Genomic DNA, 57,302 nt, shown 5'->3' with positions numbered 1-57,302 from the left:
GGGTTGGGTATATATAGAGCATAACTCAATAAAAGAAGATCAGTTCATCCAACTTGAACGTGTCTTCCAAGTTTAGAGCATAACAATGATTAGTCCATCATAATCAAATTAAATTAGCTGGGCTTATATGGTTGGCCTCAATTTCTCATTATTTCTTTTAGTACGTTGCATCTCTTTCCCTCTAGATACCAAATATGCAAACCTAATACTGCAAACACTTCGTGGATGAGATTTTGAGTTGTTGCTGTTGCCGCCGATTATGGAACATTGAGGTGGACAGCTTTCGTAGACCTGTGAGACAACAAATAAGGGTGAGAGCTCATCGGATTGACTTCTGGCGAGGACTCTGATGCTTAAATAAGAGACATTTTCTAGTTGAAATGAAGAAAGAAGAAAAAACAATAGAAAGACAGTCTTCCCCTAGTCCATTTCCTGTGGGGGATCCGAATTTATAGCTAGAGCTCCAAATTTTTTGAAATTGTATACTAACAGATTTAGGATCGTGCTGCACCAAACTGCTGATGTGGCGTAACAATTTTGGAGGCGTGATGTAATGATTTGGTACATGATGGAATTGCATGCGCTTTTGAGACAGATGAATCAAGAGGCATATCAAAGTTGTCACAAATTAGTAGCCGAGGTAATTGAGCTGAGATGAGAGGTACTAGCTTCGAAGGTCGGCCACTTCTGATCTGTTCGATTTGGCTTTTAGGTTAGCCCGATGATGCCCGACCAAAATGCCTTGGATAATTTCAGAATGCATCAGAGCGGAGCTGCCGCACAAATCATTAGTTGGACGAATTCTTGCATGCCATATCATACTAGTCATTTATTGCCACAACAACTATACGTAAATATAGTGCATTCTTTCATAAATTTGATGTGTTAACTAACTTCTCAGTCCTTCATCCCCAAAAGAAAATCTCGTTACTAAAGATGCAGGAAATTTAATGTTTCAAGTATGGTAGGCATATATTCTACATTTTAAAGCCATTTTAACTTGTACAACAGATGTCTTAGGTGGCTAACCTGCCCCGCTCTATTCTCTCATCAGGTCCTCAGCAAGGGGGTGCATTGTTTACTAATCCAAATTATTACAATCTGATCGTTTGTTTTCTCAGCACACGTCATTATATCTTTAAATTGTACATTCATGCCTGTCTTTTCCTATCAAATAAATAAAGCAACAAAGGCACGATTAAGATGTTATTTAGGGTTTACAAAATAAGTTTAAGTAATGCCTAAGAGTTGGCCTGTGACGCATCAGCAGGAGCAAACGGCAAATGTACGAACTTAGTATATATGCATTTCCACGTACCTAATATGTCCTTTATCTTCATCATTTCTTAAATAAAATAAAAGAACCAGGCTAAGGCTCAGGACCAAATCTAAATAAAAATTGTGTTTACTCTAACTGAATACGTGCAAATGTACAATCCAAAGCAGTTCATGGTCAACGCTTACGATAAAAGCATGCAAGAACTTGCTAGGTCTAACATATTTCTTTATTTATTCAAAAAATGGCGATGAACGATCACAAGGAGTTATATAATGTGAGCAAACAAATATCTTGTACCATTAAAATCCAATATCAACATTCATTGTTTTAATACATTATATCTATCAATGGATAGTTTTAAATGATATCTATTGATGCTGCAGGTGGGATGATTGAACCCATTAATCGTTTTTTAAAAGCATAAATAGCTGGCTTTGCATGGTGGAAAGGGTGTTTTAACAATAAAATTTGGAAAAGTCCACCAATTGGGTGGAGAAGCAGCACAAAACCTTAGATCCCCTTCTATCCAATAAAATTATTCCTTCATGAACGGTTGGAACATGAAAAGGATATTATTTAATCATCTATTTATATGATATATTCCAATTCCATGTTTGTTTTTTCTTTTTTCTTTTTTCTTTTTTTACTTAAATGGGAAAGGGTCCTATGACTCCACCAGCATATTGGGGATGGTCTGATATGTGTCCATCAGCAAACCATGAAAACATATGGTTTTCATAATGGTGTTATCATGCTATGATATTGCAAGGTCAAACAATGACATGGTAAGGATAGATGATCATAATCTTTAGGTAGACTCATCAGGGAAGATACTTAAATTTATATTGGGAGCGATTATCATACTAGAATACGTCGCATGCAAATGTTCATGGTTTTGATCGGACGGCTATTGCATGTATCACCTATTTCAGACATTTCTCTTGATTTCTTGTGGGAGAAATTTCACAATTTGACTTCAATTCATCATATCATGTTACCGACTGGGTATGCAGTAGTGGGCATTGTCATGATGTCCTTTTATAGGTCTAATAGATCTTCTTTTAAAAACAAATTATGAAGACAATTCCTTCTAAAATGAAGATAGTTATATTTAAACCAGTAAATATTTGTATGAGAGAGTTGGAAAATCTTAAAGCTTGTTATTATGAATAGAATCGACTCTTGCACTGGTTCTATTTGCTGTGCATTAGATATAAACCATTCTAAGACCTTGGTATTATCTTTATAAAATAATATACCAAACTTTAGATCGTCGGTATAGTCATTTATTAGTTGATGGTGAGGTTATATAGATCACCATGAGCATTGGGTAATGATAATGTGACTATTTATAATATATGAGCTCAAATTTATTAGTACTAGAAAATTAAATCACAATTGATAATTCAATAAAACCTGTTGCTGTATAACTATATGATATTCCATTAACAACCAAAAGAATACTCACCGTTGCAGGAGGAAGGAATCGAGCTTTATGCTTTTTTTTTTTTTGATATCTTTGAAAAATATGGCCGAAATGACACTGCTAGAATTTAAAACCTCAACCTTTTCTCTCTGTTATCGAACTCTTATTATCATTGGACATGTATATGATATTTTTTTGTAGAAAAAATGGTATATGTGACTTTTGTCTATCTGTTTGTGTCATAATGTGAATCTTAAGCTTTGACTACATGTTTGTCAATAGATGCCGGCAAATCAGCATTTTTTTTTCGTCCCTGCCGTTCAAAAGAAATGGAAAAATTAATTTTTTTGCCATAATTTCATAGCCATACATGGCAAGAGAAATGAATTACGTCATGGAATCATAAAATGTGCTACCTTGTGTGGACGCTATATTTTCACGAGCTATGCAGTTGAAATTGGAACAATCCATCACATCATGCGTGCGAGAAAGCTCTTACAATAGGCATTGCTGCCTTCATCCGAAATAAGAGCTAAAAGAAAAAAGAATATATTCTTATAGCACACGGCATGATGCTCTTGGTTGAGCCAATTGGTGGGCCCACGGATGCTGCAGGCCAGGTCAGCAGGCGAGGAATATAAAGAAAACCTGGGGTTGAGAAGACAAGGTGGCGGATGGAGGTTGACGGCCATCACAACGACGGCTACGAGGTGAACGTTGGCCAACATTAATGAGCATTATTTATAAGAGAATTTTATAAAAAGAGAGAGCGATGGGGATCCGATTCCCCGCAGCAAAGTAAAAATTCGGGTGGGGGATTCTTACGTTCATGATATGGTCTCTTTCGGTCACTAACATCTTTAATCTTTTCAATTCTTGTAAAGTAGAGTGCACTCCAAACTCTCAATCTAGTCATCTTTTTGTCTATTCATTTATATTTATGGATCAAGTTGATATATTTTAAACAGACAATGGATATATTGTTATACGATTTTTTTATGGTCTTTAACATATATATGCTAATTAGTTTGTATTTTTTTTAAAAAAAGGATAGCTAAAATATATATTACCAATCTCATATTCTCATAACAGATGCTACCAATCTTAGAATGTTGTATTGTGCCTCATCAAATTAACTCATGACTTGACCATAAGAATTGAAACCCAATTGAAGCTCAATGTTTCGCTTGTAAATATGTCATATCGACCAAATATAGGTGTAGCTTATAGGATCCTATGTCTATATTTTTTTTTTATTTTTTTGAATTTGATCTTGCCATCCATATGACATATATAACGAGCTAAATTTGCTAAAGCTATAATAGATCTGATCTACTAATGGTGAATATGAGTTGTAGGCTTTATTATTAGTTGGAAAGAATATAAGATTTTTCCACATTCTGCCGACTCTTCTCAGCAAGCGGTATTGAAAAAATAATACCGATTTTGACACTTTTGTCTAGCTAGCTTTCGGAAAAAGAAAAGGAAAATCTGATTAGCCAACTTCCATTTCTCTAGATAACTCTGGAGCTTCTAGTCTGCATTAGTTGAACTTTCACTTCAAAAGGACATTTAAGTTGAATAAACAATTTAATATTTTTTTTGAAATAGTAATAATTTTATTTTTGCTCTTCGGTAGCATGATTTGTCAAGGCATAATTGGATGAGATGCGCCGCCCCAAATCTACATCAATCACAGCATCGTTTTTCAATGAGAAATTACATCATACCAATTTGTCAAGGTATAATTGGATGTGATGCGCGGTCCCAAATCTAGATCATTCGAAGCGTTGTTTTTCGATGAAAAAATACATCATACCAATTTTCAAAACGTTTCCCATTTGGTACAGTAACCAACCAAGACTAATCAACATCCTCTAAGAGTGAGAGATATTTTTGGTTGTCGGCAGTATAATGACCTCCATGCTGCTATTAGTTGGCTTAAGCTTCAGTAGCCCTTTTTATGGCTTACGAAGGAGGGGGCAAAACTTTATTAAAAAAGGTTGAGAGGTTCTGCTAGATAACGACCACCTAGGCCTCGCTTGCCTTTCCTCACTCCTTTAGGACATGTGAGCCTGCTCTTGCATTTAGCAACACCACCTCGACAAATGTGGAATGAGGAGAGTTTTAAGAAAAGTAGGACAAGGACCTTCATGAAAATATCTTTCTGAGGAGCTTTCTTTTCATATGGACCATGAGAACCACTCCACCAGATATATTTTGGAGCCAACAGCCTAGTGGGGACAATGTTTGAGGCAACCTCAAGAAACACTCAAAGATCTTCATGTCCTTGTTGTTTCAACAAATTTAAGAGCATGGTCAAATTGAAGGCCACATGATAAATAGGATACAACAAGAGGATATATATGTGAATTTGGGATCATGGTGGCCACCCATTTTACTATACCAACATGAGCTCTCATGGCCTCTCAATCTTCGTCTGTCCATCACATGATTTGTCCTGTCTATAAATATAAATAGTTATTTTTTTTTGAAGAATTTGCTCATATCTATTGCTTAAGATCTGCTTTCATTCTTTGGACTGCATGCAAAAATGAGTTGCTATGATCAGTCCATGTAAATAACAAAGAAAACTTCAATCATTTAATGGGATCACAACCATCCATCTTTCTCGATGCACCGGGAACTAGTTTTTGTTTTGGCTAATAATAATGCTTTGACTTTGGTCTGATTCCTACAAAATTTTCAGCTCAATCTTATAAAAATATTCAAACAGGCCCTAATACATGCTCAACAATCATTCATCGAACATTCTTTATTAATTGCTTTTGTAAGGACCCGTGCGGGCGTGTATTTGAAGAGATCTTGGGTACTTATATAGGATTAAGGAACAAAAAAAAAAAACCATTCGGCTGGCGATTTTGAATGAGGTCCTAGGTTGTTATAGTTATAATTCAGAAAAACTATTGGCTTACAACCTCTATAACTCTTATAATATATGCTTCCAATCTTTTTTTTATTTTAGACAGAAATAATCCATGCCTCCAATCAAAAAATAAGATTTTAAATAAAACATATGTATATATATATTTCATGCTCCTACTTTTTAAATTAATAATTCTGCTCCATGCATTTATTTTTTTTTTTTTGTGTGTCTTTAATTAAGCACACAACTTTGTCGGTTGTCCCACAAAAGAGTTTCATTTAATATAGCTCTTTGCGCACTCCGTAAAATTAGGCAGCATGTCTGAGACATGCTAACCCCATCGTCCCAACGGGTTTGCTGTGGAGTTAGAGCGATGCAAACATCCATATATTAATTAAAACCCCACCACAAATAGCCTGCCTCCTTTACATAATTGTATCCCTTGGTTCCAGCGTCCTCAGGTGGGGGACCGAAACACACCACGAGCACCCAAAAACAAAAGGATTGGTATGAGTGGCAGTGCTGGCGAAGCGGATGGCACTTCAAAAAGTGAGGCTCCGAGAACAAGATCTGTGCATGAAGCTGGTGGCCAGCAGTACTGTGGCCCAAGGGGATGGCTGATGACACTGTAAGAGACTGCATTGCATGGCCAAGAGCAAGCCGAGCTTATCACCTTCTCAGGCAAGGGCTTTCTTGGTAATGTAACGTGCTCATGTGGATCCTGAAGGCTTTGTGTAGGTGATAAGGTGACCCAGCTAAGGAAAAAAGCTGTTCTACCAGAGCCATGCATTGATGCGATTTGAAATGCAAGAAAGCAGCACATCAGATTTTACCTAGATCCAAGTACTTGGAAATCCATCACTACGAGTTGAACACGGAACCTTAATTCGCTTATTAAGGGACAGGCCCCATGGAGTGCGAGAGAGCAAAGAGACGAGAGCCACGTATATATCACTTCGGCTATCAAAGTCTATATTTCAGAATGCTGCCGCACCGGTTGGGTCCCAAAAATGGATTTTAGCAAAGGAATTCCTGTCCTTCAAAGGCGGTGGAGAGTCCTATTTGAAGCCAACTTTGTTTTGTCATCAAAGCCTGAGCATTGAATTCACCTAGGTCGGGGCACTTTAGTCTTGTGGCTGGTATCAAGGCATGACCTGGCAAGTCTCTGCATCTGAGTAATTCTAGAGGCAATACTTCATGGAGGCTGCAGTGATCCTTTAAGTACATTCCAAGTTTCAGTTGATGATTCCCTGCGCTTGTTTCTGTCTTTCTGAATCATAACGCACCCATAATATATAAAAATATAATTGAAACGAGAAAAATATTTTTTGAGTTTCTGTCCTCTCCAAGTTTACAAATAGTTGCTCGTCCGAAGGAAATTTTTTTTTAGTAAACTATATAGATTAATTAAATCAATTTAGCAAAACAATACAATCGTGTGAATCATGAAAAAAAAATTAAGAAGCCCGGTCCGAATATTTGCCATGGCCCTCCAAAATGTCGACCTAGCATGATTAGCTATATATGAGGCTACCCAAATGGTTTTTTTTTTTTCTCTCTTTACCTCGATAAGTAAATTCTAGAAACCATGAAATGTGAATCAAAGTAGGAAGACTAGTCTAATGCTTATGTAACCAAAGATTGTTCAGAGTTGGCAACTTGAGCGGGAGGTATATATGTTGGAAGACTTGGAGCACGTGTGATCATGCTTGGAGATCGAATATGAAGCAGACAATGGGAACTTTGCTAAGAATTAAACAAATTTACGTGAAAGCAGCTGGTGCAATGCGGTAGCTTTCAAACTAGCCGCGCAAGTCTCTGTGAAATATCACAAGGCGGTGATGAGAAGATTCCCAAAACTCTGTTTCATAGACTTCCTGCTCCTCTCCTTTCATTTTGAACCATGTTCGCTCGTTTGTTGGCTCCTGTTTCTACTCTTAATTAATAGCCAGAAAAGGAGTGAACCCTTGAAGCAATCAAAGTAGACCAACTACAGCTACAGCTATCTAATTGTCGACAATGTTGCCGGCTAACCGACAAGAAAAGGAAGAAAAACTGTTGGACCTTGGTCTTGCATGACATGTGATCATTCGTGATAAATGTGGCTCGTCATTAATACTTGTTCGGTCTACACTGATCCTTGATTTCTATTTTATAGGATATACCATAGTTTGAGGAGTTCTTTCACCATGCAGTAGATATTGGATTCAAGCCATTAATTACATGTAAGATTAGTTTAGAGAAATGAAATTCAAAAAAAAAAAAAAACCATGAAGTTTAGAGATGTGAAATAATTACCCGCGTGGTATGTTCAGGATCATCAATAGTTTTTTTTTTTTTTTTTTGAGGATATGATTAGGCAAACCTAACCTCTTTCATTAAGAAAATTAAAATACAGAGAGATAAACCAACAATATTGTAATTAGTCATAGTTGCTGATTCTTTCAAATGCTCATCATGAATTTGTCTGATGATTATTTAGATTAATTTCAAATAAACCTGTCACCCACCAGATAACAATGGCTTGATCTATATCGATAATATTATCATCAATTTTGATCTGCAAAAAAAAAAAAAAAAAAAATCTTATGGCATATTAGCTTCAAGCTCTTTTTTGATTGAAAATGCATAATCCAAATGAAAATTGCTCAATCACAGATCTTTTATTTGGTTGCCTACCACCTTTCTTAACAGGTCTGATCATATTTTTACTACTAATCTTCAAAAGGAAACAGGACTTCCCCACCAAGTTTCTAAAAAGTCTTAAACTTGTTTGGCCTCCCAAAGCACTCAAAAGACCTAAGGTTCCTATCTCGATAAGGAGAACCAGTGAATCTGATTTCCTTTCACAAACGAGGACATAGATGAATGTGGAGCTGTATAGTTTAGTGGGGACCTTTGAGAGGTTGGCATCATATGTTCCTGCGTCTAGATATCTGAAATCCTTGGCAATCCGATCCAACCTTTTCTGAATTCCACATGACTTGTCTCTTTGAAATTGCGACATGCCAAGTGAAAAATGAATTACTCCAAGATGCCGAGAGGAAAACATGCTGGTCCCTAGGGGTGTGTCACTTGTTGCCTCCTAAAAATAAAACATAAATTTAAGGTGGTGGGGGGGAATGTTGGTATTGGAAGTAATTAGGAAACCCTGTAGAAGTGGGCCCGGGGTTCATGTCGATTGTAGTGGCTCAATGCATATGAGACATGTTTCATATAATTTTATGAGTTAATCCAATTGTAACGGACATTATATCTGGGTCCACAGTTAATAACTCATTGGTTCCATCCAAAAAAAAAAAAAAAAGTGGCGGACAACATCAAGTTGGATAACAAACGGTTTGGGACCCACTGCAGCAAGCTTGGAGGGAGTAAAAAGGGAGGAGGAAAACAAGGAAAAAGAAAAGGTTGCCATAATGTCCTTAGTAAATGTTTTTTGCCTGCTTTTGGAACCAAAATGCAAAAAATAACATTGTTTGTATGCTTTGAGGATTTTATTTTATATTGTTTTGAAAAAGTTTGGGATTTTGCAAGGCAAAAATCACCAGAGATTTTGAATATGATTTATTCAGGTCATCTATTAGAATGCCCATGCTAAGTGAACAATATTCATGATTTCATATTAATATCTTGATGATATTATAAGGTACCAGTATATGATATATTGATTCCATTAGGCTTCTATGTTTACAATGAAATATAAATAATCATATCGTATAAAAGATCCATCTGATCAAAATCTTAATGTAAGAAGATTTCAAAAGCCATCGGTCACCACGGGCTAAGGATTGTAAAAACTAACAGCACAAATTCTACATGGCCGATACAAATCTTCATGATTCAACAACTCAAATGGATCAGACACCAGAATCATGTGCATCACAATCGCAGGGAACGGTTGGTAAGGGAAATCCAATTTCTCCTTTGCACCAGCTTTCGCAAAAAACCAATCACGCAATTGGGAAAATTCTCAAGATGCCATAGTTCCATAAACGCATGATATGATCAAATCCTCAAGGATAAGTATAAACTCAACGAACTTGCTGCAACTCAGCCAATCGATCAATGTTCAAAAGACAGTCAATTAATCTACAGCTGACGATCTGTCTCAGAAATCTACGAATGCATCACTGAAAATTATACAATAGAAGCTACAGTTTACCAAATTATCCACAGGATTTTCATAACTTTCTTCCCACTGCCAAGCGAATTTAAACACCAAGACAAGAAGAAAAGCTAATGGGAAACACATGAAAATGAACAAGATTCACTAATTTTTCCACCATGTTCATACTGAAGTGCAGTTTCCAAAGTTTGTCTAGATTTAAGACGCACAAGTTCCTCCACAAATCTTAGTACATTGTAAAACAATATGAGGATAAAAACCACATACCAGAAAGGTTGCTACGGACCCTACTAACTCGAAAGAAAAAAGTGACTTTGAGCTGTGATATCAGAGCCACCATATGTGGTGTCCAAATCATCACTTAAATCCACCAGTTTGGGCCAGCGTTACCCACTCCACACTGTCCAGAAATGATATACATATACCACACTAATACAGATATGTATACATAACCCTATGGATCACCCCGAAAAGTCAATGGAAAGTGTGCTTTTGGGCTGCGTCCTCCTCAATCCGGTATAAAGAAACGCCCACCATTAGCAGGTCAATGCAGAGTGCTTGCTGATTCACCCAGCAGTGATAAAAGGGTCAATTCTCAGCCTTCTTGAGACTGGATTTCATCGCCCATTGGCAACTAGCGACGACGTCAAAGTCAGACCAAGATAAATGCAGGCCATCCAGTTCCCTAACAATGAATTCAGCTGATAGGCATCCCCGGGGAAACATGAAGTTCAAAACCTCTGCAATCCATGCTGACTGCTAAGAAGTGGAAGCTGTGTCATGTATTTGTGAGTGCTTCACCCACTTTCCACAGCTTTCAAATCTTGAAAGGTTAACAGTAATATATATTTGATGACTGCTGCACTGACCACATGGTGACAGGTCTTATGATAATGATTTGCTCAAATATCGTGCGATGATGCTCATTGAAATCAAAACGACAAGAAGAAAGAAGAGCAAATTTGATTACTCAGTTTAAAGCATAAACAATTTTAAAAAATGAATATCATGATAATAAGGGGATTCGAGAACAAAAACATATGCATGTTTTACATTTCAAGACAAAACTAGAAAGATACAAGATGTTGGAAAATATTCCTTTCAAGGTACTGGCAAAAGCATGGAGTGCTTGAGTAACAGGCTGAGAGCATCAATTTATGAAAAATCTGCAGATCAAAAAAACTGTCAGTTTCAAAATCAGGGGCCAGCCTATAAAAATAGTACCTTATCTACTAACAAATGAGACGACAGAGATCAAAATTGGTATAGGTAGTTCGTTAACAATCACAAACGAATAACAGAATTATAAAGTTCCTAAGGCTCTGGTGTGAACGGTTTGATGTTCATCCAGGCGTGGTTGCTGAACTGACTGCTCTTCTGTCTTTGTATCTTGTATCCTATCTATGTTCTGAAAAACCTATCTCTAGCATGTTTGACCACTTAATGAGATATTGATTATAATCCATGTTCCACGGTTTGATCATTAGTCTGAATGATGGTGCACTAGGTCACAGAGTACTGTTTACTTCCATTTTTTTGCTAGTTAATATCCAATAAATGGCAATGCACCATGAGTCCCAGAAGTGTGTGATAATACAATTATAGTCATCCTTATACAAGACCTAAGTAAGATGGATGAATTTTGTAAGACAGAACTCAGAAAAGCTTATAGTAATGTCAGAGTTGGCCCTTATATGAATGTTTAGTGAATGATTTACAAGCACAGACCCCAATACTTAAGGTTTGACGTTTATAGTTATGTTACTTGGGTATGGAAAGGGCAATGTTTGAGCTCAGCTCTTGTTGAACATAGATGAACTTTAGTTCTATGAGTTATATAACCACCTCTAGTACATTATTATAACCTTGGGGGGTTATTAATAATGGTGAAAGCTTTACCCTACTACCACCATTCGCCATCAAGATTGAGGTCAAGGTGTTAAAGGAAGCTATAAAGGAAAAGGAGGCCTTAAGCTAGGGGAGACCATGAGGGAAATGCGATTATTGCGTACACACCGTAAGCTGATGAATTTCATAATGAATATTTGATGGCACCTTCATGATAACCCCATATGGCTAACCAACCACTATTTCTGCCAACAATGATGGCATTTATACTTTATAAGACCAGCACCATCCATCTAGGCATGCATGCTTGTAACTAAACTTGTGGTGCTGCCACAATGTCACATGAAGAGTTGCCATATTGTCTCATGAATAGTATGGCAAGTGCAAGGCCTTCGGTAATCAGAGACCTCAACAGAGACTGTCATTTTCTCTGCAATATGTCTGTGTGAACTCGGGCAGCATAGGTGGAGTGTAGGCGGCAAGCAATTATATGGATATGGTGCTTCACCCATAGAGGCTTCTGCAGCTCTCGTAAGATTGTATGGGAGTCGTCCTCGGAAGGACTTCCCACTTTTCTTTTCCTTGTGCAGAAGGCCGAAAAAAATTTCATTAAATTTAATTATTTGATAAACAAGAACTCATATGTGTTCCCAATATTCATGCAAAAATATTTGTTACCCCTTTAACATCTAAACCTTGCCATCTTCTTTCTTTCTCTCAATTCTTTCCATGTTTAAAAAAATTTTAGAAGATTGCTCCCCGGTCAAATGTCCTTAAATTTCACAGTCAGCCACTCGTGCCCAAAATGTCCTTTTGCATGACTTCAACAACAATACAAGTTGAGTCGATGTGAGGTCGATAGCTGGTTGTATATATCTGTTTAATCCTTCCATGGAGCCTCCATAGATCCTGAAACTAGTTGAAGTACAGAAAAGTTGCTAAAAAGCTACAATACAGACATAAAAATATACTATAATACAAAACATTCTCTTAGATCAGATTTTTCTTATGATGTGTATCACAAGGTTGGATCTAATACAACAGTCAAGCATCAATAGGAGAAGCAAGAGAAAGCTTCACCATTCAAAAGCACTTATCGACCATTCTTGAAGCTAAACATAATGATCACATGGGTGGATCATAACCTATACAAGAACACCACCAAGACATGTAAAGGAATTATCTAGCTACTTAAAAATTGTGCACTATCGATCTCTAAATAAAAGCGAAGTATGCAACCATCACAAACTAAGTAGATAGTTTCTCATCCCTTAAACTCTTTGGGTTCAATTAAAGAAGAAATTAGAGTATTGTTCACTTAGATACTTGAGCCTAAGGTGTCCGGTATTATTGTGAAGGAGTTACTTGTTGGCTATCTACTGAGGCAACAAGCTATGCAGCATGGACTCTGGTACAAGTGTTAGGTTGTGGATGCCAGGTGCTGGATCATTTATAAACCCTAGAGAGTTCTTGTTCTTGACCTGTACCCAGGTGTCACGGCCTTAGCCAAGATGTACTAAATTGAGACAACTACTCTTGGGTTATTATAGCATAGCCCAGATGGGTTGTAAAAAATGTTTTGTTGAAGTAATTTCCTAGTAAAAATCCAGCAGCTTGTACATTGTAAACTGACAAGTAGCTTAGAATAATAATTGGCCTAAAGCAGCGTATGCCGAACCGGCCCGTACAAACCGGTCCGGCCAGCTACCGGTACGCCGGAGCCGTGAAAACCGGTACAAGCCGGTTCCTTGCCGGAGACGAAGAAGACGAGGAAAAAAAGAGAGAGGGCGGGGAAGAGAGGGAGGGAGCCCACCTTCGGCCGCCATCGGAGAGCCGCGGAGGGGCGTCGGAGGTCGATGGGGGGCGGCGGAGCCCGGCGGGGGACAGGGGAACCCGCAGGGGCGCTGCGGAGGCCGCTTAAAAAAAACCGATTTGCCGACTTCACTTAAAATCTCTAAATTAAAAAACACGGCCGCGGCCTCCGCAGCGCCCCCGCGGGTTCCCCCGTCCCCCGCCGGGATCCGCCCCCCCCCCCCCCACCGGCCTCCGACGCCCCTCCGCGGCTCTCCAATGGCGGAAGGTGGGCTCCCTCCCTCTCTTCCCCGCGCTCTCTCTGGTTCTCTTCTTCTTCCCCAGTTCTGGCGGGGAAGAGCTTCCCGGTTCGTACCGCCCGGAGCACGGTACGAATCGGCCCGTACCGGTCCGGTAGGCAACCGGTACGCCTACCGAACCCGGTACGGCGGACCTTGGCCTAAAGTATTACGGGTATTAGTCGTATAAAAAATAAAGGTACATTAAAAAAAGGCTACGCTGTAATTCAGCATGTTCACCTTCTAGGAGAAGTGTGGTAGAGGGAGCTAGAAAGACTAAGGAAAATAAAGATTTTCATTGCAAGCTTACACCAAGAATATTGACAAAATTTATTCAAGCTAATGAGGCAGGCTATATCTGTTGAGAAAAAGTTCCATATCATATAGGTTAGGGACTCTACCTAGCCTTGTATACTCTTGGGCCTGTCCACCTACTAGACATAACATTATGGAGTCTGACAGCATACATATGAGAAATCAATAGCATATGTGGAAGGTCCTCAAACTATGACATGCATATAAGGATTTATAAAAGTACTCAATGCACCAAAAAGAATACGCAACATTAATTTCTTTTGGTTCCACAAGTTGCCCACAAATGAAACTATCCCTTCCACAAAAACATTGAGCTAGATGAGCAATAATGAGCTAAGTACTTAAATTTGGTCATAAAGGTACCAGCAAAATATTGATGATTAGTTGATTAGCTGCAATGCTACAAGTCTTTATATTGGTTTAACTAATATTCTGTAAAATACAGTTTCTAGTTAGCATTAGATGGAATGTACAAGCAAAAATTACACTTTTTGGTGGATGCGTGCTGGAAAACAAAGCATAGCAAGACATGTAACTGATTTAGTTGCTATTGAGAACTTTACAACATTTAGAGTGTACCTAAACAAGCTCAATGTAAGCCATTGGCGCATTGTCTCCTCGTCTTGGTAGAGTTCTGATGATTCTAGTGTACCCTCCATTTCTATCACCATATCTGTCTTGAACCTCAGCAAACAAGGCATGGACTATTTGCTTCTCATATATAAAGCCCAGGGCCTGTCTCCTCTTATGAAGGGATCCTTCCTTCGCTAGTGTTATCATCTTATCTACATATTTCCTCATCGCACTTGCCCTTGCTCTGGTGGTTTTTATTCTACCATGCTTCAACAGCTGCGTTGTAAGGCCACGTAGTAGTGCTTTCCGCTGATCTGGGGGCCTGTTGAGTTTTGGAACACGTTTTCCATGCCTCATTGCATAGAATTTACTCCCATTGTTGATGTAGCTAAATCCCTGCTCAAAGCTGTCACATTCTGCAGAACTGAGAAAAATAAGCATCCACTCCAATGCACAGCAGAAATGTCAAACAAATAGTAGCTTGATACAATTTTTTTCTTCCCCATCCCCTGCTTCTGCGCATCATGCCTGGGTAATATTAGCCACACATATTAAAAGAAGAGCAATTGCTCTTCCATTCTCAATCATTTTTGCATCCTCTTAAAACAAATGGCATTTCAATCTGTGGAAAACAATTAATATGTAGGGGAGAAGCTACTAGATCATGTCATCAGAAAACAAGATGGTCATCGAACTCTCATATCTCAATATTTTTGTGTAATAAGAAAGCATATATTTGAATTCAGAGGTTTGCCATACTTCATTATGGTAGTTAGATTGAAAAGAAACATAGTTCAAATAACTGAAGCTGCAGATCCATTGATTATATTCACTGACAAACTTGGATCCAACCCATGTCTAGAACCAGGGGAGTTTTGTAACTGGATGATTGACAAAGACAGGTAAATGCTAGCAGAATTTTAGAAAGAGAAAAGTAATAACAGTTTCAGGGCCCATGCTTGAGATTTTTCACATCAGCAATAAAATATTACAGATTCAATAAATGTCACAAAAAGATTATCACATTTGTTAAGACAGATAACAATCATGATTCTTGTAGTTTATATAAAGCACATAGTCGCAACTAGCTATATTGGAGAGATAATCCAAAACTATTTTAGTACCTACCAATGGTGTCCAATGCTGTATAACATGGATTTAAGTACTATTTGCAAATTGAGCTTGGTTGATTGAAAAGGCAATCCTTACATTGACTTTACTCAGCAACAATCAAGGAAGAGAAGCAGATGTTCCAGTTCAACATTGCACAAAGTAAATAAACAGGCAAGTTACATTCAGTTTCTCTTACTGTATCTTTTGAGTTAATTTTACAAATTATTCTTCTATGAAAATAATGTAGAATATACAGGTTTTGTCCTTTCTCAGGCCGTTAGACTCCAAAAATCAAGCTTTAAGATTATCCTGACTGGGGTCAACCAGTTTAGAGCCACTACTCCTTCTTGTCAACATTATCTAGAACCTCTCAAATTATGTCACTTATGCAGAATACTGTGACCTCTGTAAAATTCCTTTCAACTACAAGTTACGACTGACATGATTTTCATCTCTATCGAAATCTTCAACTGAAAAAAATACTAATATCACCCTAGCTATCAGTCAGACTAATCTCATCAATCTTATCATCCTGCCAAAACAATGTTTTACTCCATAAACACATTGCACTGTACTCCATTTTATAAGAGGAGATTTTATCACTAAATATTTCCGAGGTAAATGAAATGTGTGTTTACTACTTCCCCTCAAGACCCAATAAAACAGTTATTCGGTCAGAATGATTAAATTATAGCCTTTCTCCAATATGTTCATGGTCAAGACAGAAAGTTGAAAGAAATCATCTGGAGAAATATACAGTTTCATCACGGTTACAGAAAAAAAAAACAATTTACTTCAGAAAATTATATACAAAATACATGTACCAAAAAAGGCCCCTCTGTTACAATTCATTAATCCTCAATGTCTGAGAATCCTACAAAGCATATTTTGTAAAACTATTGGCAATTTGGCACCAAACCCAACATGTTGATTCATATCAGGTAAAGAGGCGCACCAAAATAACAACCTAATCACATGCACTATATTTGCTATCTAAATTGACTCTTTTAACAGATATGGATGTAACACTGGAGAAGAATGCTTGCACTCAGCAGAACAAACTCAAAGGCGACCAAACAACACAAGGCAGCCATGCTCAGTTAACACCATCAAGATATTTCATTGTAGACAAATTACAGCACTAAATGTATATAGAATGAAATACTTTAGACAAAAAGATACATAATTTAATCTTCTCTCTCATTTTGCACTTTTATGTTTTCAAAAATGCAGATGCACAAATGAATGAAATAGAAATTGCATCAACAAGAACCCGGAAAAAGCTTCAAATCGACGAATTATCAAGCATTTCAAAAAACAAAAATACACCATCACAATTGATATAGCTTCATTCATCTTAGCTTAAATTTCCAAGACAACTATCTAAAAAGAGCAGAAAGATAGTATTAGAGAAAGAAGAACCAACGATATAGCAGCAATTACCGGAGCTGATGGAGAGAAGTGGAGTCATGGGAGCAAGTCCGGAGAAAGACCGCAAGAATTTGGCATCTCCGAGGCCTGACCGGAGCCGTGACGACGAAGGGAACGGTGAATGGGCCGGAAAACGGAGCGAAGGGACGCGAGACCTCGGGACCGAAGGGAGGGCAGAGCGAAGCGACGCCATATTCCACGGCGACGCAGACACCACTGGCGAGGAAGAAGAAGCCACCGCCATAACGAGTTCGCGAGAGAGAGCTCAGTAGAAGAAGGAGAAAGAGAAGCCGCAGCCCTAGCCTTCTTCTTGGCGAACGGGCGGTCCCTTTCCTCATCCAAAAGCACAAACGCGATCCCTTTTACCATTTGACCCTTCCAACCCGGACACGATTCCCTTTTCGTTTCTCTAGCGTTTCCCACTCCTCGGAGCAGTATATGCCCTCCATATAACTACTTGTCCCGTTCTATGAATCCCGATCACGGTACCAAACTAGTTGATACCATATGGCACAAGGAGAGTGGATAGCTTTACATAATTCTTCTAGAAATGACCAATAAGCACATGAAACGTGTAGGATGCCCTTGGTTGGGATCTTAATCGGCCCCGAAGCCGTTTTCTTTCTTAAATTTTGCCTCGCGGAGCAGCGTAAGCGGGATCCTCACGCTTCCACGGCAGGGGGGTTTTCCTGACCTTTCGTGGGGTCGGAGGGCGGCGCGTGCGGGCGAATGGTAAGCGTGCTCAGATTCCGAGGGCGTTTTATAGTAGCTCCCAAGAAGGGCGGGGGCGGGCCGGCGCTGTCTCGCGGCCGAGTCCCGGCTTCTCCGCGCCACCTCGCTCCGGAGCTCGTGCTCGCTCTTATTCGCCGTCGGTTCTGCGCGAGAGCTGGGATGAAGGCGGAGACGACCACCTATACGTTTGGACCGTACAAGATCGACCGCAGCGAGGTGTTCTACTCCACTCCGCTCTCCTACGCCATGGTTAATCTCAGGCCTCTTCTCCCGGGTACGAATCTGTCCTTTGAAAGCTTTCCCCTTCCTTTTGTTCGTCGAGCTCTGTTGGAAGATTGGGGAGTGGAACGATTCCTCTGTTTAGATTGAGATTGTCTTAGGTCTATGCATCGTTTTTAGTTGAAGAGGATGGTTTCATTGATGTCAAAAGAGGTTTTTGAGAAATATTTCAGTCAAAAATCCGTTGTTGCTTGGCAATCATGTTGGAAATTGGTCTGGCTGCAGTAGCATGATTGGCATTTAACAGTTGTATTTGCAGCCGTTTTATAGGTCAAATTAGTTTTAATAGTTAATGCCTCCTTTCATTTTACCTATGCCGTGTGATTTGTTAAAAATTGTATAAGATGATTTCTAAGCTGAAAAGTCAATCATCTGTTATGGTTCTGAATGTTGTCATGGATATTTTCTTATCCCTTTCTTCTGTTTTGGGGGGAAGAAGAAGGTTTGATGTCATTTGTCTTTCTCTGAGAAAACTTACATATGCAATTGTTCATTCTTTTTCCACCCTATTTACTGTGTCTATTCTAATTTTTGTCTTTAAACTTGCAGGTCATATCCTTTTCATGGAGGAACTAGTTCATTCATTTCCATTACTACATTAGGCGACGTTGATTGAGGATATGTCTATGCATGATTAGGTGTGGGAGTACATGCACATGCATGGGACTATCTTGATGTTTCTCTGTTGTTGTTGGCCAATTATAAATCCTTCAGGATGGCATATGTGAATCATCCAACTTTCATATTTGAAATGGGCAAATCTGACTAGGACTTCACCGCACATGACTGTTTCTTTGGACATCCGTGATTGCACACAAAGATGCATTTTTTCTGTGGTCATGCGAGATCAATAAGTTTGTGAAAGCTCTATGTGCATACACACACTGACATTGTAAAACTCTTACAGTTGCATTCCTACATATGCATGTGTCATGGATGCATGCGCAACATTTTTGAGTATATGTCCAGGGTACGCTGCTGGGCCTTTGGTTTGTATATGATAAAATTAGGCTGTTACATCAACATTCGTGCAAGGCACTTGTGTCAAAGAGTTGAACTTAACATTGTCCACATGTGCTTGTATGCCCAGGGCGTGAAGTGAAGCGCTTCGTTGATCTCAGTGCTGATGAGACTAGTGATCTATGGCTTACTGCAAAGGAAGTTGGTGACCATCTTGAGCGTTATCATGAGGCATCCTCACTGACATTTGCAATTCTAGTAATATAATTAGACTTCAATAGTTGTTGTGCATTATATAAGTTAATTATGTCTTATGTATTGTGTTCTTTTCTAATTATCATGTGCCTTGACATTCCTGTAAGAATTTTAAGCATTTCATGCTAGATCATGCTTGGGTGGGTGCTTTGCCTCTTAATTAGTGAAACTATGATTTTCATCAAAGTAACTATCTTTGACCCTCTGTTTTACAATTATATGCATTACTCTTATGAGAGGCTTTTATTCTATGCTATATAGAATGCACACAAGCAAAATAATTAGAGTATGCTATAATCTGCATAGCATTATTTGAGATGTATCGAGCTGCACCTCTGTTATGTCTAACTTAAATTCTTATTATGCTCCTCTGTTGCTTTGAAAGTTTCACTTAGTGGTATATAAATATATAGCATGTTTCCATTTCAACCTTGAAAATTTGACTCAAGTAATTCGACCATATGGCTATGGCCCATGGGTGTTTGTAAATGTTCATCCTTGATTGCTTGGATGGAACTCAATAAAAAAGTTTAGATTTTTTGATAGGTGAAGCCTTACGTGAAAATTGGAGTCAATCCTAGTACAACATTGAAGTCAATCGTAATTATACTGCTTCATCTGTGAATCGCTAGTTTTGAGTTACTAAGGTTTGCCTTTCCCCCAACCAAACCATAATTTCTGCTTGTCAACCTGTTGTGATTCATGTCTTCAATATCTGCTATTATTGGGTATTTTGTGAGTCTAGGCTCTGATCCTTAATGTTATACAATGATGAAGGATGGGTCAGTTTATATAAAAGATTCTAAATGTCATATGTCATTTGTTTCCTTTTAAAATGATTTATTTCATAAATAGGTATTTGGAGATATAGCCAGGTATAACCTTGTTGAAGTTAAGACTATTGACTAATTAGCAGTCAGTTTCTTCTTCCTTTAAATGCTTACTTGGTTTCATGTGTGCATTTTGTTGATCTTTCATGAGGCCCATATGTTTGGTCTAATTCATATATAGAATGATCTAGAAGCAACTGCCCTACATGGGGATCATTTGGTCATTTTACTGCCCCACAGTAGTCACCCCCAGTCACTCTGTTCAATCTGACAATCGCATCACCAAAGACATGCCTGATCTCCTTTCCTTCTTTCTAGTTCTCTTCCCTCTTCTTCTACTTCTTCCTACATTTTCTTTCCTTTTCTTTCCATCATGTAAGCTCAGTCCTTGCATAAGCCTCTAAACTTTTCTTCTTAGAGTGTTAATGGGCAGTGACTAACTGATCTGTTAGCTTCCATTGGTAAATCCAATCTCAAGTATTGATGCAGTGATCTTGAGTGCCAATGCAGTATTAAGCATTCGCATGGCTAGATTAGTCTAGCCCTATTGGCTACACCATATTTCACAGTTCAGTTCCTTAGCTTTCCCTTATCGGTGTCTTCGTTTCTTTTTGTCCTTCTTAAGTTTGTTATTGTCACTGCATCAAGAAGTCTGGAAACTGATTATAGTATAATAGCTTGGCGACCTGGCTGATTCTTTGCATCATTCTATTATCCTTTAAGGCAGTTCACATGATCAAAAAGTGGATTAGTGGAATCTGTTCTCTTATAGAAAGTAAATGGTCCTTTTTTTCTATTTTCTTTTAAGTATCAAGCATTTACTATTGGCATAAATTTCATTTGTCTTTCATGTTTGATGTCGCTTGAGGAATCTGCATTTACAGAGCCATGACATAGCAAATGTTGCCAGTTTAGCATGATGATGGGGGCCAACAACTGCTTCTTGGGAAATTAATTGATTGATATAGTTGTTAGGCTACCTTACAACATGGCCTTGGCAGGTTTTGTTTGCTGAGCAGGCTCTGGACAGCCATATAGGGGTTCTAATTTGACACTCATCTGACAGTGACAAAGTCGGCTTTGGCGTCAGCACATTTTATCCAAGGAGCAAGCTCACTTAAACATGTAAAATTCAGGTACTGTCAGAATTTGATGGAAATAAATTACATTACACTTATGTTTGTTAAGGAAATGTTAAAAGGCTTGGGCTGACAAGAGTAATGGTATGGCTCGAGTCCTGGGGCAGCCACTTTGTGCAAAAAATGCCAAAATTAGGCCTTTCCCTAGTTCGCCCCTCCTAGGACCCTGAATTGCTGGGACCATAACCGGGTAATGGCCTTTTTACTTATTTTTTGTTAACCTTTACATGTTTGAGTTCCAGAAAAAATTCAGGTTCGACATGCTGAAGTAAAATTGAATTGTTGTTTGCATGCTTGCCACTTTTTCTACTTGAGAAAAAATTGTGATTGAATGGTTGGTTAACCTATTATTACTCGAATCACTTGGAATATTTCATATATAGGATGCACTTAGTTGCATATCAAGGGGAGAATGTGTGATGTGAGGATAATTATTATATGTCACTGTCTTCTCATCTGCTTTATCTTTGACAAAGGGTGGTGCTTGTGTCAAATTTCTTTTCCAGAAAAGGACCTTGATATCTCTGATTATAGTTAAGGATTTTGCTAACCTCTTTCTTGTTAGGCACAAGTGCATCCTTTTCATTGGTCCCTCAGGATGGACCTCAGGCTGGACAGAGAGTTCCACATGTGCACATTCACATTCTCCCAAGGAAAAGGGGAGATATTGGAGAAAAATGATGAAATTTATGAAGCAGTAAGTGCTTTTGTGTTTTTTTGGGGCAATATTTAACTTATCCAGTCGATTGGAATTTGAGGCTCATCTATAATTTTGATCTTTTAACAGATAGATGAGAAAGAAAAGGAACTGAAGGAGAAACTAGATCTTGACAAGGAAAGGAAAGATAGAATGTCAGAAGAAATGGCTCGTGAGGCTGATGAATATCGAGCTCTTTTCTCATAGGAATTTCAGTTACTCATTAAACATGGTACATTTATTAGACATTCTTCAGATAAATTTCAGCATCTCCTTCGTAGTAATGATTTCTAAACATGTCATTAATCATTATTTGGTTTAGTTATGGAAAATTATTTCTTCAGCTTTAGTGTTTGGACTTCAACTTTGGTTTCCAATTGATCTGCCATTTGCCAGGTGAGATAGCACTTTGGAACTAACATGCAAGGGAGAGATGAGGACAGTGATGGGAACATTACATCATTTCTGTTGTGATGCATGAAATCCTGAGCAATTTTTTGGATTATAAAAATCCACAACATAAATTGTAAGAGCTTGTTATATTTTTGTTTTGACTAATTATTCCTTCAGTGGAAGTGTAACAATAGGTTGGATTGTATTTTAACTTCTGTTGATGTCTTAGCGGAATCACATTCTCCTATTCAAGGAATGTAATTTGACTGCTGATATGCATGGTCTTATATTATCACTTTTTCCATGCAAATTACTCTCTGGTTTATATAATTGTAAAATGGCAATTCAAATGGTTTGCCTTGATTATTGCTGAACAATCTTAACATGTCATATGAGTCTTTTTGCATTGTGCAGATAGGATTAACTTCACCATTACAAATACTGATACACTTTCCATGCTGTTAGGTCCTTACAGTAGAATAAGCGGGGGACTAGAAGTCTGGAAGACATAAAAGTTGAGATGGTGTGACATTGTTGATTTCATCATAATTTGTTTTAGAATCACAGCTCTGTCAATGTCCTACGAAAACAGCTGTAAGGAACTCTTTACCTTTATTTTTCGAAATAAATGAGAATGCTACAATACCAAATTACATCCATCTAATACTGTCATACCATCACAAGGATCTTTATCCTTGTAAGTGATACATCAAACCATAACATTTATTTCATGTTTGAGCTTCTTCTGAAGCTTGTCAACACAATTAAATCATCCCCTTCCGCTAGTAAGGCTAATTACTGGGCTCATGATTGAAATAACGTAAGAAAGCAATCTACAAATTTGTTCGGACTGCGATGCATAAGCTAGAGATATAATTCTAATTATTATTGCATCAAGTGAAGTTTTGATGATTTGGGGGAAGATGGTGAGATTAAAGATAACTTGAAAAGTTTATTTTGGTTAAAGAGTTTATTGGAAGAATGTATGCAGAAGAAACATAATGGATGAGTTGGCATCTGTATCATTTATCTAATGCAATAAAGCCTACTATAAGTCCATTAAGAATTTAGAATCATGGGCCAGTTGGTCGGCTAGCTTGTTCGATGCCACATTGGGATGCACAGCAAATGCTAGATAAATGTAACATGTATGTATAAGAACATAGGTGTTACACAAAAAATCATGCCTGCTGTTGGGGAAATAAACTTTTTGAATAGATGATGAGGCATCATGGGAGAGGGTAATCGAACAAAGATTTTAACAAAATTGATGTATAATTCAACAATGTCAATATTTTAAATGTTTAGAAAAAGGGGAGTTCTTTAAATTGATCAATCAATTATTGGAACGTTATAGAGAAAATTGATGGAGAAGACTCACACACGATCATTATGTCCTTCAGCATCTCTTCTTGTGCATTGGCTATTGGCATGTGCTCCACTAACAGTGGACTCATTAAATCCTTACAAATTCTACGGTTCTCAGTTCTTCCCATGCTAACCCTAGGGAATTCACTTCTCCCCTCAAAAAAACACTAATCTAAGGTTGAAGAGTCTTGGTTTGTATATGGTGCTATGTACAAAAGCAGTTTGTTTAACTTGGATTTGTTGACAGCAGTCCTAATAAGGCAGTGCTGAATGTTTTCTCCACTTAAAATGTAAACTACCCATCTTCTCATTCATTCTTCATGCTTACTAGCCATCGTACAAGCAAAATATAATGAAGGTTGATAAGTTCATGGAGCTGGCAGCCATCCAGGTCATTTTTTGGGGTTATCATTGTAAATCCATTTGCCCTCTTTATTTTCAGGTGCTATATTCTTCATTAACTATTGTCGTTCAAATCCTTTTGTGTAACTTCTTTGGCCTTTCACAATTCTTCTCCACCTCTTCTCAGAACTTCCTGCACTAATCTGAAGTGCTCTACTTGCAGGTTTCTCGTCCGCACTTCATTTTTATCATTTTGTTTTAAATTAAAGGTTTAAAGAAAATGAGCTTATTAGCAATTTCTTCTAAATCATTTGAAAGTTTCAACACATGGGGATTTTTTTTTCTTTTTTCTCATGGAACTCTATGTTAAATCTGCTGAGCTATTGTACAAAATTCTGGTGCAGTTTGCTGACAACTGCATCTACGTAGATGATTTCTAGGCGGCGCCACTCGCGCTTCCAAGGCAAGGAGTAACACCTCATACTATGATCAAGCTGAAACACCACCTCCAGTTTTCAAGAACACATCCAAGGTGTGAAGGGCTTCTGGCAGATGCGGTCCATGACAACAACGAAAGCCATTATCATCTCACAATCAACTCCTGGCTGAATCACCAGATTGAACACATCGTCGCCAAGCATGATTGAGGTTTTCACCTTTCTTCCGACATATCTGTGCCACTTCCTTGCCCATGCCGTTCCAGATCTTGCAGCATCTTCTCCTGAAGCAACCTTCGATCCAGAAGTCCCGGTGTCGGAGTTTGGTTAATAGGATTGCCCACGAACACCTCTGCCTCATCACTGCTTTGGAGGAATCGACCGCCGCCTCATCGAGAAAACATGAGATCTAGTCTTTGTCTTTGAGCCATCATCACCTTTGAATCCACTCCATCGGATCATGGCATGCTTAAAATCTGGCTAGTAAACAGAAAGCTTGCATTAGGCAAGATCAATAATGTTCCATCGGTTATCATTTAGAAAAAGGCAAAGATACGTTTTTATGTATTAACCGCTCTACCCTCCTTCTAATTCTCGAGACAATAACTGTGAGCACTCATGTGGGTGTGTGTTTAGTTCAAAAATCGATTATTCGCTGAGAAGATCTTGGGGTACATGACTAAAAAATTCAAAAAATTATCTTCTGACTAGTCATTTTTGGTTGAAGATTCTAAATTTATTACAATAACATTGGTGGTTAACCATCTCTGACAATAATTTAGAGTTTTTTTCTATTATTTTGCATCTCATGCAGTGGAATGTTGTGCGCGGATTCATGCAGATTGTGATTGAATGTTGTGCACGGATTCATGCAGATCGAGTCGCAACTCTTGGCTAACTTCTGCACTGGACTTGCTTGTGAAGGTCTTGGAATATGGTACCTTGTAATTTTAGTAGATTTGTGCAAGTAACATGACTCGCGTGCAGTCTTTAAAATAATACAAGTTGTACCCAAAACAAATATTAGTACACATACTGATGTTTTTTTTTTTTTGATTCGGAGGTCTTGGTGTTGCTGTGCTGGGGACTGGTAGCTTGTCGACCTATGACTAAAATAGGAGGAGGATGAAAACATGATTTAGTTTTCACATGAGCTAGGCTGGTGCAATTTGCTCTTTCTTTCTATTGCTAGATCTTCAACTTATTTTTTTTTTTTTTTCCATTTTTATTTTCTCGAAGAAAGATCTCAACCTTTTCTGGTGAGGCAAGTGATCAACAAAATCATGATTGTTATCATAATGTATATGTTTTGAATGAAGAGTTTTAAGCAGTAAGGCTCTCTATTTTTCGGCTAAAAAGCAGTTAGGTCTCATGCATGGGTTTTTCCTGGCATGATCTAAATAGCTAGAAAGCAATTGCAACCTTGATCCAGATCTATGCATCAATCCAGACCCATTTAGCATTTGTCAGTTAGATTTTTTTTTTTTTTAAGGTTAGAAACTTTTTGTTACATATAATTGGAATCTTCTTAAGTTTTGTTTGGAACTCTCCAATTAAAAGGTGATAAATAGAGATGCACAGAACAAACTAATTGGAGTTACAAATAGAGCTTCCAAATAAAAATTCTGAATCAAAATTTATAAGGTGATAAAATAGTCGTGTAAAGCAATGTACATACGAAAATTCCGACATTATTGTCAAAGTAATTCGCATAGGATGCCGTTAATGATCAAAATTTCGATCTGAATCTCATCAAAATGACATATCAAACTATATTGTATTTATAAATAAATATGCTGTAATGATAAATAGCATTGCTTCACTTAGTAGTTGACTTTGCTTTTACAAATCTGTCTAGGTATTACGAAATGTTCTGAGAACAGGAGACATATGTTGTTTGAGATATCATTTTTTGTAATTTATCTATAAGAGACATTACTAGCATGTACCAGCTGAAGTCATTGAGTGCCAATAAGATGGTAAAGGTGTGCTTAGGGGAGACTAAAAACAAACTAAAACGAAAATTAGCATCAAATAGCAGAAAATTCTCGGTCTTCATCCATTGGGATACCTATTTTCACCACTCTTACCATTTATGTCATTGGGTGGAAGCGTGCCACTAATGTCAAAGGTTTAACTCTAAAATATTACTACTCTAGTCATTGTAAGATCAGATCCTTAAAGGCAGAGGGATAATTGTCAAGTAGGATGCTACGTATTCCCTGTCAATGAGCTGCCACCATTCCTTGCTCAATGATGACAGCAATTTGGAAACCTGCAATGGTCGCCCTTCGTCCCTAGCGGGCCTTTCTGAAGAAGTAGCTCAGAACTACGTCTTCTTCAGCGCACACATACTGTAAAGCAACGGGTCAAACTTGTGCTGCACCTCATACTTTTCTTATATCGAGTTATGACTACGAGAGGCTAGAAGGATGTACGATGTAGTCCTACCTGAGGCCTAGAGCATGAGGGGTCCCATGGCCATCCATGGAGTAGAGCTCCCCTGTGAAGCACTGCGCCTTTTGAGTAATTGTCGACTCTAAAAGCTAGTCTTCCATTGCTATCATAAACCGAGACCATCTGTTCCTGGAAAGCATGCTGGACTCTTCCACACGTCCATCATGATGGATGGTGCTTGCCGTTGCAAGCTCTCCGAATTATCTTACTCTCTGTAGGTGTATCCTGCACATCCTATGGAGGGTTTTAGATGAATATTGGATAATTAATGAGCTCTTGGTACAGGGTTTTGCTTTCTTGCAGGCTTGGCGTTGAGAAGGAAAGGGAGATAGAAAAGGAGAGACGTGGGGAATACACAAAAGGGATGGAGGAGGAACAAAGAGATGGGGTTGTTCTTTTAAAGAGGTGGGGAATTTGCTAGCTGACCTGGATAAGAACAATCGGACTACGGAGCTTTGTTTAGGATTAAGATGGCTTGTGAATGGATGTTAGTAGGATTCCACTTATGATGCTATGGCCAATTGGCCACTCGAGGAGATATAAAAATAATGCGAAGGGATTTAATTAGATTCTAATGGTGTTTTTATTAGGCCGAAAGAGTAAAAGCATGGAGTGGCTGGCTGACCTTTTTTGTTAGCGTCGAGATCCAACTGATGACCCTTCTCATGCCTTTTAGCTCCAAGCTTCCAACCACCACATGAACGCACATGGTTGGGTGAAATATTGGATCATGCGGCAAGCGAGTAAAAGCAGCGTGGGCTACTTTGACATCTAATTATCTAAATGGGTGTGTGTTTAAGTTACTTACCCGCTACTGGACTTCTAAGGTGGTCCAAAACAAGACACGACCTGATAAACCCTAAGGTACTCATGGTATGCATCAGTGGTCCTCTTCTTGCAGGCGAGATGCATGAAAGCTGTGAAGGAGAAAATTACAGTGTGATGATGATGGGGATCTTCTTGCAGTGTTTGCGTAGATAATTAGTGAAGTTGGTGGGTCGGTATACTTATATAATTATGGTAAGAAAGGAAGGCTTTCATTCTTTCCCTCCTTTCCACGTAGCTTTTCAGCTGCACAACCACTTTCCACATATCTTACTTTCCATGCACGTTGTATGTGCAAGCTGCTAAACATGGAAAAAAAATTCTTTTCAATCGTTCCCAGTGGATGATAAGTAACGATTGGAATTGAGCATAAAAAATATGACACGGTTATTGTTCGAATACAAGAATAAGTAACGCATATTTGTTGTTCTTCTGGTACACATGGTCACTGAAATTTCTTATTACTTACAGACCAGGAGAATCATTTTTACCTCAAATGGAATTTATAGTCTGCAGGGGGAAAGGTTTGAACTGACAAGTTCGGCTAACCTTTTCAGATAGTGTGAACATCTTCATCGTTAAAGCTATGTCTAAAGAGTCATCACTACCCCGATGACGTGTTGTTTTGGCCAGAGTTTGGAAAACTGAGGCATGGAAAACTGAGTTCGCGCGACCATTTTATTGGTCTCGGTTTTAAGTGCCAGACTATCCGATCCATTTAAAATTACTACCTAATAAATAAATAATTGTCCAAATATCCCAAACCAATTCCATCAAAAATAGTAAATTTGTCAGATATGCAAACCCACACGATTAACTTTTATTTAGATTAGGTTATTCAAATTAGATCGGATACCAGATCCAAAATTATAAAAAAAATAATATCAATTAAAAGTAGATATAAATAATTTGGCAAATAATTTAAATACAATTAAGTATTGTAGCTTAGTGGTAAAGCTAGAGATTAGACATCCCGGAGGTTTGGGGTTCAGATTAGATACGCTAAAAGCAAATTAGATGACACCTAGGAGAAGAGTTTGATTAAGATCAAGTGTTTCAAACCGTCAATATATGGTAATACTCATAAAAGAAATGCCCGCCGCTAGGCTCAGCTGATGACGTACCATTGTGTGGCTTAACTATATATATATATATATATCCTTTCTTATGAACATGATATGGCAAAGAATAGTGCCCACCCCACTACGTCTTGCATGGCAACTCTACTCCTTTTGTATAAATACTAGCAGTTTTTATCACAGGGGTCTTAATAGTTGGTGCAAAATGCTGTTCGAATGCCACTCAAGTGGACTTGATTTAAACATAACTATAGATGTAGGGCCATCTTTGCGTTTGAAAGTCATTTACCTAGTCCAAGATGTAAAGCTCGCATTTCAGATCTTGTATTATCCTTCTATATATAAAATAACTAATAGCACTCAATTAACGTTCATGAATAATTTAGTTGGAGGAGGTTTTCAATTTTAGAAAGATAAAGAGAATTTATCCAAGTTTACGATAGAAACTGTTAATAAAAATTGAAACATTATGCTTGTTACTGTCTTGGTAAATGTGAAGGCACCGCATGCATTGTTGCCAGTAATATTTTTCACATTGCAAGTAATTAAGTTGATAAAAAAAAAGAAAGCGTGCATATGGGGAGTCTCTCACAGCATGGAAAATGCTCGATGAGTCCAAAATATACTGCTGGTATTTTAATACCAAGAATAATTCAATAGAAGGAAAAAATGGAATTTGAGAAAGATAAAAAGAATTTACCAATGGTTAGTAAGAATATAAAAATAAGAATACTGTACATGCGATATTACTGACAAAGTTTGCAGTCCTTGTAAGCAACCATAAAGCATTACACTTCCCCTGCAAGATAGAGCTTTTTGGTAGGCTAGCTCTATCGTTTATTGATGCATTTACAGTGGGCACAAATGAAGTGAGCTAGTTATATATCAACACCAATGTGAGTTTATCACTACAACAAAATGCCATATATTATTGATGTTTTAGAATATTTTACAATTTCATGAATTTCAAACAAATTACAGATATCCTTTGGTTGGGATTGGTCCAAAGAATCATTCAGCTCATAATAATTCAAGAGTAGCTCATGAAATTTTTGAGAATGGAGGGTAAAAGAGGCCCATGATCTGCAGAAATTGCATAATAACTCATAAAAACTAGTTATTATCATATTGTCAACCTCGACATTATTTAATGTGAATTAAAAGCACATGATGTAGGAAATATAATGGAAAATAATTTCAGAAATTGCCACCATAGGTTATTGAAGGAGCTTGAGGTTAATAAGCTTTTGGATGTTTGCTGTTAAATTTTGTGCTCAAAATGTGTTTCAAATAAAAATGTTTATATGTTTTACGTAACATAATTTTCAACTATTGCATATTTTGAAATATACGAAATGAGTTCACACCTTCCCCCTCGTGGCTTTTTGCCAATGCTCTTACGTGGCTCAGCGTGTGCATGCTTGTACTGTATGAACACTTGGTTCCAACTTCCAATCCTAAAGCAGTCTTGGCTTGATCCAGAATCATCCGAGTGCGAAAGGGTCTCGAGAAAAGGCATTCAAGAAGACTCCACTCAAGGTTCGGCTTTGCTCGGCAAAGATGGCGAAACTAGCTGAGACCACATGATATTGGTTATCTAATTTACTCCTACTGGACCACAACAATTTTAGGCATACAATATTTAATGAACAAAGCTAGACCTGCTAATTAATCCCCAAGAGCTTTGCTTAACTCATGTCTTTGTATTCAATGGAAAAGCCAACCAGCAAATCCAACAACTTGGACAAAGATTAGTGTCTAGGAAGAAGGATTAGCTAGCAACAAGATAGGCAAAACAGCTAGTTGGTCGTGAAAGGACAATCTTAAGGACAAAAAATTAGGTGGCGTTCATCACCTAATTTGGTTTTTTATTGTCAAATGGACTAACTTTGGATCACACGCAAGTAGGGGTGGCAAAATATGACCCGACCCGCCAACCCGACCCGCCATAAACAGGTTTGGGTTTGGCCTAAACAGGTTCGAGTCGTAAATAGGTCAACCTGTTTAACCTGTTTATTAATTGGGTCGGATATGGATTTTAAATGTCTGACCCATTTAATCCGTTTAACCCGTTTAATATATGGGCCAGGCTTTTTTTATTATCGAGAACAAGTGCCTCACAAGTCACAGCCTCAGCCCAACGGATCGTTTGAATAACCAAATCAAATACAAAAGCCCTAGCCCTAGGTGGAAATAAAACCTTCTCAGCTTCTCCCCTCGCCCCTCGCTCCTCGCGCCGGCCTCCACCATCCCCTAATCCACTTGCCCTCCACAGCTCCACGGCTCCACCATGGACGATGTCTGCAATGGAAGGGAGTTCTCCTTCCCTTAGAGCCCGTACGTGAGGCGTCGAAGACCCAGTTCATCCCGATCACGTCCGAGATGAAGCTGACAGCTGCCGTGGCCCCGAGGATGATGCTGATCTCGACATCGCTCACTCGCTCGCCCACCTCCGGCTTGCGCCGCACCATCTACTTGATAGCCGGTCGGACCACGAAGAAGCACCCGGCGACGAAGGCGGCGCCCGAGAGCGTCACCCACACTTCCGTCGCCATCGATGCCTCCTCCATCCCCAAATCCACTTGCCCTCCACGGCTCCACGACTCCACCATGGGCGATGTCTGCGATGGAAGGGAGTTCTCCTCCCTCAGAGCCCGTACGCGAGGCGTCGAAGACCCAGTTCATCCCGATCACGTCCGAGATGAAGCCGGCGGCCGCCGTGCCCCCGAGGATGATGCTGATCTCGACATCGCTCACCTGCTTGCCCACCTCCGGCTTGCGCCGCACCATCCACTTGACGGCCGGTCGGACCACGAAGAAGCACCCGGCGACGAAGGCAGCGCCCGAGAGCGTCACCCACACCGCCGCCGCCATCGATGCCTCCTCCCCGTAGCGCACGCCGGAGGCCATGGCGATGCCGAGTAGGGTGAAAAAAAGCACACTGTTGATGATGGCGGAGGCCATGGCGACGGGGCCGACCCCGGTGTTGAGGAGCTTCAGCTCGGTGATCATGCGGGCGAGGACGGGGAAGCCGTTGATGGAGACGGTGACGTCGACGAAGATGTGAAAGGAGACTGCCATGCCCACCACCGCGAGGGTCGGCACCTTCTTCCCCACTCCCCAGCGCCCGGATTAATTTTTTTTTTAATTAAATAGGTTAAACGGATTGGGTCGGGTTATCCGTTTAATAAACAGGTCAGGTTCAGGTTGTAATTTTCTGATCCGTTTAATAAACAGGTCGGGTTCAGATTTACAATTTTCTGACCCGACCCGCATCTGACCCGACCCGTTTATGTCTGACCCGACCCGATTGCCACCCCTACACGCAAGTTTTCTAACAACAAAATCTTCTCCTCTATTTCTTGGAAGTTCAGCTCGTCAAACCAATTGAGCAGTAAGCTATATGACAACCATCAGAGTTGGACATGCATGAGCTAAGAAACAATTTAATGGTCTTGTGCGATGCTCCAGCATGGTTGGTTGCTCATTGTTTTCCTCTGGTTTGAGCCAAGCAATCCAGTCTCGTGAAAAAAAAGAGACAAGAAAGAAGAGAAAGAAGGTATCTCATTTATATATGTAATCAAACTTAGATACTGTGGCCTGTCACCGCGTGAAGAATGTTAATGATCCATGAGTTCACGCAGTTTAATGTATCCGGTGACCAAAAATCACAAATGGAAGCAGACAAAACTTCTGAGAAAACAAAAATGTTAGTGCAAATAACATACCAAGCCTAACCATGACAAAGATTAGGATAAAGCTTATTGCTTGGGCCAAGTGTGAACATTATTAAGGTCTTTTTTATCTTTTGTGACCGCTTAATCAATGCCCTAAATCCAATCATCTCACTGGAGCTCACCATCTACTTTTTAGGAGACCTGCCAAATGATTTCATGACGGGATATAGCAAACAAACAACTGTAAAGTTTCTAGATTATGAATTTTCATGTTAAAAAGGAAGGAAAACTACTTCAAATTAATTAAATTGAGGGGGAAGTACCTCACTTAATCCACATTCCGTCAAAAAAAAAAAAAAGGAGAGAGAAGAAAAACATCTCGAAAACATGCAAGAAATCTTAAAAGGTCATTGAGATGTGGTCAGAAAAGATGTCTTTGAATATGAAGTTATTTTACACTATGCTTTCCCAAATTTACAGAATTGCTATACTTGTATATCATAATCATTTTTCATTCTATATTTTTGGGTAGCGGTATACCAAAAACACTACTTGAGAAAATTAATTCACTCAATTCCCTTGGGTTCTAAAAATGTTGTATTGCTTCAAAAATACAATGCCAAATAAAAGAAGCCATTATTTTCTCAATAAAATTAGAATTGTTTTATGGATTATAGTATGGCTAGCTATTATACCATATAACGGCTTAAAACAGCAAACTATAGCTGTGCAATAGCTGTTTTGTACTAAATGATCTTTATGATATTCTAAATTTCTTTTTTCATTCTATATTTTTGGGTAGTGGTATACCATAAACACTACTTGAGAAAATTAATTCAGTCAATTCCCTTGGGGTTCTAAAAATGCTGTATTGCTTCAAAAATAAAATGCCAAATAAAAGAAGCCATTATTTTCTCAATAAAATTAGAACTGTTTTATGGATTATAGTATGGCCAGCTATTATACCATATAACGGCTTAAAACAGCAAACTATAGCTGTGCAATAGCTGTTTTGTACTAAATGATCTTTATGATATTCTAAATTCAAATAAGATTATTATGCACTTAAGATATTAACATAGAAAAACATACTATGTAAATAATGACATTATTGAATAAAACCCTTGTAGTAACCATATTTTATAACATTGCTATAATATTGATCATCATGCATAAATATATTTGAGAGAGAGAGAGAGAGAGAGAGAGAGAGAGAGAGAGAGAGAGAGTTAGGCTAGTTTCTAGGAAGGAGAAATTATTGGTTTATTTTGGGATTGAAGTTTGTGGGTAACTTTACTGCAAACCCTCACGAGACAACACTCGTCCACTAGGGTAACCTAGGGGTTTAACGGCTTGTTGCACGTGCTAAGTGCAATCGTAATGCTCTACAAAAGTGAGTATTTATCTTAGTTCATGTATATTTATATATATATAATAATAAATAATACTTTTGCACTCTCATTTCTGCACTAAATTGCTAGAGACTAGCAATAAGTTAGTTGGAGGGTGTGATGAGAGCACAAAAGTGCAATCGTCATACCATCTTAATTAGTATTTTAGCTAATCATTAATGATAAAATTTACTAATTAACGTTGTATTTGTGTTTGAGTGCAAGTAATCCAAGAGATCCAATAACATTGGATTTGAGCCCAACATAGCCAGTAATCGTCCGCGATGCATCTATAGTCTTCTACGTGGAAATCCCAGCATCTCAGCCATTCGCACGTCACAGCCTATGCGTGCATCCAGTTCTTTCCATCTCCAAGCCATCCCACGTCTCAGACCCCTTCAGCTAGCTCTCCCGTGCCATGCAAGCCACCAGCCGGCACGTCCGAGATCTCCCAGCGCATCACGCCCGCGTGCCAGCCCATTTGCATCCCAGCAGCCCGCGTTCTTCACGCGGTGAACGTCCCAGCCAGCCGTCCGTGCGTCCCAAGCGCGTCTCCTTCCATTTCGACTTCATCCGGATCCCGTTCCTCCCAGCAATCCCGCAGCCAGCTCTCTTCCTGATTAGCCTCCTTCCCAGAGCGTTTCTTCCATGGTCCAAAGAGGGGAGGAGATCCGAAAGAAAAAGGAAAACAGAGCCATGCTCTGTTTTTGAAGGAAAGAGAAATATTAAAAAAAAAGGCCACCGAGCGTGCCACAGGTGGAATATTCTGATTTTTTTTCTTTCTTTCTTCCTTTGTTTTAGGTTTTATTTTGTAGAAGGAGGAAGCATTAGGCTTCCAATCTTCACTTTATTTTTGTACTTGTTCTTTTATGCAATCCATAAATCTCTTTTTATGCAATCTATATTCTAAGTTTCAGTTTCTGCAATTTATTTTATGTGTACTGGAAATCTTATTTAAATATTTTTTCTTACTGTTTGACCGCTACTCTGCATTGGACTTCGATTTCAAGTATCTGTCTTTTCGTTATTTTCAAATAGAAAACATTCTCTGGTAGACTAGAGAATCATTCAACATTCCCGACGTAATATTTTTCTTTTGTTATTCAAAAATCGGCTTTGAATCCGAGTGAATGTTTTAATTTTTATGCAACTCCAATCGCCTCCTTGTGGATCGACCTCTTACGACCACTATTCTTCGAGTAGAAAAGATAAGAGTATAATTAATTTAAACTTTGTTTGTCGATTCTAACAACGATCTGTTTAGCGTATTTTCAGGTAAACAGAAATTCGATAACAAAATTTTGGCGCCGTTGCCGGGAAGATAGTTGTTGGTGGCGAGAGAAATGACATCAACAATTGCATCATCATAGTAGAGCTAGCTAGTTCACTACAAAATGCTCGTGGTGTCACAAGAGCCACAGAATGAGTGATACAATATTCATATGGAACTGATCATCAGCATCAGACAAACTCTGGAAGAAAAAAGCTCAACTTCACGTGTTCGAACACCTCTGAATTCTCACCTAAGTCCTGACCAGTAGTCTATGAAAATTTTGCTGCAAATGTTGTAAATATTTCTTCATCTCCTTCTCCCTTTCTAATATCTCTCTAGATTGCCCATGAAATATGATCACCTTAGACAAATTTTTCTACTTCCTTTGACAAGAATGTAAGCCACCCAAGCATATATATTCCTTAGAATGCAATCAAGAACATAACAGGAACCTAGGTATAAAGAAAGCAAATAGGAAGAGCAAAAACTTAAGGAAGCTTTGCTTTATTAAATTGCAAGTCCAAAATATGTACCATAGGGGAATCCAATCAACAAGCTCAAACTTGTTTACCCATGCCAGCTACTCAATTTATTCAATTACTAAATTTATTCTATCCTAATGTATTTAGAAGCATTAATCGCATGAGTTATAGTTGCAGGCATCGATCACCATGGTGCATTTGATGCCAGGCGGGCCGACATTGGTGCATTCGACGTGATAACATCACTGCATATTGCACAGTTATTGGGGTTGTTGGTAGCGCAGCACCAGCATAAGTAACCTTTTGCAATTATGGAAGAAGTTACAATTCATTGATTTTGTTTTTTTTGGAGGGGTGGGGTGGGGGGAGGGGAAGGTTGTACGAAAATGATGATAGGAGGCATATCCGGCTATATGCTATAAATAATTGGCATAATCTAGTTTTATGCAGTAGGGTTCTAATAAAGAAAATAAGGTGAATAAATTCTTTAGAGGAAAACATAGAAAGAGATAGGCCAAAATGGTAAAAACTTTTAACTGCTACTCAAGTTCCTACTATAGCTCTAATTTTGAAACGTTGGATAGTTTTGGTTGCTTGATCAGCTCATCTCGTTCGACCTCTTCATTTTGTTTCAACAAAATTTATAGAAACTCATGGATTCACTAAAATGCCCTCTCAAAAATCACTAAATTCCTTCTATTATTTTAATTTAACAAATGAGAAATAGATGATAAGTCATATGAACCAATAAGAGTATTTGTGACGATACACAATGTATGTTATATGCATATAGGTTGAGTTATACTGGATGCTTGATATGAGATTTCACGATTTATGTTTTTACTTTCATACTGTTTATTTGGCTATTTTAAAATTTTATTATTATATTAGTGTGGGTGTGTGAGAATTCCTACTAGGTTATAAAGCTCACACCACTTCTTTTTTTTTCCTCTTTGAGAGTCACAAGATGCATAGTCTCGATTGGGTTGGGCATGGAGTTCAAAATGGAGTCATTAGTTAGTTAATTTAATTTTTGATATCAAATAAATATTTATAAATTTTGTAATTGATTAGTTCGATTATTTGATTATGATGGACTTATTTAGTTGGATTATTTGGCTATTATCTTTTGATTTAAATTTCTAGAGTTCTTAAGAATTTATTCGTCTTTGGCCTTGCATAATATCTAGGGTACCACCTAGGTATATGCAGCTTTATCACGTAACCGACCTAAGTGATGGGCTCTGGGTATGACATCTGCTACATTGGAAAATTCTACAAACAACCTAACCATCTCAAGAAAACAACCTAGTTTGTAGCTTAACTTTTCCACCTTTCTAAGGAAAAATTATTTCGAGGCAACTTCTGCAAACCTTCAGGTAATATCTCTCCATTTTCACTAGCAGTAGTATATAAGTTGAATTATTTTTCCTAAGGTTTTAGAGAATAGTTAAAAAAAATTCCATTTCCATTTTTCTAGTAGGGCTAGATTCATAATTTTGAGATCTTAGATCCCAAACGACATTTGCTTTTAAATTTGGTATTTTTTTTCCAAATAATTAAACAAAAAATACTAGATATAGTGTGGTTATCTTTTTGGTCTAATTGAGAAGAAGGAAGATTTTCTTCAACTTGCTCAACTCGAATCTCTTAAGAGAAAACTAGAAAAAGATGGCGGAATCTCTAAAGTAGGACTTTAAGTCTCCTTTTTTTTCATTGATCCTTCACATCTCTTTAGTACATAATTTCTATTTATAATACTAGTGAGGTCTCCCCTTTCACAATTTAGATTGGATTGCTTGTATTAGTTCGAATGAGACTAGATATTTTAAAATAAATAAGATTAATAAAAATATTATATAAAAACTAAAATTTTTTAAAAAGGTAGATCTCGACTTCTACATCAACTCTGTCTTCTGTCGCTCCATCTGATTTTTTTCGGGATAGAGAGTTACACCCGGTCAAAGTCTTATCGGAAAAGAAAATTTTGGTTTAACGAGTCCATTTTGGAGCCTAAATAATAGAATTTTGGCCTAATTTAACCTTCTAGGAGGTTGGTTCAAAGTTGTAGATAGCGAAAAGATACCATTTTTTTTTAAAAAAAATCTCAATCGGGCATCCTGTGACTAAGTTATGAGCTCCGGTAGTTTGGCAGGTGACTCAATTTTTTGATGTGGTAGATCTCATTTTTTAAACCCTATCTAGCCCTACTTGTAGTGGCCAAAGTATTTTACATTCAGTCTAGTGATTCTTCTAAATATCCGTAGTAGACTAAGTATTCCACATCGAGTTGGGTGATCTCCTTGAATACTCGTAGTGGCCAAAGTATTATACATCGAGTTTAGTGATCCTCCTAAGTACTCGTAGTGGTTAGAATGGGACCCGATGATCCTCCAAAATTGCTTTTCATGCCAAAAAATGTTCGCTGTATGCCAGTTCAACGCTGAACCTGTGCCTAGTCCGACTAAAAATTTCACCTTAGGAAGATAGTTGTTGGCGGCAAGAGAAATGACATCAACAATTGCATCATCATAATAGAGCTAGCTAGTTTGCTACAAAACGCTCGTGGTGTCACAAGAGCCACAGAATGAGTGATAGAATATTCATATGGACCTGATCGTCAGCATCAGACAAAATATGAAAGAAAGAAGCTCAACTTCACACGTTCGAGCGCCTCTGAATTCCCTCCTAAGTCCCCGACCGGTGGTCTCAGAGATTTTGACAATTCTAACAAATTTACTATCTCTGCAGAAATTTTACTAATAAAATTATAGTGTCTTGCATGTACTTTAAGATTGCTTACTCCATTTCACCTAATTCTTTTATCATAACCTCTAGATCTTTATGTTTGAAGCTGTATTTATACTGGGATCACATTCAAGGATTGGCCAACCAATCATGCATGATCTACTTCAGAAGTACCTTCTAAAATAATTTTTTCAAATCCAAAAGTTGAGTATCTACTTGTAGATTAGTGTATCAGATTACGGTTCTGTTGCATAGATTAAAAAATAGTGAGCCAATCTATGAAAATTTCGCTGCAATGTTGTAAATATTTCTCCATCTCCTTCTCCCTTTCTAATATCTCTTTAGATTGCACATGAAATATGATCTCCCTAGACAAATTTTTCTACTTTCTTTGACAAGAATGTAAGCCACCCATGCTTATATATTCCTTAGAATGCAATCAAGAACATAACAGGAACCTTGGTATAAAGAAGGCAAATAGGAAGAGCGAAAACTTAAGGTAGCTATGCTTTATTAAATTGCAATTCCAAATAGTTACCATAGGGGAATCCAATCAACAAGCTCAACTTGTTCGCTCGTGCCAGCTACTCATTTATTCAATTACTAAATTTATTCTATCCTAATGTAATTTAGAAGGATCAACCGCATGAGTTACAGTTGCAGGCGTCGATCACCATGTTGCATTCGACGCCAGGCTGGCCAACATAGGTGCATTCGACGTGATAGCAGCACTGCATATTTGAACAGTTATTGGGGTTGTTAGTAACGCAGCACTTGCACGTTCCGCATTGAGATTTGGCGTCACCTTGACCATGCCGGGCGGTAGATATTTGATTCTCGGTTGCGGCTCAAGGGCAGCAACATCTCTTGCTTTGCATGTGGGTTGTAAAAGATTAGTGAGTTAGCGAGTAAGAAACAATAGAAAGGATGATTGTGATTGAAAGGAGGATCACCTCTCACGGGCAAGATAATTAAGAGAAGAGTGAGAGTGAAGACGAAGTGAGGGGTGACCTTGCCCATGGTTGTCAAGATGTGTTGGATAACACATCCAGAGAGGGAGAGGGTATAAGTAATTATTTTGCAAATTAAGGAAGAAGTTTGGATTCATTGTTTGTTTGTTTTTTCCATTCTCTATTATAAGTAAACTTTTGCAAATTCAGGAAGAAGTTACAATTCATTAATTTGTTTCATTTTTTCATTCTTTATTATAAATAATCCTTTTGAAAATTAAGGAAGACATTTCAATTCATTGATTTATTTTTTTGGAGTACCACTGCTCACCGGCAAGGTAGTTAAGAGAAGAGTGAGAGTGAAGATGAGGTGAGGGGTGACCTTGCCTGTGGTTGTCAAGATGAGTTGGATAACACATCGAGAGAGAGAGAGAGAGGATAGAAGTAATCGTTTGCAAATTAAGAAAGATGTTTCGATTCATTGATTTGTTTCTTTTTTTTTTCATTCTCTATTATTTTAATTTAACAAAATCACTAAATTCCCTCTATTATTTTAATTTCATAAATGCAAAATAGATGATAAATCATATGAAACCACTAAGAGTATTCGTGACGATACGCAATGTATGTTATATGCATATATGTTTGAGTTATATTTGGATGCTTGATATGAAATTTCGCAATTTATGTTTTTACTTTCATACTGTTTATTTTTTATTTTGAAATTTTATTATTATATTAGTGTGCGTGTGGGAAAATTTCTACTAGGCCATAAAGCTCACACCTTCTCTTTCTTTTTCTCTTTCAGAGTCACAAGATGCATACTCTCGATTGGCTTAGGCATGGAGTTCAAATGGAGTCATTAGTTAGTTAATTTATTTTTTGATACCAAATAAATATTTAGAAATTTTGTAATTGAATTAGTTTGAATATTTGATTATGATGGACTTATTTAGTTGGATTATTTGGCTATTAACTTTTGATTTAAATTTCTAGAGTTATTAAAAATTTATTCGTCTTTGGCCTTGCATAATATTTAGGGTACCACTCTAAGGTTCATGCGGCTTTATCACATAACCGACCTAAGTGATGGGCTCAGGGTATGACATCTGCTACATTGGGAAATTCTACAAACAACACAACCATCTCAGAAAAGAACCTAGTTTGTAGCTTAACTTTTCCACCTTCTTCGGAAAAATTATTTCGAGGCAACTTCTGCTAACTTCAGGCAATATCTCTCCATTTTTCTCTAGCAGTAGTATATATGTTGAATGATTTTTTTCCCAAGGTGTTAGAGAATAGTTAAAAAATACCATTTCCATTTTCCTAGTAGGGCTAGACTTATAGTTTTGAGATCTTAGATCCCCAAACGACATTCTTTTTTAAAATGTGGTATTTTTTTCCAAATAACAAGACAAAAATACTAGATAGAGTGTGGTTATTTTTTTTTTTAATTGACAAGATTTTCTTCAACTTGCTTAGCTCGAATCTCTCAGAGAAAATTAGAAGAAGATGGCGAAATTTCAAAAGTAGAACTTTAAGTCTCCTTTCCTTTCATTGATCCTTCACATCTCTTCAACTAAAGTACATAACTTCTATTTATAACACTAGTGAGGTCCCCCTTTTACAATTGGGATTGGATTGTTGCATTAGTTCGAATAAGACTATATATTTTAAAATAGATAAGATTAATAAAAATATTATATAAAAAAATAAAATCTTTTGAGAAGGTAGATCTCAACTTCTACATCAACTCTGCTTTTTATCGCTCCGTCTGATTCTTCTTAAATAGAAAGTTACACCCGGTCAAAGTTTTACTTGAAAAGGATACTTTTTGGTTTGATGAGTCCATTTTGGTGCCCAAATAATAGAATTTTGGCCCGATTCAACCTTATAGGAGGTTGGCTGAAAGTTGTAGATCTCGAAAAGGTACCAAATTTTTTAAGAAAAAATCTCAATCGGGCATCCTATGACAAGTTTTGACCTTCGGTAGTTTGGCAGGCGACTCGGTTTTTCGATGTAGTAGATCTCATTTTTTAAACTTGTCCAGCCTATTTGTAGTGGCCAAAGTCTTTCACATTCAGTCTAGTGATCCTCCTAAATATCCGTAGTAGCCACAGTATTCCACATTGAGTTGGGTGATCTTCTTGAATACTCATGGTGGCCAAAGTAATCTACATCGAGTTTAGTGATCCTCCTGAATACTCGTAGTGGTTAAAATGGGACTCAATGATCCTCTTAAATCACTTTCCAAAAAAAGTTCGTTGAATGCGGTTAATACACATTACAAGCCAAATAAAAGCAGAAAATTGAAAATTATATAATGGTAGGATTGCAGAGATAACAAGTCCTCATTTTGTCAGTTTGGAATCCAGGCCAAACAGGCAGGATAGTGCAGTGTATATGGAGAGGCCCATAGTGATTATTGCATGCCCCCTTGGATTTGCGCCACCAAGGATATGGTTTCATCCTATATGCTCATTATATATGAGATCAATTAATATCGAAGGAACGAACTTTTCCTTGGACTTCTTTCACGAAAAGAGAACGAAAAAGAAAAAGAAAAGAAGATCAAGAGATTTTGATAATTCTCATCCGAGATTGCTTCCATGCATAAAATTGCTTGGACCAAAATTATTTGGTTGACTCACAAGAATTGTGAAAATGTTGCTAAGCGCACCTTAAGATCCCATACATTCTTCAACTAAATATTTAATGAATGTGTACTAATCATATCTCAATTACGTATTAAGGAATTTATTGTATTCATCAAAAATAAAGTCTATTTTACTTTTTTAGATAATATAGTTTCAGAAAATTAATAAGAGATTTGTTTAAATGATCCAGACTTCCCTTAGTCTTACCAATCCAATTAGTCATGAACCTATTTCCACTCTCGGCATTAATCTACATAATATTTTGGCTTAAGGCCAGCTTACCCTACTCATTCGCATGCTACTCTCTCACTCTCTCCTCTGTCTCTGATTCAAAAATGGTGAGATAGCCCACCAGATTCGTCGGTTGCCATCACCACATGGATTCAAACTCTTACAACTATCAGTTTGAAGAAAAAAAAACTAAAAAAGAAACACAATGAACAGTTAGAATCAAAATAATGGTCTAGTTGAAGGCTCATTAAATCATAATTCCCCCTTTTCTTTTCCTCTTAATGGAAAAGTTAATTTAAGAAAGATTTTTGAGAAAGAAAGATTTTCTCACATTATGCATCTAACATTAAGAACACGCTATGAAACATCTTTTGATAAAAGATTCATATATAGCAACATATCAATCACTTTATCGAATTTAAAGAAAAGAATCTCTCTCTCTCTCTCTCTCTCTCTATTTTGATGCAATAGAGGTTAATGGAGATTATCTTGTTAGACACTAGCTTTTATTGGAATGAAAGGTTCACCTTATTTCTTTGTTGCAACCTACCACATATAACCCGATTATGCGAGGTATTTTACTGAATATATACTGAAATAATACGCTTCCTATGATTATTTCACAAGGACATGCACAAAGCAACATGAACAAAAACAAAAAAAAGAAAAAAAGCGCGATACACACCGCGTTTGTGTATGCTGCCTCACAGTTGGATTGGCTTGCCAACTTGACCTTGAACCTGTGGACCTAGTCCGACTAAAAATTTCACCTTAGGAAGATAGTTGTTGGTGGCAAGAGAAATGACATCAACAATTGCATCATCATAGTAGAGCTAGCTAGTTTACTACAAAACGCTCGTGATGTCACAAGAGCCATGAATGAGTGATAGAATATTTCATATGGACCTGATCGTCAGCATCAGATAAATTATGAAAGAAGAAGCTCAACTTCACATATTCAAACGCCTTTGAATTCTCTCCTGAGTCCCGACGGGTGGTCTCAGAGATTTTGACAATCCTAAAAAATTTGCAGTCTCTGTAGAAATTTTACTAATAAAATTGTTGTGTCTTGTATGTACTTTAAGATTGCCTTACTCCATTTCACCTAATTCTTTTATCATAACCACTAGATCTTAATGTTTGAAGCTGTATTGATATGGGGATCACATTCAAGGATTCGCCAACCAATCATGCATGATCTACTTCAGAATTACCTTCCAAAATAATTTTTTCAAATCCAAAAGTTGAATATCTGCTTGTAGATTAGCGTAACAGATATGGTTCTGCTGTGTAGATTAAAAAATAGGGAGCCAATCTATGAAATTTCGTTGCAAATGTTGTAAATATTTCTTCATCTCCTTCTCCCTTTCTAATATCTCTTTAGATTGCACAAGATCTCCCTAGACAAATTTTTCTACTTTTTTTGACAAAAATGCAAGCCACCCATGCGTATATATTCCTTAGTGTTGCCCAAGGTGACAATCCAAGAGGGGGGGGGGGTGAATTGGTTTCTTTTAAACTTTTGGTGCTTTTAAAAACTTTCTTAATTAAGTGTGGTGGATGCTTTCTTAAGCTATTTGAGTGAGTTAAGCTAATGCAATAATAGAAGGTAAAGCAAGTGAAAATAGAGACACAAGCACAATACAAACACCACAATATATAGTGGTTCGGTGCTCTCCTTAGCACCTACGTCCACTCCCCAAGCGTACCCTTGGGATTTCACTATAATCACACGGATTACAGTTGGATTGTTTTCCGGGCTCACAATCCAAAAACCTAGTTGGTTTTACGGGCTCACCAACGAACCTATACACTTGGTTTTGTGGGCTCACCAAGAACCTTGTTGGTTTTGCGGGCTCACCAACGAACCTATACACTTGGTTTTGCGGGCTCACCAAGAACCTTGTTGGTTTTGCGGGCTCACCAACGAACCTATACAACTTTGGTTTTACGGGTTCACCAAAAACCTTTGTTGGTTTTGCGGGCTTACCAACGAACCTTTACAAAGTGTTTAAGCAAATGAAAATAAAAGATTTAACTCCTAAATGAGCATATAAGACAATATGAACAACAAAGAAGAGTTTAGAAGGAAGTTATCGCTTTGAAGTTGCTTTGCTCTTCTTTGTCAAGGAAGCTTCACTCTTCAATGGGGGAAGGAGCTCTTGATGCCTCTTTGAATGTGCTCAATCCTTTCCTTTGATTCTTGGATGAAGCTTCTTGATGAAGGAGATTAGGGCTCTTTAGTATTCTTGTGTATTCTTTGATAAACCTCTCAAAAGATATTTCTCTCTGATGAATAGTGCCCTTTAAATAGCCTCCCACCTTCTTTGGTCAAGCCCCATCCGTCAGATTTGAAAAACTAGCCGTTCAAGCCTTGGAAGGACAAAAAAGTACATCTGCAGAACTAGCCGTTACTGTTCAGCCCGTGGTTGGGTCGGCTCATCCTGTCCTTGGGTCGACCCAACTTGACCTTGGGTCGACTCAAACATTCCTTGGGTCGACCCTCTCAGAGAACACAGAAACATGAATTTCAAACTTCCTTCACTTGGGTCGACCCAACCATTCTTTGGGTCGACTCAAAGTCTGCTTGGGTCGACTCAACTTCTTCTTGGGTCGACCCTCTCAGTATTCCCAGAAGATCAATTTTTGTCTGTCTTTCTGTCTTCAATTTGGGTCGACCCTCTCAGAGTTTGGGTCGACTCAAAGTTTACTTGGGTCGACTCAACTTCTTCTTGGGTCGACCCTCTCAGTAATTCCAGAGAACCGATTTCTGTCTGTCTTTCTGTCTTGCCTTTGGGTCGACCCTCTCAGGGTTTGGGTCGACTCAAGCTTGGGTCGACTCAACCACTGTGTGGGTCGACCCTCTCAGTAACTCCAGAGAGCATTTTTCCTTGGCATTTTGAGGTTCTTTGGAGGTTGGGTCGACTCATGCTTACCTTGGGTCGACCCAACTCACTGTTCATTTGTGCTGTTTTTTTGCAGGAGTGTGCCAGATGATTCCTTTAAGTGCCGGGGTCGTCCCAATCAACCTATGGGTCGACTCAATTCACACTTTGCTGCATTCTCAAGGTTAGATCCATTCAAATGAACAAGACCATATATATGTTTTCAATTTAAGCATATGTACTGAGAGTAATAACCTTATAAATGAAGTATCAATTTAACTTATAGCATGCTTTAAATAATAACTTGTTAATCATCAAAATAACACTATCATCCTCAATCTCCCCCTTTTTGATGATTACAAAATAAAGAGTATAAGCCTATTGATACTTGTCTTTAGAACCAGTTTATGAAAGGGATTGAATTTCAGAATTTCAGCTTTTCATATATATAAGTGAAATCTCCCCCTATATCATTCAAATGTTGCCAATTTGACTTTTTGAATTGCTCCCCCTTTCATTTATAATTCATTAGCAATGAAACTTCAAAAATTTGAGATAAAATGTGAGTTTCAGCTTATGTATCGGGGTGCGAGAGGTGCGTGCCAAATTCTGAATTTATATGTGCCAAATTCTGAATTTTGATGGAAATTTTTGATTTAGTCAATTTCATTGTTACAACTTGCTCCCCCTTAGATATATAATCTTTCTTATATGATTTTCAATTTGTTTAGCCCATTTATTTCTCTTTTCTTTTCATAACTTCTTTACTCACTCTTTCTCATAAATGAAATACTCTTTCTTTTCTTAGAGTGAATACTTTATCTTTTCGTCTCCCCCTTTATACTCTTCCTTCTCTTCTCCTTTATATACTGTTTCCTCTTCTCCCTTTATATACTACCCTTTCCTTCATAACTTCTTTTATATACTCTTTCCTCTTCTCTTCTCCCCCTTTTTGTCATCATCAAAAACATAGATATGGGAAAAGATGCAATAACGAAAAAGCTTTAGACTTCATTGATCAAAATAGGAACATTTTTCATACATTAATTCCCAAAATAAGTACAATGTTCCTCAATCAAGAATTAAAGATATGACGGAAAAGCAAGATACATAAGGAAAAAAGCAAGATACATATAAGAAAAGGCAAGATACATTTGAGAACTAGATTTCTAGCCTAGGCTCTAAATATAGATGCTAAGATCAGCCTAGGGAGAATCTAATGGCTGGGATCTAGTCCTCATCCGCCTAGCATAAGTAGCGAGGGGAGGTCGAGCCTGGTGAGACTGGGTCTGGCGTGGAGCACGTCGAGCTGGATGACTCTGTGCCGATATCTCTGACTCAGCAGCCTGTGGCACAGAAGGTCCATGTGTCTCTCTCTCTCTTCTGAGTGCTCCAATCTGCTGCCTCAGATCACTGATATCAGCAGACATGACATCCAAGCGGGCGTCCAATCGGCTCGTTTGGGACCCATTTCTCCAAGATCTTAAAGAAATCTACTGTTTGGAGGAGTTTAGTGGAGATTGGAGAGTGGGGACTAAGCTTTTCGGAAGAAGACAAAGGGCAAACAGTGCCCTAGATGTGCTCTCGGGCCCCCTTTTAACAGTGGGGTCCCGACGTTGGGTCGACTCAAGAATTTTCTTGGGTCGACTCAACGTTGGGTCGACCCATGTTCTGGGTTGGGTCGACCCAAGTGCAGAAATTTGTTTTCTCTTCCTTTTTGCTTCTAAAAAGTTTTTCTTGCTTCCAATCCTTATAAGCTCTTTATGGAACAATGATACATGAGTAAGAATCTATAGATAACAAATTTGACTCATGTTTCATGGGATTTTTGAAGTTAGAGGAATGTATCATGAGACTACTAACTTCCTTCATATTCATTCAATAAAAGGATCACATATACCTAATTCCCTCTGAGCATACAGAATCTATCTTCACTCAATGGTTTTGTAATATATCGGCCAATTGTTTTTCCGTGCATATATGCTCAATGCATACATTTCCATTTTGCACATGATCCCTAATAAATGGTACCTTATTTCTATGTGTTTGGCCTTAGAGTGCTGAACTGGATTTTTAGTGAGATTGATAGCACTCGTATTATCACACTTAATAGGAATATTATCTAGTTTAACTCCATAGTCCTCTAGTTGTTGCTTGAGCCATAATACTTGAGCACAACAACTACCAGCAGCTATGTATTCAGCTTCAGCTGTGGATAGTGCCACTGAATTCTGCTTTTTACTAAACCATGATACTAAATTGTTTCCTAAGAATTGACATGTGCCACTTGTGCTCTTTCTATCTAATTTGCATCCGGCAAAATCTGCATCTGAGTATGCAAGCAAATCTAGACATGAGTCTCTCGAGTACCATAATCCAATGGTGGTGTTCCTCTTAAATATCTAAGGATCTCTTAACTGCACTTAAATGTGACTCCTTAGGATCCGATTGATATCTAGCACATATCCCTACACTAAAACAATGTCGGGTCTACTAGCAGTAAGATAGAGCAAGGATCCAATTAGTCCTCTATAGAGCTTAATATCCACACTTTTCCCTTTTTCATCTTTGTCTAGCTTACTAGTGGGATTCATTGGAGTGCCAATTCCCTTATGATTTTCATTCCAAACTTCTTCAGTATTTCCTTGTATACTTAGTTTGATGAATGAAAATGCCTTCTTTGGTTTGTTTGATTTGTAATCCTAAAAAGAAACTTAGTTCTCCCATCAAACTCATCTCAAATTCTCCATGCATTAAATCAGCAAATTCTTTGCATAGAGTATCGTTAGTGGCACCAAAGATTATGTCATCTACATATATTTGTACCACTAATAGATTTTTGTCCTTTCTTGAGAAATAGAGTTTTATCTACATTTCCTCTACAAAATCATTATCAATCAGAAATTTACTTAGTCCTATCATACCAAGCCCTAGGTGCTTGCTTTAATCCATATAATGCCTTAAGTAATTTAAACACATGATTTGGCAATTCATGATTTTCAAATCCTGGAGGTTGTTCTACATATACTTCCTCCTCAATAATACCATTTAAGAATGCACTCTTCACATCCATTTGATATAATTTAAAATCCATAAACATGCAAATGCTAGAAGTAATCTAATAGCTTCTAATCTAGCTACAGGAGCAAATGTCTCATCATAATCTATTCCTTCTTCCTGATTGTATCCCTTAGCTACAGTCTAGCCTTATTTCTTATAACTACTCCATTTTCATCTAATTTATTTCTAAATACCCATTTTGTTCCAATTACTGAATTATGCTTTGGTCTTTCAGTTAATGTCCATACATTACTTCTTTTAAATTGATTTAATTCCTCTTGCATGGCATTTATCCAGTTAGTATCTTTTTCAGCTTCTTCATAAGTTTTAGGTTCTAATTGTGAAACAAAAGCAAGATAATCATTTAAATTTCTAAGAGAGATCGAGTTCTTACCCCTTGAGATGGATCACCAATAATTAAGTCTTGGATGTCCATGTGCATACCTCCATTCTTTTGGCACGTCTTGGGGTTGTGGTGGCACGCAATCATCTCCCTTATCTTGATTTGGCGTCATCAATTTTTAACTTCTCAAAGTCGATAATTCCTGTATCATCATCAATAGAGTTTTCTTTCCTAGCAGACTCACTATCAGACTCATCAAATATAATATTGACCGACTCTTCCACTACTAAGGTTCTTTTGTTGAATACTCTGTATGCCTTGCTAGATGTGGAGTATCCTAAGAAGATACCTTCATCTGACTTGGCATCAAATTTACTTAAGTCCTCCTTGCCATTATTTAAGATAAAACATCTACATCCAAACACTTTAAAATATTTTGCAGTTGGTTTCTTATTCTTCCAAAGTTCATAAGGAGTTTTCTTAGTTATAGGTCGTATTAAAACTCGATTTAGAATATGGCAAGAGGTGTTTATAGCTTCAGCCCAAAAGTACTTTGGAAGATTTGACTCACAACATTGTGCGTGCCATTTCTGCCAATGTCCTATTTTTCCTTTCAACAACCCCATTTTGTTGAGGCGTTCTAGGTGCTGAAAATTGATGTGATATTCCATTTTTAGTGCAAAATTCCTCGAAGTGTTGATTTTCAAATTCCGTGCCATGATCACTTCGAATTGCTACCAATGTGAGTTTCTTTTCATTTATTATTTTATTATATAGTTTCAAATTCTGAAAATGCTTCATTCTTATGTGCCAAAAATGAAACCCATGTATACCTTGAAAAATCATCAACAATAACTAGTCCATATTTCTTTCCTCCTAGACTTGTAGTTCTAGTAGGTCCAAATAAATCCATATGTATGAGTTCAAATGGTCTAGTTGTTGATACTACATTTTTCGATTTAAAGATGATCTAGTTTGTTTTCCTAATGAACATGGTCCACATATTTTGTCTTTTCAAAAATCAATTTTGGCACATCCTTTATTAATTCCTTCTTAACTAGTTTTGATATTAATTCCATACTAGCATGTCCTAGTCTTCGATGCCAAAGCCAACTAGTTTCATTCTTCTTTTCTTCATTAGTAATTAAGCATAAACCATTTTTCTTGCCTAATTCATGAAGATCTACTAAATAAATATTTCTTTGCCTTTGTCCTACAAGTACAATGCTATTATCTTTAGGATTTGTGATTAATGCATACAGATGCTTCAAATGTAACTTTAAATCCTTTATCACAAAATTGACTTATACTAAGAAGATTATGTTTCAAACCTTTAACTAATAAAACATTTTCTATAAAAATAGATGGAGCAATGAAAATTTTACCCTTTCCAATGATATGACCTTTACCATTGTCTCCATAGGTAACTACTCCACCTTTCTTTGGTTCCAAGTGACAAATTGATCTTCGTCACCGGTCATGTGTCTTGAACAGCCACTATCTAGATACCATCGTTTTTCCATTTTATCAGCTGTAAGACACACCTGCAATCAAGATCAAGAAGAAACTTTAGGTACCCAAACTAAGTTGGGTCCTTTAGGGTTAGTACTCCATGTTCCTTTTGGAACCCAAACTTTCTTAACTTTTGTTATTACTTGATTTGTTTTGACTAGATTTCTAAAGTTACATTCATATGCTCTATGTCCTATCTTATTGCAACAATAACAAGTAACATTTTCATTTTTAGCTTTTACAAAAATATTCTTTAAGAGTTTTTGTTTTGTATTTGTTCTATAACCTAAACCAGCCTTATTATATACAGCTCTTTGACTATCAAGTATCAAATTCAATTTGTAGAACTAAGAGTAAATTTATCTACCAAGGATTTATACTTTTCAGCATCTTCTTTTAACTTAATATTTTCAGCAATTAGATTTTTGGTTTCATTTTCAAGTTTCCTACTTAACGTTTCATAGTTATTAGACAGTTTTATTTATCTTTAATGAGAGATTGATTTTCTTCTTTTAGAGCTTTATTTTATTAATTACTTTCTTATGTTCTTCCATGAGTTCTAAGAAAGCATCATGTAATTCATCAACAGTAAAATCACAGTCAAGTTCAGAATCTACCTCATCGTCATTGGCCATATGACATATTTGGGCCGTGTCTTGATGATCTTCATCCTCTGAACTTGATTCCTCACTCTCACTCCAATCAGCCATAAAATTTTCTTTTTCAATTTTCTTGCCATCCACTTCAAATCTGGGCAATCTATCTTATAATGCCCGGGTTTGTTACACTCATAGCAAATAGGGGTTTCTTTCTCTTTTCTTTATCCTTACCCTTTTCTTTATCCTTACCCTCTCTTTGCTTGAACCTTTAGAGAAGGGCTTCTTTATGGAATCTATTTTACCTCTCATGAATTTTCTGAATTTCCTCCCAAGCACTGCCATCCCTTCTCATCAATATCTTCATCATCATCTGAATCTTCTGATTCAGATTGTTGTCTAGGGGTGGTAGTCTTTAGGCTAGGGCTTTCTTCTCTTGACCTCATCTTCTGAATTTTTGCCTCATGTCAACTCATGGGTCATGAGTGACCTAGAAGCTCCTCTAGCTGCAGTGTGTTGAGGTCCTTTGCTTCTTGTATGGCGGTTACCTTGGCCTCCCAATTCCTTGGTAGAGACCTGAGAATTTTTCGCACCAAATCAGAGTTAGAATAAGATTTTCCTAAACTTTTAAGCCCATTTATAATATCAGTAAAACGAGTAAACATATCAGTTATGGACTCGGTAGAATCCATTTTAAACAATTCATATTTTTGTACTAATATGTTTATCTTTGATTCCTTGACTTGATTGGTCCCTTCATGTGTGACCTCAAGTCTATCCCAAATTTCTTTGGCAGTGGAGCAAGTGGATATTCTATTGAATTCATTTACATCTAAAGAGCAATAAAGTATGTTTATTGCTTTTGCATTTAATTGTGCTAAGTCTTCTATCATTTTCATTCCAATCCATTTCTGGTTTGGATGATAGTGCCTTCTACATTGAGTGTGGGTGTGTGAGGTCCTCTAGTGATTATTTGCCATAGTCATAATCTGAAGCTTGAATGAATATCCTCATTCTAGCTTTCCAATATGCATAGTTTGTGCCATTAAATAGAGGTGGTCTATTTGTGGATTGCCCCTCACTCATTGCACCTCCCACTTGGGTTGCCATGATCTTTAACTCTTGATTGTTAGATCAATGAGCACTATTAGAGCACCTTGCTCTGATACCACTTGTTGCCCAAGGTGACAATCCAAGAGGGGGGGGGTGAATTGGTTTCTTTAAACTTTTGGTGCTTTTAAAAACTTTCTTAATTAAGTGCGGTGGATGCTTTCTTAAGCTATTTGAGTGAGTTAAGCTAATGCAATAATAGAAGGTAAAGCAAGTGAAAATGAGACACAAGCACAATACAAACACAACAATATATAGTGGTTCGGTGCTCTCCTTAGCACCTACGTCCACTCCCCAAGCGTACCCTTGGGATTCACTATAATCTCACGGATTACAGTTGGATTGTTTTCCGGGCTCACAATCCAAAAACCTAGTTGGTTTTACGGGCTCACCAACGAACCTATACACTTGGTTTTCGGGTCACCAAAACCTTGTTGGTTTTGCGGGCTCACCAACGAACCTATACACTTGGTTTTCGGGTTCACCAAAAACCTTGTTGGTTTTGCGGGCTCACCAACGAACCTATACAACTTTGGTTTTACGGGTTCACCAAAAACCTTTGTTGGTTTTGCGGGCTTACCAACGAACCTTTACAAAGTGTTTAAGCAAATGAAAATAAAAGATTTAACTCCTAAATGAGCATATAAGACAATATGAACAACAAAGAAGAGTTAGAAGGAAGTTATCGCTTTGAAGTTGCTTTGCTCTTCTTTGTCAAGGAAGCTTCACTCTTCAATGGGGGAAGGAGCTCTTGATGCCTCTTTGAATGTGCTCAATCCTTTCTTTGATTCTTGGATGAAGCTTCTTGATGAAGGAGATTAGGGCTCTTTAGTATTCTTGTGTATTCTTTGATAAACCTCTCAAAAGATATTTCTCTCTGATGAATAGTGCCCTTTAAATAGCCTCCCACCTTCTTTGGTCAAGCCCCATCCGTCAGATTTGAAAAACTAGCCGTTACAAGCCTTGGAAAGGACAAAAAGTACATCTGCAGAACTAGCCGTTACTGTTCAGCCCGTGGTTGGTCGGCTCATCCTGTCCTTGGGTCGACCCAACTTGACCTTGGGTCGACTCAAACATTCCTTGGGTCGACCCTCTCAGAGAACACAGAAACTGAATTTCAAACTTCCTTCACTTGGGTCGACCCAACCATTCTTTGGGTCGACTCAAAGTCTGCTTGGGTCGACTCAACTTCTTCTTGGGTCGACCCTCTCAGTATTCCAGAAGATCAATTTTTGTCTGTCTTTCTGTCTTCAATTTGGGTCGACCCTCTCAGAGTTTGGGTCGACTCAAAGTTTACTTGGGTCGACTCAACTTCTTCTTGGGTCGACCCTCTCAGTAATTCCAGAGAACCGATTTCTGTCTGTCTTTCTGTCTTGCCTTTGGGTCGACCCTCTCAGGGTTTGGGTCGACTCAAGCTTGGGTCGACTCAACCACTGTGTGGGTCGACCCTCTCAGTAACTCCAGAGAGCATTTTTCCTTGGCATTTTGAGGTTCTTTGGAGGTTGGGTCGACTCATGCTTACCTTGGGTCGACCCAACTCACTGTTCATTTGTGCTGTTTTTTTGCAGGAGTGTGCCAGATGATTCCTTTAAGTGCCGGGGTCGTCCCAATCAACCTATGGGTCGACTCAATTCACACTTTGCTGCATTCTCAAGGTTAGATCCATTCAAATGAACAAGACCATATATATGTTTTCAATTTAAGCATATGTACTGAGAGTAATAACCTTATAAATGAAGTATCAATTTAACTTATAGCATGCTTTAAATAATAACTTGTTAATCATCAAAATAACACTATCATCCTCACTTAGAATTCAATCAAGAACATAACAGGAACCTTGGTATAAAGAAGGCTAATAGGAAGAGCGAAAACTTAAGGTAGCTATGCTTTATTAAATTGCAATTCCAAAACATGTACCATAGGAGAATCCAATCGACACGCTCAAACTTGTTCGCCCATGCCAGTTACTTAATTTATTCAATTACTAAATTTATTCTATCCTAATGTATTTAGAAGGATCAACCGCATGAGTTACAGTTACAGGCATCGATCACCATGTTGCATTCGACGTCAGGCTGGCCGACATAGCTGCATTCGACGTGATAGCAGCACTGTATATTTGAGCAGTTATTGGGGTTGTTGGTAGCGCAGCACTTGCACGTTCCGCATTGAGATTTGGCATCGCCCTTGACCTTGCCGGGCGGTAGATATTTGATTCTCGGTTGCGGCTCGAAGGCAGCAACATCTCCTGCTTTGCATGTGGGTTGTAAAAGATTAGTGAGTTAGTGAGTAAGAAAAAAATAGAAAGGACTGACTGTGATTGAAAGGAGGATCACCTCTCACGGGCAAGATAATTAAGAGAAGAACGAGAGTGAAGACGAGGTGAGGGGTGACCTTCCCCATGGTTGTCAAGATGTGTTGGATAACACATCCAGAGAGGGAGAGAGGGTATATGTAATCCAACTAAAATGCCCTCTCAGAAATCACTAAATTTCCTCTATTATTTTAATTTAACAAATGAAAAATAGATGATAAGTCATATGAAACCACTAAGAGTATTCATGACAATACAAAATGTATGTTATATGCATATATGTTTGAGTTATACTGGATGCTTTATATGAGATTTGGCGATTTATGTTTTCACTTTCATACTGTTTATTTGCTATTTTGAAATTTTATTATTATATTAGTGTGGGTGTGTGAAAATTTCTACTAGGCTATAAAGCTCACACCTCCTCTTTCTTTTTCTCTTTCAGAGTCACAAGATGCATAGTCTCGATTGGTTTGGGCATGGAGTTCAATTGGAGCCATTAATTAGTTATTTTTTTTTGATACCAAATAAATATTTATAAATTTTGTAATCGAATTAGTTTGAATATTTGATTATGATGGACTTATTTAGTTGGATTATTTGGCTATTAACATTTTATTTAAATTTCTAGAGTTATTAAAAATTTATTCGTCTTTGGCCTTGCATAATATTTAGGGTACCACTCTAGGGTTCATGCGGTTTTATCACGTAACCGACCTAAGTGATGGGCTCAGGGTGTGACATCTGCTACATTGGAAAATTCTACAAACAACACAACCATCCCAGGAAAGAAACCTAGTTTTTAGCTTAACTTTTCCACCTTTCTTTGGAAAAATTATTTCGAGGCAACTTCTCCTAACCTTCAGGCAATATCTCTCCATTTTTCTCTGGCAGTAGTATATATGTTGAATGATTTTTTCCCAAGGTGTTAGAGAATAGTTAAAAAAAATGCCATTTCCATTTTCCTAGTAGGGCTAGATTCATAGTTTTGAGATCTTAGATCCCCAAATGACATTCTGCTTTAAAATGTTGTATTTTTTTCCAAAAAACAAGACAAAAAAATACTAGATAGAGTGTGGTTATCTTTCTGATGTAATTGACTAGAAGGAAGATTTTTTTCAACTTGTTCAACTTGAATCTTTCAAGAGAAAACTAGAAGAAGATGGCGGAATCTCGAATGTAAAACTTTAAGTCTCTTTTCTTTTTATTGATCCTTCACATCTGTTAAACTAAAGTACATAACTCCTATTTATAATACTAGTGAGGTCCCTCCTTTCACAATTTGGATTGGATTTGAGAAGGTAGATCTCGACTTCTACATCAACTTTGCCTGCTGTCGCTTCATCTAATTTTTCTCGTATAGAGAGTTACACCCGATCAAAGTGTTACTCGAAAATGAAACTTTTGGTTTGACCAGTCTATTTTGGAGCCTAAATAATAGAATTTCGGCCCAATTCAACCTTATAGAAGATTGGCTCAAAGTTGTAGATCTCACAAAAATACCAATTTTTTCTTAAAACAATCTCAATCGGGCATCCTTTGACCAAGTTATAACCTCCAGTAGTTTGGCAGGCGACTCGATTTTTCGATGTGGTAGATCTCATTTTTTAAACCCTGTCCAGTCTTATTCGTAGTGGCCAAAGTCTTTCACATTCAGTCTAATGATCCTCCTAAATATCCGTAGGAGCTAAAGTATTCTACATCAAGTTGGGTGATCTCTCTGAATACTCGTAGTAGCCAAAGTAATCTACATCGAGTTTAGTGATCCTCCTGAATACTCGTAGTGGTTAAAATGGGACTCGATAATCCTCCTAAATTGCTTTCCAAAAAAAGTTCACCGAATGCCGTTAATACACAGCCAAATAAAAAGCAGAAAATTAGAAATTAAATAATGGTAGGATTGCGGAGAGAACAAGTCCTCATTTTGTCAGTTTGGAATCCAGGCCAAACAAGCAGGATAGTGCAGTATATATGGAGAGGCCCATAGTGATTGGTGCGTAACCCATTGGATTTGCGCCACCAAGGATATGGTTTCATCCTATATGCTCATTATATATGAGATCAATTAATATCAAAGAACGAATTTTTTTCTTGGACTTCTTCCACGAAAAGAGAACGAAATAGAAAAAGAAAAGAAGATCATGAGATTTTGATAATTCTCAAAATCAAAATAATGTAAGCATCCCATGCGAATGTATTCCTTAGAATGCAATCAAGAACATAACACGAACCTAGGTATAAAGAAGGAAAATAGGAAGAGCGAAAACTTAAGGTAACTATTGTGGACCCTAGAATTGATTTTAATGATCACAAAACTTTATGAATTATATTTACTAATGATTGTGTTTTGCAAGAAAGAAAGAATGAAATATTTTGTAGGAATCATAGCCAAGTCAGGAAGCAAAAAGGCCACAAAAGTTTGCAAAAAAGCTCCTTGAATGAGCTGATCTCATTGCTGAAGAGTCGACCCCAAGTGGCCAAAGTTAAAGAAAAGAAGAGCCAAGAACAACGAGCGAGTCGACCTCAATGTTCTCAAGTATCAACCCCAGAGTAGGAGTCAACCCCAGTAAAAGATAAGTCGACCCCAGACAAACCCGCAGAGAAGAAGACAGAAGATAGGCTTTCTGTCCGACTGAGAGAGCTGTCTCGAGGGATTCATGAGACGTCTCGTAAGGAACACGAGTCGACCCCAGAGCAAAGCGGGTCGACCCCTTAAGTGGCACAGGGCAAAGGCAGAGAGCCGTTGAAAATAGCCAAGCTTAAGTATCGACCCCACGTAGAAACAAGTCGACCTCTAGATAGCTCGAGTGGACCCCAACATTGAGGGAGTCGACCCCTTAAGAGGTATAGAGAATTTCAGAGAGCAGCTAAAGTCGCAGGCAAGCAAGAGACGACTCCAAGTCTTGCTGAGTCGACTCGTAAGGAACACGAGTCGACCCCTAATTTTCCAACAACTCTATTTCATCTCCAACGACTCTATTTCGTCTCCAATGGCTCTAAAACAGTTCCCAAGGACGTGTAAGCTATAAATACAAGAAAACCAGATGGATTAAATTGAGCTTAACTACCAAGCTCCAAAATCTATCCTTGATCAGCTCATCTTATTCGACCTCTTCATTTTGCTTCGATAAAATTTATAGAATATCATGGATTTACTAAAATGCCCTCTCAAAAATCACTAAATTCCCT

At 37.9% G+C, this 57,302-nt stretch overlaps 2 protein-coding genes and 1 pseudogene across 13 annotated transcripts; 1 reads left to right on the top strand and 2 right to left on the bottom strand.

Moving 5' to 3' along the window:
* Positions 1-9,891: 9,891 nt before the first annotated feature.
* On the bottom strand, positions 9,892-17,433 carry LOC103717875 (50S ribosomal protein L17, chloroplastic). 4 transcript variants are annotated; one of them, XM_008806421.3, is made up of 3 exons: positions 17,101-17,433; positions 14,551-14,960; positions 9,892-10,474 (listed from the first exon to the last, which is right to left on the bottom strand). In XM_008806421.3, exons 1-2 carry the CDS (start codon positions 17,330-17,332, stop codon positions 14,551-14,553), a joined length of 642 nt encoding a protein of 213 aa, XP_008804643.1. In that variant the 5' UTR covers positions 17,333-17,433; the 3' UTR covers positions 9,892-10,474. The 4 variants fall into 4 exon arrangements, with proteins under 4 accessions (XP_008804643.1, XP_008804641.1, XP_008804642.1 ...); XM_008806419.3 differs by lacking the exon at positions 9,892-10,474 and adding an exon at positions 10,658-10,884 and having other exon boundaries at positions 17,101-17,432; XM_008806420.4 differs by lacking the exon at positions 9,892-10,474 and adding an exon at positions 12,171-12,481.
* A 321-nt stretch (positions 17,434-17,754) lies between these two features.
* LOC103717877 (bifunctional bis(5'-adenosyl)-triphosphatase/adenylylsulfatase FHIT-like) lies at positions 17,755-26,003 on the top strand. Of its 9 annotated transcripts, none has more exons than XR_005511164.1 (7): positions 17,755-18,096; positions 19,171-19,317; positions 21,849-21,980; positions 22,071-22,212; positions 22,377-22,506; positions 22,839-22,967; positions 25,335-26,003. XR_005511164.1 is itself a non-coding variant. In XM_039124878.1 (5 exons), the coding sequence occupies exons 1-4, from the start codon at positions 17,818-17,820 to the stop codon at positions 22,185-22,187; spliced, it is 675 nt and encodes a 224-aa protein (XP_038980806.1). In that variant the 5' UTR covers positions 17,755-17,817; the 3' UTR covers positions 22,188-22,212; positions 22,377-22,683. The 9 variants fall into 9 exon arrangements, 2 of the variants coding, with proteins under 2 accessions (XP_038980806.1, XP_038980807.1); XR_005511167.1 differs by lacking the exon at positions 25,335-26,003 and adding an exon at positions 24,488-24,797 and having other exon boundaries at positions 22,849-22,967; XR_005511165.1 differs by lacking the exon at positions 25,335-26,003 and adding an exon at positions 24,513-24,797.
* On the bottom strand, positions 24,429-27,140 carry LOC103717878 (annotated as a pseudogene).
* Between the last annotated feature and the right edge of the window lie 30,162 nt (positions 27,141-57,302).

This window comes from Phoenix dactylifera, chromosome 3 (assembly GCF_009389715.1).
Source record: "Phoenix dactylifera cultivar Barhee BC4 chromosome 3, palm_55x_up_171113_PBpolish2nd_filt_p, whole genome shotgun sequence".
NCBI lineage: Eukaryota > Viridiplantae > Streptophyta > Magnoliopsida > Arecales > Arecaceae > Phoenix > Phoenix dactylifera.
Note: the sequence above shows the minus strand (reverse complement) of the source record. Positions and strands in the feature narration are given on the sequence as shown.

What these genes read in the sequence shown, in the direction of transcription:
- LOC103717875 (XM_008806421.3), bottom strand. Translation starts at nt 17,332, where the DNA reads ATGGCGGTGGCTTCTTCTTCCTCGCCAGTGGTGTCTGCGTCGCCGTGG. An exon ending in ACTTCTCTCCATCAGCTCCG is followed by an intron (nt 14,961 to 17,100) that starts GTAATTGCTGCT and finishes TCAGTTCTGCAG; the next exon opens with AATGTGACAGCTTTGAGCAG.
- LOC103717877 (XM_039124878.1), top strand. Translation starts at nt 17,818, where the DNA reads ATGGTAAGCGTGCTCAGATTCCGAGGGCGTTTTATAGTAGCTCCCAAG. An exon ending in TCAGGCCTCTTCTCCCGGGT is followed by an intron (nt 18,097 to 19,170) that starts ACGAATCTGTCC and finishes TAACATTGTCCA; the next exon opens with CATGTGCTTGTATGCCCAGG. An exon ending in CACTGACATTTGCAATTCTA is followed by an intron (nt 19,318 to 21,848) that starts GTAATATAATTA and finishes CTTTCTTGTTAG; the next exon opens with GCACAAGTGCATCCTTTTCA.